The sequence below is a fragment of the Gastrolobium bilobum genome, unplaced genomic scaffold (genome assembly GCF_033153095.1).
Source record: "Gastrolobium bilobum isolate Gb01-03AN ecotype WA unplaced genomic scaffold, APGP_CSIRO_Gbil_v1 utg18685, whole genome shotgun sequence".
In the NCBI taxonomy this organism is placed as follows: domain Eukaryota; kingdom Viridiplantae; phylum Streptophyta; class Magnoliopsida; order Fabales; family Fabaceae; genus Gastrolobium; species Gastrolobium bilobum.
This window is the reverse complement of record NW_026898737.1, coordinates 218,117-290,205: the sequence shown is the minus strand read 5'-3', so window position 1 is coordinate 290,205 and position 72,089 is coordinate 218,117. Positions and strand designations below refer to the sequence as shown.

At 34.1% G+C, this 72,089-nt stretch overlaps 4 protein-coding genes across 5 annotated transcripts in view; 3 read left to right on the top strand and 1 right to left on the bottom strand.

The window, feature by feature from the left end:
• Positions 1-15,862: 15,862 nt before the first annotated feature.
• LOC133283635 (BURP domain protein RD22-like) lies at positions 15,863-18,309 on the top strand. The gene is made up of 3 exons (XM_061480517.1): positions 15,863-16,021; positions 16,170-16,275; positions 17,190-18,309. Exons 1-3 carry the CDS (start codon positions 15,983-15,985, stop codon positions 18,185-18,187), a joined length of 1,143 nt encoding a protein of 380 aa, XP_061336501.1. The 5' UTR covers positions 15,863-15,982; the 3' UTR covers positions 18,188-18,309.
• Positions 18,310-29,275: 10,966 nt separating this feature from the next.
• LOC133283633 (BURP domain protein RD22-like) lies at positions 29,276-30,976 on the top strand. The gene is made up of 3 exons (XM_061480513.1): positions 29,276-29,358; positions 29,522-29,627; positions 30,089-30,976. The coding sequence occupies exons 1-3, from the start codon at positions 29,320-29,322 to the stop codon at positions 30,964-30,966; spliced, it is 1,023 nt and encodes a 340-aa protein (XP_061336497.1). The 5' UTR covers positions 29,276-29,319; the 3' UTR covers positions 30,967-30,976.
• A 1,268-nt stretch (positions 30,977-32,244) lies between these two features.
• On the bottom strand, positions 32,245-67,542 carry LOC133283632 (helicase and polymerase-containing protein TEBICHI). Its single transcript, XM_061480512.1, has 26 exons — positions 67,336-67,542; positions 66,632-67,074; positions 66,224-66,455; positions 65,283-66,122; positions 64,684-64,748; positions 56,755-56,860; positions 56,414-56,614; positions 56,058-56,258; positions 51,139-51,300; positions 50,813-51,052; positions 50,443-50,655; positions 47,789-48,139; positions 47,429-47,581; positions 46,818-47,039; positions 40,696-40,914; positions 40,451-40,568; positions 38,920-40,085; positions 38,599-38,796; positions 36,913-37,172; positions 35,920-36,109; positions 35,721-35,831; positions 33,579-33,931; positions 33,233-33,341; positions 32,981-33,121; positions 32,808-32,904; positions 32,245-32,682 (listed from the first exon to the last, which is right to left on the bottom strand). Exons 1-26 carry the CDS (start codon positions 67,369-67,371, stop codon positions 32,582-32,584), a joined length of 6,528 nt encoding a protein of 2,175 aa, XP_061336496.1. The 5' UTR covers positions 67,372-67,542; the 3' UTR covers positions 32,245-32,581.
• A 3,845-nt stretch (positions 67,543-71,387) lies between these two features.
• LOC133283664 (protein ANTI-SILENCING 1-like) overlaps positions 71,388-72,089 on the top strand; it is a 2,158-nt gene continuing 1,456 nt past the window's right edge. For both annotated transcript variants that reach the window (XM_061480558.1, XM_061480559.1), the window contains exons 1-2: positions 71,388-71,833; positions 72,069-72,089. The exon at positions 72,069-72,089 is cut by the window's right edge and continues 148 nt beyond it. In XM_061480558.1, the coding sequence (XP_061336542.1) occupies positions 71,477-71,833; positions 72,069-72,089 (378 nt within the window). In that variant the 5' untranslated portion in view covers positions 71,388-71,476. The remainder of the gene's footprint in view (positions 71,834-72,068) is intronic.

Genomic DNA, 72,089 nt, shown 5'->3' with positions numbered 1-72,089 from the left:
TGTTTTTTCCATATATATATATATGAGGTAGGATCCTTTGACATCATTGTCAAATTTGAAATTTGACACCTTATCTGAGAGCCATTATATAAAAAAAGATCAGCGACTCTGATTTGTAAGCATGTGACACCATTGATCTTTTTTGATCTAATGGCTCTCAGAAAAGATGTCAAAGGATCCTACCTATATATATATATATATATATATATATATATATATATATATATATATGCGAAGGATCCTTTTATAAACTTTTTTTTTATAAATTTTTGCAAATTACACTATGTACTCCTGGAAGTACATAGTGTAACCTAGTATACTTATGGGAGTACATAATGTAGTATGTAAATAAAAAATTTATAAATATAACCCTCCCTATATATATATATATATATATATATATATATATATATATATATATATATATGGCTTTAATGTTTCTAAAGTGAATGTAGATAAGTTATCTACATTCGCTCCCAAAATGACGTCGTTTTGGGTTGAAAATTTTTGAAATTATAATGAAAAAGACTATTATATCCCTAATATAAATTATAATTACAAAAATACCTTGATTTTTGCCTCAAAACGACGTCGTTTTGGGTTCACTGTAGATAAGTTATCTACATTGACTGTAGAAAAAGCGAACCCTATATATATATATATATAAGTTTTGTATTATATCTAAAATATGAATAAGGTTATATTCACTAGGGGTGTTCGCGGTCTGGATTGGATCGGTTTTGGAAGCAAAAATCATCTGATCCAATCTCTTCGGTTTGATCATGTCATCATCCATTCGGTTTGGATTTTTTTTCAAATCCGATCCGATCCAATCCAATTTTTTTCGGTTTGGATTGGATCGGTTTTCGGTTTTTTGAAAATCTTAAAATTTGTTTTATGGTTATTGTGCAAATAACATTATTTGTATAATAGGCTTTGTAAAAAAAATTAAACAAAAAAGTAAATGATAATATAGTTTTTTTTTCGCAATGAGATATGAAGCTTTACACAAATAAATTTATGTTGATGAGATGTGACTAGGTTTTTTCTTGGGTTTAGTTGATGGGTTAATAAGTCTTGGGTTTAAAAAATTTTGGGCTATGATGGGAGGAAAGACCCAAGTAGGTAGAGGAGAATTAATATATTGGATCGGTTTGGATTGGATCGGTTTTCATCAACCCATCCGAAAATCGATCCAATCCAATTAAAATTTGCGGTTTTTATTCGGTTCTCGATTTTTCGGTTTATTCGGTTATCGGTTACCGCGGTTTGAATCGGTTTGGATCGGTTGATGAACATCCCTAATATTCACAATCTCTTTTTGCTTACAATTTCTTACAATCAAATTTTAACCATTGTTTTTTGTCAATCTGATGATTATAATTTATTAGGAATTAATAATTAATTAATAAGTGTAACTCAATAAATTATAACAGTCAGATTGACGGATATCAACGATTAAAATTTGATTGTAAGCGAAAAAAAATTATAAAATATAATCTCCCTCCTAAAATACTATCACTCATGCATAGTGATTAAAGGGGGTACGAATTACCAGTTATATGCATATAGCATCACTTATGTCTTCCATAATTTTGCGATTTTAATGGTATCAATCACGCACTTACATGCATTATGCGCATGTTCCAGAAGAAATTTTCTTTTCAGTTCTATATACCTAATCTTACCCTTGTTTCTCTCTCCCACCATGAACATGAATTTTATGACAAGGGCAATGCAAATTGGCACAGGATGGAATCTGACTCTCCTAATTAATTATTTAATCAAATTTATGGTATTTATTTTGTTATTATATTTATATTCTACGACAGAAGGTTGGAATAGAGTGAATTATTGTGGATGTCTAATCAAGCATTTATCTTTATTCATTCCATGATTAATATGCCTTCTTACTAAGAACAACTAACATTTTTGTTGGATAATTTTATCAATATGACCACTAGTAGGCTAAGTGTATCACTTCATAAAATGGTGTGCAGTGATATCTTTAAAGTATGTTAGTCATATTAATTCTTATATCTTAGGTCATCACAAAATGCATATCTAGACTACAGAGCGCACATGAAATCTAATGATGTTCATACGCTATAATGGCTTGGAAGCTTCATAAACAAATTAACCAGTCAATCTAATTGGTAATTGTCGTATTCATATATATGTCTTTAGTTAACACTAACTTTTGCTGTTTACTTTTGTTATTAATTACTTTTTCTCATATGGTTAAGTCAAAATATTATTACTTTTGTTGAAGATAATTCCTTAGTTGAATGATGCTAATCTGACTAACAGGGCCCTTAAAGATAGTGATCTATACACACTTAAGCTTCATTATAGGAAGGAATAATACTAATTACAGTCTGTTGTAACTAGCCATATATATAATAATCCTCATGGCAAGATCACTAATTATAAGGATTTTCCAAAGATACTCTTAAACCCCACAAATATAAACGCTTAATCAATAGATACCCCCATATGCCTCATTTTCCCTATCCAACCCGTTAAGAATTCAATTGTGTGTGATAAAACTTCCACACAGGAAAGGATCCATAAATCCAATGTCTTAAGGTTTTAGATTAAGATGTGGTATCGGACCCCTTGTTGTGGGTTTGTCACTTAGACCCATTTTATGTGTGGGTGATAATAAGTGAAAAGATTCATAAACTCAATGCCTTAAAATTTTAGATTAAGATATGGTGTCGGACTCCTTATTATGGGTCTGTCACTTAGACTCATTTTATATGTGATGATAATATCCCCTAATTGGGCTCCCTTATACGCATCCCAACAAAATGCTAGCCATACTTAAGAGTTAAGAGTATGCCAATGTCTTGATAATGTTGTAAAATTACAAAATGGAGCAAAACAAAAGTAGGGACAATGAGTAATTTGTTTAGCCTAATCATCTAATCCATTTGCCAACCTAACTTCTTATGCCTTGCACTTTCACAATCATATCGTTAAGGTAAGAGTTGAAATCAAAAGGGAAATGAGCAAACCAGTATTGGATTGATTATACCCACCCTAAACCTAATATGGGCATGCATGTGTGTCATTAGTGGTGAAAGTTGAATCCAAATAAAGAAAAGAAAAAAGGGACAGGTTATATTTACAAACTTTTTTGTTTACAAACTCTTACAAACTACACTATCTTCTCCCCGGAGAACACTGGTTACACTATGTTCTCCCGGGAGAACATAGTGTAATTTGTAAAAAAATTCAAAAAAAAATTATAAACAGATCATTCCCCAAGAAAAAAACATAATTAAGTGCCAATTTAAGTGGTGAAACAAGTAATTATGTCAATAATTATATGTATAGAAAACTGTGGCTCGCGTGCGCATGCCAGTACTTTAAAAATGGTTTTAAGCGATTATAAATGAGTGTTGAGAGGTTGACATTCTTAAGCATTTAATTTGATTACACATTAATAAATCAAAAGCATAATAAAATCATCCTATAAAATTACATCATTAATATCTTAATAATTTTTATGTACTGAGGGCATAATAACAAAATCAAGCTAATCATCATAAAATTAAGTGGGGGCGGGTGCAAAGGAAAAAAAGCAGAGCAGGTGGCTTTTGGAAGTACTTAAAAAAGGTTTAAGCACTTGAATTGTTTAATATGTTAAAAGACAAGATGGTGTTTAGTGTGACAAGCAAATATGGAAATTCCAAAAATACCAAAGGAATAACTTCACTCTGAAGTTTGGGAATCATGGTAGAGCACATGAAAAAAATGCATTTAGTAGTTATTGTCAATTACCTGTGTCAAAGATCAATTTTCCTAAAAATTAAGTTGTTAAGTAAGGGGTAATAGTTCTCCATTCCTTTTTTGATAAGAGAATATCTGATTTCTCATTTATTTGTGCCTCAAACATTATTTTATAACTCATTCTACTAATGTTCTTATTTGAGATATCAGATATTCTCTTATTTGATAACTTTTTCCTTTTCTATGACTTTTTTTCTTATTCATTTTTTCTTCCCCATTGCTTTTTAATCTTTTGATCATGAGATAAATTTCTTGACATCTAATTGTAGAATGAGTCTCTTCATTATATATATTATTGTTTTTCTTTTTTCCTTTCCCAACCGATAAACTCAAAAGAATGGAGTTAAGTTGCAAGAGAATGATATTCTCAAACAATTTTTCATGCAAAAAGTTTTGTCTTCTTATTTTACAACCCGGTTGAGAAAAACTTGTTATTTTATATAGGTACTTTTTTAATAATTTATTAAAGATTATATTACTAACACATTTAAAAATCCTTTATACATAATAACACGTTTCTCGCGATTGAAGAAAAGAATAAAAATGATGTAATGGGATGGAACAAAGCTATTGTATTGCATTTGAACTTTTTTTTCCCTTAAAAAAGTTTTAATATGACTACGTACCGAACTAGATATGAAATTGTGTCAAGCAATATTTTACTATACCACCCAAAAAGATAAGGTGAATTAAGGAATTTTTTTATATTTAAATATATATAACGTTAAATTAATTTGAAAATCCCTATATTATTTGAAAATTTTTAATTAAGTTTATAGATTTAAAATATAATTATTTAGGTCTTTATAAATTAAACTAATTTTAATTAGGTTCCCAAAGATTGCCTACCGTTAAAGTGCTCTAAAGATACCCTCTACTCGTTGGCAATCTTCAATGATCTAATTGAATTTTTTTGAAAGTATACGGGCTTACTTAATTTTTAAAAAAATTCATTAGCAGTATGTTTGGAGCATCTTTTTTAAAAAAACTTCTTCTAGGAATTTTTAATTTTTTTCTATTCATTATAAAAACTTATTTGTATGATAATAATTTTTATAAAAATATATTGGCCAACACTTTTCTTAAAAGTAAAAAAAAAAAAAAGGTCCAAAAAAAAGTACTAAATCGTTGGAACTTACTTTTATTATTCTTTAACGGTAGACGTCTACTTAAAAAAATTAAACTGTCATAATTTAATTACAAACTTTTAAAATACAAAACCTAATTAAAAATTCCCAAGGTTCTCATAAAATCACTTGTTTAAATAAACATGAGAAGTAGTGCTGACAGGACTGAACCAAAATATTAAGCCGCGTAATATGATTCATAGTTAGATCAATTGAATATTTTTTTTAATATAGGGATGATATTTAGGTTTGAAACTATGGTATCCAAATTTTTAATTTGCTGCTAGATCAATTCTAATGGCTTAGACCAAATAAAACTAGACAGAATTAATCAAAATCAATCGAACTGGCAAGTGACTTTCTTTATAAAAAAAATTACAGATTTATAATTGTTTTCATATATTTCATCTTGTAGCGTATTTGTCATTCGATTCAACCGAATAAAAACTTTTGAACAGGAATGAAGACATGTTAACTTATTTATCTAATTCAATTTAACAATAAGAAACTTCTACTAATTCTGAGAGGGTCAGAGTATTTATTATTTTAATAAATATTTTAACTTTATATTTGTCATTATGATTTTAATATTTACTATTCTTTAACATTAAACAATTATATCCCCAGTGAAGGGTTTATATATTTTCCTTCAAAACCAATACATATTTCTCCTCTCCCATTCGCACATGTTTACCTTCTTGGTTTCTTCATCCGATGATTGAAGACTATCCATTATTTAATAAAGTTTAAATTAGAACTTTTTAACACTTTTCATAAAACATAGCTCTATTTATATTCCAGGTATCATTGTGCACATATGATGTATCTTTATGATAAAGACATTTTGATATTCAAAAACCAAATTATTTTTTAATTAATACAAAGAAAATCTCTTGAAAGCTTCAATAAGAAATGGTTAATTAATTGTATGAAGCCAATGGATGTGACTTTGAGCAAAATCATTGCTTCCACTCTCTGTATAGAGCAACTTACATATATTAGACAGAATCAGTGTGGGTCACGTTCTCCACTTCTTCCAAAGCTTTTGATTAGTTCCAATCGATACTACTATAATATAAGCTCTCAGAGTTGATTAGACAAGCGTGGGGATGTGACTTATTCATGATATAAAGCATAAATTGTACTAAACTCTTTATGCGATTAGATGAAAATAAAGGATTTTAGATATTAAATTGTTGTAGTACTAAATTAATTTGTTTAAGAGGTCGGTTTCGTGATGGCATCCATTCTTGCTAAGAACATGAATATTTCTAAGTTTGGCAACCCTTAGATCATTTAAAAGAATTCTTCCCCAAAAGTAGTCTGGATAATAATTATAAACCAATCTGTTTAAATCCATAGTATCTAGTTCCCATTAACCTCAACTATGCAAAAATTATGTATTACTTCCAATAAAGTTGAACCCATCATCCTCCTTTCTCCATAAGAAATATATATATATAACGGAAGCACACAATGTAAGCATATACCTAGCTTTTTCATGAAACATTTATTTTCCCTTCGCAAATTAAGAATACATATGCCAAATACTTCTATAGCCCTTGAGTATGGTAGACCCATAAAAGTGTGATGAAAAATACGAACACATTAAATAAATAAAAAACAGACACGAGTACATTTACACATAAAACTTATCTAAAAAATTTGCATCCCTATTTTTGTGGGTGTACCAAGCTGTCTTCCATCTTATTCCACAATTTGATTGTATGGCTTAAGTGGTTTTCTGTCACCTTTCCCTTTTTCTTTTTTTTCGGGGTTAAGAACAAAGTCATGGTGGGGTATTTTTTTTTTTTTTTTTTTGTTGAAAATCGACACACACAAATCAAAAAATGAAAAGAGAAAGGGAAGGGAGAAATCAACATATTGATTTATTCCGATTCATCTAATGCAGGCTACGTCCGGTTTGTCTGTATTATATTTACCTCACAGTCACTCGTTATAAGTCATTCGATTTATAAGAGAATATAAATAGGATTTAGAAAATCTTAACAGCAATTATTCATGGGCCAAAATCCAAATTATTACGAAAAATAGAATTACAATAAGTCAAAGGCCTACAATAGTACCATACATCTATGGGGTTGGGGGCGCTGTCCTCACACCCATGCTGGGGCGGCTCCCACGAACCCTCGCTCGCTCATTAGTATGTGAAGTATGAGTCATACAACATAGGGAACAATAGTAGCTAGTGTAATTAATCATATGCTAGAAGATCTTCTAAATTCTAATTAAGTCAAGCACATGGAAAACTTAAGAGAGAAACAAAAGCAACAAATGAAAAGAAAACGCAAACAAGAAAAAGATTGGGTTGTAGGAAAGTATACACATAGAAGTAACCAATTACGGCTGCCAATAAGATAGTTGTCGAAAACACAAGACAAAAAGCTATGGTTTGAAACTATGGACTCCCATAGTCTCATGTACTATTTTTTTTTTATTTTTTTTTTGTATATACATATACTATTTTTATTCATATATTCGAATGAAAACGGATCCTCTCATATTAAAATTTTGCATGGTCTGGTCATATAAAATTTTTGTGTCCATTTCTTTCTTCATTAAGATAATTGGACCTCACTTAATTTAATGCATGTGAAGAGAGAAATAGACATAAAAATTTCACATGACCTACTAATGATCTTTTAGGCCAATTGGATGCTCTTAATATTATAGCTGGACTGGACTAGTTTGTCTTTAGTACATGGAAACTCAATAGGAATACTATTAGAATTTAATCTTTTAATTTAATTTTAATAAAATTCATATCAATAGTAGTTAATAGTGCTAGATTTGGTTTGTTGATCATTACCTTTAGTCAATATTTTCAATGCTGAGTAAGATATGTAACTTAACAAAAAGGTTTGTTTATAGAGAGAGAAAAATGATAAGGTGTGACCAGTGGCGGACTCAGGAAAAAAAATTTATGTCCGCACAATCAGTGGCGGGGTTCGGGGGCAGCGCCCCAGAATTTTTTTTTTATATAAAAGTTTAAATCAACTCTTGAACCCGCTCATAATCTAGTTGCTTCCATAACAAGCTGCAGACAATAGTTTGACCAATTATTTTCCCCCTAAATCTTATCAATCCTTCAAAACAAATATGAGAATATACTTCAGTACATCCATACATCATCATTCTATTTTGGGATATGTTATTTTACCTAACATTTTTCTGCCTACCTTTGCCTACCACTCTCCAATACCGTTAGATCAAAATCTCAAGAAGAGAGAAAAAGATAAATGTTAGTTAAGATTCTGATCTAACGGTGTTGGAGGGTGGTAGGTAGAGGTAGGCAAAAAAATGGTAAGTAGAATAACCTATCCCTTCTATTTTATAGTGGTGAATAAAAAAGTTAACACTACCTATACAGAAGTAAAACAAAATCACAGTGAAGGTCTCGTCTCTAGATATTAACTTATTTGAGAATGTCAGACCTACAATCAATCATCTCTTTTTATAAAAATAAAAAAGGAAACAAAGGATGAAGAGAACGTGGAAATGAGTACGTGACAAGGGAGGAAGAATAAGTTTTCTTTCTAATCAATGTGCGTTGTTGCGTTGTTTTAATCATCTTCGTACGTTGTTACGTTGCTAACTAATATAAGAATAAATATCCTTTTTGGTCCCTAAAAAAAATTTGGTCCTCACTTTAGTCCATTATAAAAAAAAAATTAGTCACCTGATCCCTATGGACCCACTTTGGTCTTTCTGTGGGACTAGTGTAGGTCTTTTTTAAATTTGTGATGGACCACGATTTTAATTAAATTGATCTACTTTAAATTTTTTAAGGACCTCTAGACTAATTTTTTTTTGTAAAGGACTAAATTGAGAATCATGTTTTTTGTTAGGGACTTAAAAAATTATTTACTCCTAATATATATATTGAATCAAGAGACAAATAACAATCTAAAAAAAAAATAAAAAAATTAAAATCAAAAAATTTATGACCGCACTTGCGGGCATTTGCCCGCAAGTGGGTCCGCCAATGGGTGTGACATAAAACTCGAAGACCTAAACTTTGTTTTATATAATATATTAGATGAGTTTATGGAACAATTTATGCCGGACGCTGAAAATTCTCAGCAAAGTTCAGAAAAAGACAATTAGAAGTGGCTACTTATTTTTTTTCTTTTTAATTTGTAAAATTCTATTAAAGAAGTTTTTTGGTGAAATTTAATAATTTTATTTATGAAAACGTAATAAGGACCAACTCAGATATAATACAATCGTTACGAAAGAGAGAGAAAAAAACCAGAGGGATTTAGAAAAAGATACTTATTGGTTTATTCTCGTAGCAAGTACCAACTATGAAGCACCCACACTTCAAAGATCCTGACGTGTTGTGTCCGATACTTTCCGACACTCCAACACACGTGTTGTAGAAACTCAAAAAAATGGTTCAAAGATTGCATTGCGTTGCGTTTTTAATTTCAACTATTAGATTCGTTAGATTACGATTACCATTTTATTGAGTTTAATGTAAATATTTGGGATATCTTATGTTTCTTTGCAAAATTGATGAGTATTATAAGTTTAATTTCACTTTTTTATTAAACTATTGAATATTAAATATATTATACACTACATAAATTAAAAAATATTATTTAATATCAAAACGTGCTCTAACGTGTTGAAATCTAACATTTTTCAGAATTAACGTGTCGGAGTGTCATGTCATGTCGTGCCACGTGTCCCGTGTCGATATCGGTGCTACGTACCAATAATAAAAATGCCACGAGTTGTTTTTCTTCTTTTATTTCCGCACACAAATGCATTTTTGTGGAGCATATATTTTCAGTGCTCACGTAAGAGTTTTCTTTTTTTTCAAGTAAAAAAAAAGTGGAATACAAGTAATATTAACATTAGAAGAAGGGTGGAATAAATAATATTAGGTGAGTTACTTTTTTCCAATCTTTAATACTAGGAGTACTTGGAAAATATTTTCCTTTTTATGGTCACAACACGTACTATGCACTTGTAATGTTTCCAAATCAAGAGATCGAGTGGAAATGGAAAGGGCTCTTAAGATATTGTTTAATGATGCTTCAGTTATATCCTTCTCCACAAGTGATAGGGATTTGAAACTAAGCACATCACCAGCAATGAGAGACTATTCAATGTATAAACCGCCCCACCATTGTTGGTTTGCCAAATGTCAACCAAAACCTCTCTATAAACGAACTTTCCTTAATGACCTATACACCAATTGCAGGGAACAAAAATTAGCTTTATTAGTGGATGACACTCCTCCACCAAAGACTACCAATGCAGATATAGTGTCTTAACTAAAGATAATAAAAGACATTAGTGGACAAAAGCGATGGTTTTAGGGAGATACACCTTCTATTGCTTGCTTGTGAATTGTGATCAATATCATGCTTAATGCTCTTGCTAGCCCACAAGCCCACAATGGAAAGGGATAGGATAAGAAATAGGTCCATTAAGAATATATATATATATATATATATATATATATATATATATATATATATGGGAAGGGTTCTTTTGACTCCAGAGTAAGATTTTTAAGTCTTACTCATCATCTCAGCCGTTGATGGACGAAAATCAATGATTGTCATTTATAGTGTAATTAATAATTAATTAATTAATATAACTTTTTAAATTATAACCGTTGGATGGACGGAAATCAACGGTTAGGATGAGGAGTAAGACTTAGAAATCTTACTCTGGAGTCAAATGATCTCTCCCCTATATATATAGGGTTTTATAAGAGTTATGTTATAGGAAAAGTGATTGTGTAATGTTATAGGATCATTTGACACCGGTGTCAAATTTAAAGTTTGACACCTTGGTTGAGAGCCGTTAGATAAAAAAAAGATCAATGGCTCTGATTTGTAAGCATGTGACACCATTGCTCTTTTTTGATCTAATGGCTCCTAATGAGGTGTCAAAATTCAAATTTGACGTGTCAAAGGATCCTACCTCATATATATATATATATATATATATATATATATATATATGAGGTAGGATCCTTTGACACCGGTGTCAAGTTTAAAATTTGACACCTCATCTGAGAGCCATTGGATCAAAAAAGATCAACGATCCTGATTTGTAAGCATGTGACACCATTGATCTTTTTTTATCCAACGACTCTCAGATGAGATGTCAAACTTTAAACTTGACACCGGTGTCAAAGGATCCTACCTATATATATATATATATATATATATATATATATATATATATATATATATATATTTATATTTATATACATTCCCTCCTAAATTGCGCCACTCATGGCTTGAAAACATGTGGGGTGGGTTTTATATGGGTAAACCACAACACCCATCTAGAACTTGTTTGGTCTTTCTGTGACGGTCTCGTCTCATAAAACTCAATATTACCTTTCTCACACATTTGGAATTTTAATCAAAATCAACTCTTGATTTTCCATGTCATTTGCCAACGAAAAAGGAGAAAGAAAAAGGGTGGATATGTTATGTCTTGCTTGGGAGTGACACTTTGCTTAGTGGTGGGTCCATATTAAATGGGGTTCTCATTGACTCAGGCCCAATACTCAGTAGACTGTCTCATTTAAGGACCAGCCCAACATATTGATGTCTTGCTTGAATCAAAACTACTTAGAGGTTTCTTCATTACCCAAATTTCTTAATTTAATACTTAATAATCTTATTCACTGAGCAATAACCACTAGGGTACCATAAAATACTTAAACTCTTATTGTACAAAATTATTAACAAAAGAATGCTACTTGTTTTAGTCATCAGGTGCAAATTCATGTTTATATTACCAATTTACACAAGAACAACATGATTTCTCGAAATGGTGCCAAAAGTATAAATATTTGTTGGAAGTCGTGACTGAGAAATCATCACTTAGTGCTATTTTTTTATTTTATTTTATTGCAATATTATTTTAGTAAAAATCGTAGATAAAACCATGGCTTAAGAGGATTTATTTATTTTAATGTTATTTAATCTAAATTGTGACTCTTGCCCACGGCTATAGTTTTTTTTTTTTTTAACTTATCGTTTTGTTGAACTTTTTATCTGTCAGCCCATGGCCCAACACCGTTCCATTATTTTACCCATATATGTATTTTATTCGTGGGCTTGATACTAATGGAAAACGAAATTTGGGCTTCGACCTCTCTTTTCACTTTGTGTGCACCGTGAGTCCTAACAGGCAAAACTCGGCCCATCATACCCGTCAAACGAGACGAGACGAGCTGAGTTTTACAACCTGCTAACGTGTCCTGCCTAGACCGCCAACGCACCTAGCCCATTTTTTTATTTTATTTTTAATGCAAAATGAGTCTGGCATGAAGAATTGACCCGCCCCGCTCGCCAAGTGGGACGGGACGACCAAGTTTTTTAATTCACTTTCAAAAACACGACGGGTTGGCAGAGCCACGTTGGGTGGAGAGGGTGCCTTGGCCCAGCTTATTTTCAAAAATTAGGCACGTTTTAAACGTGGCTAAATAACCTTCCACGTTTTAGTGTTTGGCACCAATTAAATTTTCTTTGGCCCTAGCTGGGTTCGGAGTCCGACTCCGCCTATGTTGCAGCGACACTTCAAAATCCCTGAAATTTTCTGTCCGACACTTCCCAACACTCTGACATGCTCCGATATCATTAATATTTAAAATTTTATTACATGTCATGAAAAAATTGATCAATGTTTTACCAAACTGATATAATAAAAATTAAAAATGAATACCGAATAAATCTCACTGAAATGTATAAAATATTTTCAATTTGAAAATATAATAGTAAATATTTACTTATGTTTCTTTGCAAAATTGATCGGTATTATAAGTTTAGTTTAATTATAATATATGCTACATAAATTAAAAATATTATTTAATATTAAAACGTGTTCTAATATTTTTAAATTTTATATTTTTAAAATTAATGTGTCAAAATATCAAATCATATTATATCTCATATCGCGTCGATATAACATATGGCTCCGCCATTGAGATTGATAGCATGTGCCACCTCTTCCGTCATGTTCCCATTACAATTGACCACTACAATACTTATGGCCATGCACTTTCTTGTCTTGTCACGTCCATTCAACTTCAGACTTATTTTCCACTAACTACCATCAAACAGTAAAAGTGGGTTTAGTGGATGTATTACAACAGGAGGTTTTAGTAAATATTTTGTGTATTTTCAAAATAGAACAGAACATGATAGATATAAGATTAAAAAAGTGATATATTTTAGTTTTATTAAAAATAATAAAATTCATGAGGAAAAAAAATAAAACATTTTTAGTTCATTTTATTTTATTTCATTCTATCCCCACATTAAATACTATAGGTTCATTCCTTTGAATTCATCCCTTTAAATTATGGATTCATTCCTTTGAATTCATCGCTTCAAATTATGTCACCCATGACGCATTTAGCATTTATGCTAGGTTCCATGAAGGTGGTTCCCAAGAGTCTATTGCAATGTATATGGAGTGCTGAAATTTTCGGCCTACGTCTATATTTCCTGCAATTTTTAATTGATAAATTGTCTAAAATAAACAATAACTAATTCTGCAAAACTAATCAAATTATTTTGAACTATATATGGTAATACTATATCCTAGTTTTTATGAGAAAAATATGTTTAATTAGGCTATTATTTATGAAAATGGATCATCTCATATGTAATTTAATATGATCATGTCATGTGAGAGGATCTTAATCATTAATAATTAAATCAATGATGATGATTGTGTAATTTTCTATCCTTATATTTTTTCTTTCTCCTCTTTTATTACTATTAATTCATCCATATATAGTTATAATTGTCCTGCATAAATTAGCAAATGAGATCTCGTTATATATTGTATAGTCTTTATGTAGATCACCATTAAGGGTCATTCAAATTAATGATGGTTTTACTTAGCTACCCAATATTTTAAAAGTAAAATATCGTACCAGAAAATATATCACGAGATAAAAAAAGGGTGACATATCATACCAGAAAAATAATAATTAAGTATTCATCATTTTAATGGGGCAACGGGTACCACTTTTATTCTAATTCATTGCATGTGATAGGTTAACCCTTAGCTTGATATTAAATAGGGTTGATTCAAGTGGTACATATTTATTCCGCTTAAGTAATATTTTATGTTTAAATTCTTGCGAATGCAAAAAAAAAAAAAAAAAATTAACAGAGCTAGTCTCACTATAATATGAACATTCCCTTCCCTTGATATTAAATGCAAAAGTAATATATTTGTCTCTAGTAGATAATACATATGATTTATCAAAAAAAATTAAATTAACCCTTGATTCTCATTCAACTCTTGTTCATATATATATATATATATATATATATATATATATATATATCAACAAGTTCTACAATTGATTTGCAGTAATGCTTTTTTATTCTAAATATATTTTATATTCTTATTCACCTTTCTAGTTTCTATGTTTTCTTCCACAATTCTGTTTTTTTAATACTTTCTCTGTTGACTATCTTACTATATGATATGCATTTTTCTACCTTTATTGATTGTTTTTCTTTCTAATACTCCTGTAGTTTATTTCAGAATCATTTATGTCTCTGTAATTTTTTTCTTATTCACATATATCTTTGTGGTTTGTAAAAGGTATATTTTTTATCGTATATGTCCCTGTGGTTTCTTATTTTTTACAAAGCACAGGAGCATATGTGATAAAAAAAAATCACAGAGACATAGATAATTTTGAAGCAAATTACAGGGCATTGATGAACTTTTCTCAATATAATATTATGGATATCATAATTAGATCAATTTGGTAGCAACCAACCATTATTATATGATGTTAAATGCATGGTGAATAAGGAATTTTAAATTTAATTCAGATTTATAGTAGCTCTCTTTTATTAAGTGCATTTATGATACCAAAAAAAAAAAATTAATAATGTGTGATTTGGAATGTATGCATATTTAATGATTTAAAAAAACTCAATCACTTAATTTTTTTTTATATCAACTGCGTCCAAAATCCTAATGAACCCGATTAATTTTATTTTGAATTTATGCCTCTCCATCCCACGAATTGAGCCTCTCAGAATTTGAATCCATTAAATCAAAAATTCTGATCATCGTTAGATTAACAACTCTTGTATAACTATTTAATATTTAAATCACATTATCAATTACCTGTGAAAATGACTCACAACTGTTACTATGCCCGTAATAAATTTTGAGTAGTTGTTTGTTATTTGGTGCACAGAATCCTATAAAGTCAAATACAATTTAAGCCATGCTTTAATAAATTCGACGTGATAGTATCACATCAAATATACAAATGTAGACACGTAAGTGTCTATGTGTGTACGAATTCAAATGTAGTGATAAATTGGATCGAAATGTGTATCTCCCAGGCTCCATCCAATCAACACATGCCCAATTTCGACTTGAGAAAAAGGAATTTTTTTTTTTTTTTTTTTTTGGGTTTATACTTTTTATAAAATATAAGAAGAGTCTCTTCATATTACATTCATATTATTTTATGTGCTAATTTTTTTAATTTTTTTTACTTACCTTTTTTCAACTAGACCTATTTGAGTATGTGTATGTTGCAAAAATTCTCTTTTTATATTGCATAAATAATATAAACCCCCTTTTTTATATTTTTTATTAATAATTACAAAATGATATCTTATTTTTATAATTATTAATAAAATATATTAAGTAGTAATGAAAAACATAAAATAAATTAAATAGCTTACATTAGTCACTCTCACCACAGTTTATCTCTCTTACTCTCTACCAAACTGTCCAAAGACAGTAATGGCGATTAAGTAAGGGAACTAGTGGCAGTTGAAGTTTATTAAAATGTATGATAAATTTGTTGGTAAGTTGCCATTTATGCATGCAACCGACATTATCTAGAAACCTTTCCCTAATAATATTATAATGATATATGGGCCATATAAATGCTATGTGAGGTCACTTTATTGGGATCTTCATTCCTTCTCAGTCTCACTTTCAGTTTCTCTAATTCTCTCATTCTATCTTCACCAAGCATTTTTTTTGTTTACAACTAATTAATGGAGTTTCCTCTCCTACCCATCTTTACTTTACTCAGTGTGAGCTTCAATTTCTAAACTATATAGCTTATTATTTTTTTGATTTTTCCCGCTAAAGCTCGATATATTCTAATACTTATTTCGAAAATATATATTCAATAATGTTTTGAGACTTTATGCTAATGAAAGTTCTGTATTTGAATTGCAGCTTGCACTTGTGGCAACCCATGCTGCCTTACCTCCTGAATTTTACTGGAAGTCCAAGCTTCCCACTACTCCAATGCCAAAAGCTATTACAGATCTCTTGTACCCTGGTTAGTACATAGTAGTTCAAGTTCAAACCTCTTCTAGAATTTCATTCCCATGCAATATTTTTACACTTTGTTTGCATCCGAGTCCTAACATCATGAAAATAGTCATTTGGAAGGTCATTATGAGAAAAACATGGCATCTTCACTATGTCAAAGTCTCATAGTTATTATTAGTTTAGTGATCACTCAGCTAGATGTTCAAAGTATAATAGGTTCGATTCTTAAAAATTGTAACTCCTAAAAAGAGTGAAGAGACTCAGACCTGAAATCGGATTATTCGAATCCGTTAAAACTTTGAAATTAGTTGGTATTAAAAAAAAAAAATTTTGAGTGCAAAGTGCACTTTAGAAAAGAAGTGATGCCTTATATAGTAAGCTTGGATGGGGCCATGGCCAAGATGGATCAACATATCAACCAAGCTCAAACAATCCTCTAGTATACCCAAATCATGCACTTCCAATTCCATACTCCAACCCCAATGCAAAATGGCAATTAATAACTATTAATGAAAAATCATTAGACATTGAGAATAATCTTTTAGAAACGTGTTATTTTTTGTACTTGTATTTGATTAAAATCTAAACAACTGATGTTTTAATCAACGATTATCAACAATGCAGTCTAGCCTACTAAGGGTAGGGTGCACTTTACATCTAGTTATGAGTGCCATCTCTAATTTTTTCAGGGTTTTATAAGAGTTATGTTATAGGAAAAATGATTGTGTTATGTTATAAAATTTCGTTTTACGTGTTGTAGTTTTTTTTTTTCTTCAAAACATGCAGGTCCCACAAAATATTGTGTATGTAAGAAACTTTGTGTGGTCATGTTAAATGATGAACGCAAATGTTTTATCATATAAATAGTTTATAACTTAGAAGTGATTGTCATGAACTGATATGAAGTAGCTAAATTTGCAGATTGGGTAGAAGACAAAAGCACATCTGTGGCTGTAGGGAAGGGTGGCGTAAATGTTGATGCAGGGAAAACAAAGCCTGGTGGCACCTCAGTCGATGTAGGAAAAGGAGGAGTAAATGTAAATGCAGGAAAAGGAAAACCAGCAGGAACATCAGTGAACGTAGGGAAAGGTGGAGTTAATGTTCATGCTGGTAAAGGAAAACCTGGAGGCACATCAGTCAACGTTGGTAAAGGTGGAGTTAATGTTCATGCTGGTAAAGGAAAGGGAAAACCAGTACATGTTGCAGTGGGAAAATCACCATTTGATTACAATTATGCTGCCACTGAGACCCAATTACACGATAACCCCAATGTAGCACTTTTCTTCTTGGAAAAGGACTTGCATCATGGTTCCAAATTTAACTTGCACTTCACTAAGACTTCTAATGCAGCCACATTCTTGCCTCGCCAAGTTGCTGATTCCATACCCTTTTCATCAAACAAGGTGGATGACATCTTGAACAAGTTTTCTGTCAAGCCAGAGTCAGAGGAAGCTGAAATTATGAAGAATACCATCAGTGAGTGTGAAGAGCCTGCCATTAGAGGAGAGGAAAAGCTTTGTGTAACTTCATTGGAGTCCATGGTTGATTTCAGCACTTCCAAGCTTGGGAATAATGTTGAGGCTGTTTCAACAGAAGTGAACAAAGAAACTGAGTTACAACAATACAGCATAGCAAAAGGAGTGAAGAAGATTGGGGGAGAGGACAAGGGTGTAGTGTGCCACAAGCAGAACTACCCATATGCAGTGTTTTACTGTCACAAAACAGATACAACAAGAGCTTACTCTGTGCCATTGGAGGGTGCTGATGGAAGCAGAATCAAAGCAGTGGCAGTGTGCCACACTGACACATCACAATGGAACCCAAAGCATTTGGCTTTTCAAGTTCTCAAAGTTCAACCAGGAACTGTTCCTGTTTGCCACTTCCTCCCTCAGGATCACGTTGTTTGGGTTACCAAATAGAAGCACTTGAATTCCACTCATCTATACCATCTTTGAATAATTACTATATAGCACCTGCTTCAGAACTTTATCTTGTCATGTTTGCATTATATATATATATATATATATATATATATATGTATGTAACATAGTTTGATCTAGCTACTACATTGTATGTTTATTTACATGGTCACTAGGTTGCCTTATGACCATGATGCGTTATCATTATGTATACTCCAAACTTAATAATACAGTATGTTACAGTGACGCTTTCTCTCGTTCTCTTAAATTTGCTGATTGCTGCTTGTTAAGAAAATCAGTGATTTGCTGTATTGACAATAATTTTATAAGACCCCCAATATGCATAAGCAAAGAGTTGAACCTTATATGCCTAAATCACACACTCCATAAAGGTACTAATATTTCATAGAAGATGCTTAAATTTATAGGTAAATCAACAATTAACCAAATCGTTGATTGCACATTTGCACTCTATTAATACACCCTAAAATGATATTATTTGTTCATAGATACATAATGTGGCATTATTGTTGAAAGGAAAATGCTCTTCATGAAATATAACATTGCTCCTCATAGATACAAATAGCTCTGTGGATGCTAGATCATGGAGCAAATATCCTTTGGTGCCTTCACGATATCCTAGGAACATGGCTTTTCGTGCTCTTGCTGAGAACTTTGTACATTGTGATTTGAGAGTTGATGCGTAACTTAAGCATCCAAATACTCTCAGATGTATTAATAGTGGAGGTGTTCCATTCAGCACCTCGTTGTTGGCAAGAAGTGGTGTACAAGGTTGATTAATAAGGTGTACAATGTGTGTAACAACAAAGCACCATAATTGTTCAGGCCTTGGTTCCTTTGTTGACAATCGTATATAATCCATTCATTTGCTCAATTATACCAATCATCTCCTTTGCATGGAATAGAACGATTTATAGAATGTCAGAAAGGAAGAGGTGGAATCAAGCGATTTTGTAACTGAGACCAGATTCACACAAAATTCTGGTATGTAAAGCACATTAAACAAATTGAGTGTCGGTAAAATGTGAACTGTTCCTGAGTACAAAACAGTGGTAGGTGATCCATTTGTGAAATGGAGTCGATTTTATGGAGAGAAGAAAATTGAGAGGGAAATATGGTACACAACACCTATATCAAGCAGCCATTGGATACCGAGACACCCCACCATGAATATTAGAGAAATATAAAATTATTAATATAGCTTCGTTCAATAATATAGACTTCATCCAATAATTTAATTTTTTGGTTTAAAATGATTTTTTACATATCAGAATTAACGTGATTAGGACTTAGGTAATCACAAGTTCAATATTCACTGCCTCATACTATTAATAAAAAAAATTAAATATTATGAAGTTTCTTAACACAAATAGATTGGATTTTGATATACTGTCCATCCTTTAAGTCCATTAAGCTCTCGTAACCTCACCTAATAACTTAAACTTTTGGTTTGAAATTATTCTAGAAAGTGTTCGGTTGGTTTTTTGCAAAAGATTCAAGATCCATTGACACTGAATATCACATTATCAATAAATAGTTACAAATTATAACTTAAACACCTGAATATATAGGTGTCAGAATAACCCGAGAAAAGAAAAGAACGAAGAGCTATACATACAAGATTAAACTCTTAGTATATAATCTATCCACACACAAAAAAAAATCTCTTACTGTATAATAGAAAATGGTTTGGCTCATAACTGAATCTCTAATTGGGCAATTGCAAGTTTGTTATCTGTAATGGTTAGTAGCCTGTTAATTAGGGTGACAATTTTCAATACTAATACAACATGAAAATTTTGTGTCTTACCAAAAATTAACATGAAAAAATTTGTATCGTGTCTCATATCAACCAATAAAATATAAAATTGATTTGCTTTAATCCTGGGAAAATCTCACCCCAAAAACTAGTTCAAGAGACAGAAGAGCTCAAAGTCCATATAAACCTCACATTAGTCACACATGTAATCAATGTGAGACTCAAGTCTCATACCTTACAATTTAGATCATAATATTAGCTCCGCAGTCCCGGCGTCCACGCAGGCTAGCTTTGCGCTAGTCTTTTACTAGCTTTGGACGGCTACTACAATGCCAGTGTTACCACCTATACCGCACTAATATCAATTGATACAAATCTTAAGAGAATCTCACCCCAAAAACTAATCCAAAGTCTATAAAAGTCTTACATTAATCATTTATATAATGACTCAAATCTCATACTTTACAATTGGATAGTAACAGGCAGAAGGGACAAATCATGCATGGGGAAATCATGCATGGAATGTAAAATACAGATGCATGCATGAGGAGAGGGGACAGGTCATGGAGGACATGTTGGAAAAAATATAAAATAAAATTGCAACATTTGTAAGTAGAGGGCGTAACTCCATGTGGCAAAACATTGCAAAATACCTAAATTCGCGTGACATGTTCCTAGATCTCCCGAGAATGTGTCTTATACATACCGACAGTTTTCAAATGAGGCGGAAACAAACAACCCGATGAATAAATTGTGGATTTAGTGTTTGTCCATCAAAGGACATAAAATTATGTTTTTTTTAAGTGAGACAAATGGACAAAAAAAGTGAGTTTTTTTTAATTTAAATTTTAAATAAAAAATATTAATTTCGTACAAACATTTTTCTCATATATTATTATTTGTATCATTTTATTAATTTATTTAAAAAATAAAAATTAACTCGCCAAAAGGCGATTTCTCCCTTTTTATTGACCTTCCAATTAATAAGAGGCTAATATTTAGTTATTTTTTTACTTTTTAAATTATTTGTGAACTTATTAAGTCGACCAAACTCCTAAAACCGTAAAACTTTAGTAGTTTTCCATTAGTAAATCAGTAATTTGTACCTATCAATTTGTATAGTATTTTTCTCCTCAAATCTCAAAACAATATTATTTTGGTATTACAGGAAATAACTTTATCTTAAGTTAAAGAGGAAATGTTAATATATATATATATATATATATGTTATACATTCCTACAGCCATTTTAGATAAAGTTGTGTACGACTACCCTTTTTAACTATGTTTAACCAATAAGACATAAAAATTATATTTTCTCTCTCCGCCACGTGAGTTGACAATGTCTGAGGAGATAAAAGAAGAATAGCTTTATTGTTATAACTATGTCTTAATGGTCAGGTTTAGTTAAAAATGGATAGTTGTAAAAAATATCAACTAAAGTGGTTGTGGAAATACTTATATATATATATATATATATATATATATAGGGTTCGCTTTTATACACTTACTGCAGATAAGTTATCTGCAGTAAGCCCAATACGATGTCGTTTTGAGCAAAAATCATGGTATTTTTGTAATTTTAATTTATTTCAGGGTTATTATAGTCTTTATAATTAAATTTTTTAATATTTCAATCCTAAAACGACGTTGTTTTGGGAAGAAATGCAGATGCAGTAACTGCAAAAATATTTTTTTTATATATATATATAGGTAGTATCCTTTGACACAAGTGTCAAATTTGAAATTTGACACCTCATATGAGAGCCAATAGATCAAAAAAGATCAACGACTCTGATTTGCAAGCATGTGACACCATTGATTTTTTTTTATCCAACGATTCTCAGATGAGGTGTCAAACTTCAAATTTGACACTGTGAGATCAACGGTTAAGATTTGGTGTAAGAATTCTTATTCTTACACCGATGTAAGTTGATCCTATCCCAAATATATATATATATATATACACACATGAGATAAGATCTTTTGACATCGGTGTCAAACTTTGAAATTTGACATCAAATCCTAACCGTTGATTTTCGCCAATCAGCGGCTGTCATTTTCACTTATCAAACTTATTAATTAATTATGAATTCCTAATAAATGATAACCGTTGATTGACGGAAATCAACGGTTAGGATTTGGTGTCAAATTTTAAAATTTGATACCGATGTCAAATGATCCTTCCATAATATATATATATATATATATATATATATATATATATATATATATGAGAGATGATCCTTTGACACCAATGTCAAATTTGAAGTTTGACACCTCATCTGAGAATCGTTGGATAAAAAAAAAATCAATGGTGTCACATGCTTGCAAATCAGAGTCGTTGATCTTTTTTGATCTAATGGCTCTCATATGAGGTGTCAAATTTCAAATTTGACATTGGTGTCAAAGGATCATCTCTCTTATATATATTATGGAAGGATCATTTGACATCGGTATCAAATTTTAAAATTTGACACCAAATCCTAATCGTTGATTTCCGTCAATCAACGGTTATCATTTATTAGGAATTCATAATTAATTAATAAGTTTGATAAGTGAAAATGACAGCCGCTGATTGGCGAAAATCAACGGTTAAGATTTGATGTCAAATTTCAAAGTTTGACACCGATGTCAAAAGATCTTATCTTATGTGTGTGTATATATATATTTGGGATAGGATCAACTTACACCGGTGTAGGAATAAGAATTCTTACACCAAATCTTAACCGTTGATTTCCGTGCATCTAACAGTTGAGATTTATTGGGAATTAAAAATTAATTAATGAGTGAGACCTAATAAATATTAAACGTTAGATGCAGAAAACCAATGGTTAAGATTTGGTGTAAGAATTCTTATTCTTACACCGGTGTAAGATGATCCTGCCCATACACACACACACACACACACACACACACACACACATATATATATATATATAGGGTCAGGATATTTTACACCAGTGTAAATCACACTTTCAATCTTGTCCGTTGATCCCACTTATATCTAAGGGCTCAAATTTTTTAGTAATGTCAGCCTTTGGATACAAGTGGATCAATGTTCAAGTTTGAGTGTAAGACTTCTAACTCTTACACCAGTGTAACAATATCCTACCCCATATATATATATATATATATATATATATATATATATTAAAATCATTTTTGCAACCGCTTTACGTACAGCAACGACAAGTGTATGGTTATGATTTCTCATAATTAATGCTTTCATCTTTTGTATGGTTATGATTCTCAACATTTAATACTTTTACGTATATATGGCCTATATAGCACCGATACCGACACGTGATACGTGACACGATACGACACGACACTCCGACACATTAATTACTAAAAATGTTTGATTTCGACACGTTAGGACACGTTTTGATATTAAATAATATTTTTTAATTTATGTAGTGTATATTATATTTAATATTCAATAATTTAACAAAAAAATGAATCTAAACTTATAATAGTATAAATTTTGCAAAGAAACATAAGATATCCCAAATATTTATATTAAACTCAATAAAATAGTAATTGTAATCCAACGAATCTAATAGTTGAAACTAAAAACTCAACGCAAAGCAACCTTTAATCCTTTTCTTGAATTTTTATAACGCGTGTTGAAGTGTCGGGGAGTGTCGGAGTGTCCGAGAATGTCGGGAAGTGTCAGACACGACGTCAGAATTTTTGAAGTGTCGGTACTTCATAGTATATGGCAAGTATTTGATTGCTGCACGTACATCTGTTGTATAAATATATACCCCTATATATATATATTTTTTATATTTATATATTATATATTTATATATATTATATATTTATGTATATATATATATATATATATATATATATATAGGTTTATATTTTGTCATGTCACCCCAAAACTATATTGTTTGGGAGTTAAAGAGAATTAATGAAGGGTGTTTTGGTAAAAAATTTATAATAAATAAACAAATAAAAGTTTCAAAATAGCTTCATTATTTCCCCTAACTACCAAAATGAGGTAGTCTTGGGGTGACATACATAATTTTATGTCATGTGACATGACAAATAATAAACCCTATAGATATATAGGGTTTATTTTTTCTTCGGTAAATGTATATAAGTTATTTGCATTGAGTTAAAATGATGTCGTTTTGGGACAGAAATCAAGATATTTTTTTAATTTTAATTTATTTCAAGGTTATGATAATCTTTATTATTATAATTTTTTAATCTTTCAACCACAAAATGATGTATGGGGATATATTTAGATAACTTATATGATAGTGTTAATTTATTTAGCTTAAATGAATACATTGACTTGTACTAAAAAAAATCAAAATATTTTACCAAAAAAATAAATAATAATCAAATACATTGACAAGTGTGTATTCTCAACTCCGCCTGAAAATTAACACTCAAAAGAGAAAAGTTTTAGTCATTTAATCCGTCCATAATAACAATATTTTACTTAATAAAATTTCTTTCGTACCCATTAAAAAAACATTTCTTCTCCCACAGCTTCAATATACCGTGTGCTACTCCCACCTCTACTGTCACCTCTAAATTCTTCTCAGGCAAATCTCGCAGCACCAACCACTCTCCGTGATCATACTACCCAAACAATCCATGAAGGTGCAAACCCGACGAAAACGATCAAAGTCAATATTGAAATCAGAATCTTAATTAATCAAGTGAAGGGTCCAATTAAAATGGGTCACTCGCAAAATTTGAATTTTCTTTTAAGAGGATTATGGTAACATTAAAATGTCAACTTTCCACAAAATCAATCTCATAACCTTAAATGACGCCCTAGCCCTACACAACATTACAAATCTCAGACCTCAAAATTTCAACTTCTGGATTCCAAAATCTCCCAGAAAATCAGGAAAAAAAAATGTCTCGGAGGATAAGCATGTTTCGCAAATCAAAAACTAAGTAATTCAACCATGTCTCGATGCTAGGAGTGTTAACGGGATGAGCCAAATCGAGTTTTGGTAAGATTAAGCTTGTGTTTAAATGTGACCAAGCATGTTACTTATTATGAATATAATTATCGGCACGTGGTCTGACTTATTTACAAAAAATAAAAGCCTGGTTTAGCTTGTTTAAAAAAATTAAGACAACAAAAATTTATCCAAAAAAAATATATAAACATCAACACTAGTAATTCCATAAATATTCATAAATTCAATGTATATCCAAACAGCAAAATATAAAACAAAATCATTCAAAAAGTTTGTTTAACCAATAAAATGGGATGAAATAGATTGAGGTGAAAGAGAGGACTGTTACAAGTAGTATAAAAAATATAAAATAAAAATTAATATACTAGGTCAGTCTGGGAGGCTCTAAGACCGAGCTTTTGAATTGGAGTCTAGGGCCTTTTATCAAACTAGCTTTTATACAAGTTAAAACCTGATTTCAACAACCAATTTTTGACATGTAAGCTCAGGCCTTCACGAGCCGAGTCAAAGGCATCGGTTCGTTTACCACCCCTACTCGGTGGCAAGGCTAGTGCTTTCTCTTGGTGATATTCTCCCTATTACCGTGAGATGAGCCAGATCATTGTTATAGTTGTTAGGAACTTCTCCAAACAGTAAGTGTTACAACTTCGACAAGTGCACCGGTCGTACAAGTAATAGAATGGTAAAAGTAAGGTTGTCGATTCCACGAGGATAGATTACCAATCAGTAACTAACTTATCTATGTGATTAAAGTTGAAGCGATCTTAAAATGGATTTTGTTGAGAGAATTAATTTAACAGAATTTTGAAGAAATTATTTTTAATTTTCAATATTTAAGAAATTAAGAACTGAATTCAAGAACTAATAACGCGAAGAAATTGGTTTTTAACTTTTACTAAAAGACATAGCTAGAAACTCGACTTCCCTAATATTTTCCTAACAACTCTACCCCTTCTTACAATCAAGATTCAAGATTAAGTTATTAACAATTATTTCTAAAATTGATTAAATCTCAATCCCTTGGTAATATTATCATTTACTTTATTTAAAAGCCTAATCCCTTAGAACCTTTTCCTAAAGCAAGCATTAACGCAGGAACCATAAAGTTATAAAATTTGTAAGCCTAGCCCTAGATCACACAAACTCTAGCAATTAATCAATCAGAATCAAAACACCAACATCCCTATTGTCATGCAAGATTCTAATGCCCATTCAAGATTGGCCAAATCATAAACGAGACTAGGAATTTAAAATAGATTAATTGCATAACTCAAATCATAAATATAAATTGCAAGAAAGGATAAACAGCGTTCAAGAACCCATTGGTTCCGTCTTGCCCTAACTATATAAAAAAATTTAGCCTAACATATTCATAAAATCAGAATAAAAAGATGAAAAGAAAATATAACGGTTCATAGAAACTTAGCAGATAAACTCCACGATGAATTCTTGATTTTCTATTTTTCTTTCTCTTCTGCAATCCTCCCCAGAATTTCTCCTCTGCCTTCTTCCGTATTCTGAATGCGTTTCAACAACTTTCGTCTCGTTCTATTTAAAGGATTAAATTGGGCCTTTATTTTTGGGTCAGCTTGCTGACGATGAATTTTGACTTTTTCTTTATTTTTCTTGATCTTTATCCTTTGCAATTGCCTTTATCCTTTATAATTGGTGATTTGTTACTTTATGCCTGAAACAATATGAAAATAGATCAGAATCTTATCTAGTTGTTAGAATCTTAATATCTTTTGGATTTATTAATTGACACTATATTCTTAATCGTATTAATCATTATTTAAACTAATTTTGATATTAAAAACATGGGATAAATGAGAATCATGTTACAGGAACAAAATTGCTTGTTATGCAACACTACCGACAAGGCAAAGTCATTGAACAACGTGTATCTTCCTCTTTCTTTAATATTATTTTCCTTGTCTGTTTTCGTGGCAGGAAGAAAAATTTCTTCAAGTAACACGACGAAATGAAAGTCCTAAAAACATAGTGTTTTTCACACTTATCAATAAGTTTTCATTTATTCTTTAATTGAAATACAATAGTTTCACTTAAAAATATATAGAGTTGTGTCATTTAAAATTATTAACACTTCTACATGAAAGGTAATGATTAAACTAAGGGGTATTTGGCATAGAAGAAACTCTTTTATTCCTAGGAATGATGATTTATAGGAATATGCTAGGAAAATGAATTTCTCAAAAATGTTACCAAAAAAGTGTTTGATAGACTAAAATATTACCAAGAATGTTGGCTCAAGTTTCCTAGTTCTATATTTAGTTAATTGTCAAATATTAATAAAAATGTGGAGGGATTTTACAAAATTAACCTTAACCATCATTTTCATTCAAAACTTTTCCATATTAACTTCGTAACAGAATTTTTACATAATCGATACAGAAAACAAAATCAACATTTTAGCCAAAAATAAAATTGGGAAAATTTTCTAGAACTCTACAAATTCTAGTGGGCCAAAAAATCCATTTTTATTATCTTTGCACTAAGAAAAAAACCTTTCAGCCTCACTGTAATCTATACCTTCACCACTCTTCTTTCTCAGTTGTCACTAACCCAAAAAAATCCACCAAATCCCAGAAAAGCTCGAAATTTGAACAGCATACACATGGCTCATGATACACAAACCAAAAAGCCTTAACAAAAAACCACTCTCAGCTTGATATTAGCAAGCCCCAAATGCACCCAGAGTTTCCTTAACCATCAAATGAATTTGAGTTGCTTCATCTCTTGTTATGGGGTGAATGGGTTGTTTGGTGTCTCAGCTAGCTGCAAAATTTGTCTTTTTCTCTGAGAAACACAGGGTATTTTCGTCCCAAACATTTGAGAAATTCTTCCATCGTGTGGGAATCTAAGAATACCACCTACCTGGAGGTATTCTTTAATGGGATTTTGCTTCACGAAAATAAATTCTGGGAATCTAATTTTTTTCAGAAAAATTTTCACAATCCTTATATCAAAGGTGGATAAATAGGATCCTCAATATCAGTTTCTCGAGAATCTAAAATTTATTCCTCTACCAAATATCGAAAAAATTCATTGTCATTTTAAAGTATATAATTTTATATTATTTTAAGTGAAATGATTTGATATATTTTGTTGATTTTTTATATTTTCTCTCATCCATAATACTTTTTCTTCATAATTATGTGGAGAAGAGAGAATAAAAAAGGCCAACAAATATTTTTCCGCTAAACTAAAACCCAAAGGTGAATGCAAACAAGATACATGCTTGACCGCTTAAATAAAGTCGTGAGTTCAAGTCATTATGAATGCGAAAAATTTACTTTGAGAAAACTAGTTCTACCATAATGTAGATGTTCTCAGCTTGAATAGGATTTTCTCCGATACCTTAGTTTATCAACAACAACAAGACCAAAGGTGAAAATGTTTTTACCTAGTCCGTTCTCTTGCTTATAATTTATAAACGTAAACTGTAATTTAATGTAAAACAACAACTCGACAAGTGCTCACCGTCCTCTTGCTCTGTTCACACTCACTTTTTTTTCCTCCTTATATTGCAATGGAGGTTTAAGGCTTCAGTTGCAAGGTATAGGAAATGGAAAGGTAGGCTAAAGCAAACAGACCGACATTGATGGAATTTGGTTATTGGATAACACAAAAAGTAATAATTGAGATATATGAAGATAGTTAGTTTACGTAGTTCCTACTTGGATTTTTTTTTTATAACCAAAAGTTAGGTCAAATAATTTTTTATAAAAGTTTTTATAATAATAAAAAAAAAAAAAAAAAAAGCAAAAGTCAAAAGCTCCTAAAAGAATTTTTTTTTAAGTTATATTATTTATTTTTTTGAATTGTGTGTGTTTTTTTTTTAAATAAACAGTTTTTAAACTAAAAGTTTTATATAATCATCAAACAACGCTGTAATTATATTTTTTTTTAACTTAAAAAAAAAAAATTCCAAACATATGCTTAGTTGCGTTTTCAACATTGTCCAATCAGTCTCTAAAAGGATTTAAAATTACCTGAGCCAAAAACTATTGTCAATCCTTCACTTTGTAACTACTTTCTGTCCCATATTTTAAGCCATATGTTCAACCAAGCTACACATTACACCTACTTTTAAGCAATTCTCTTTTCCCCCTCTCTTTCTCTGGCCTCCAGTCCCGGGTCACATAAGAGCAACTAAAGTCGTTGAGCAAGGGGTAGTTGAATTTAAGTTACTAATAAGATGGTGGATAATTGGGTGGTCATTTACTATTCAATCAATCTAATTTAGAAACCATTTACTATATAAAGCCTGCATGCCACTTTGCTTTTCATTCCATCTCAACCTCACTTTATCAGTTCTCATAATTTCTCTCATTTTAATCTCTAGACATTTGGTTTCACCTTCACAGTTCCAATATGGAGTTTTATCTCTTTCCCATCATTACTTTTCTCATGGTGAGCTTCAACTTCACACCCCCCAACCCAATCCACTTTTCTTCAAGTAGTTTTGGTTTATTTACTTATTTTTTTTCCTTTGTGAACTTCAAAGTCTCTATTTGCTTGTGAAATGCTTCTGTTATGAGAAACTAATTAATGAGGTTTCTATTTCGAAATGCAGCATGTGCTAGTGGCAACTAATGCTGCGTTACCTCCTCAACTTTACTGGAAGTCCATGCTTCCCACCACTCCAATGCCAAAAGCCATCACTAATCTGCTACTCCCTGGTTAGTAACGTAGTCCAAAAGGGTGCCTATCTTCAAATATCATACTCATTTTATATACAAGAAATATTGCTTTCAATTACTTAATTTCAAGCTTTATCAACAGAAGTGGAAGCAATTTGGAATGACAGATTAAAAAATTAAAAACATTTCACAATTGTATTAGTTAATTCTTTTTCCTAGACTATGCACCTCTATAGCGACTAAAATATTTAGGAATTAGAAACAATATACCTTCTCCTACTTTATTAAATAGTTATTTTTAATTTTATTCTTATACTTCGTAGTAATTCTATGAGGCTTTCTTGGTGTTATAACGCCAACAAACTGCACAAACAATATTCAAAACAGTGGGGCACTTGTCAGGACTAAATAAAAAATGAGTGTGATATATAGAAATCAAAAATATATTTTAACCTACTCAAATTTACTGTTTTTTTAACTGAAGCTGGATAAATTTGCAGATTGGAAGGAAGAGAAAGCTACCTCAGTGGGTGTAGGAAAAGGTGGTGTAAATGTTGGTGTAGAAAAGGGATATGAAGGAGGTGGCACTGATGTTAATGTTGGTGGAGGAAACGGAGGAGTTTCTGTAAGAGCAGGACACAAAGGAAAGCCAGTACATGTTGGAGTTGGATATTCACCATTTAATTACATTTATGCTGCCACTGAGACCCAATTACATGATAACCCCAATGTAGCCCTTTTCTTCTTGGAAAAAGACTTGCATCATGGTACCAAATATAACTTGCACTTCACTGAGATCTCTAATGCAGCCACATTCTTGCCTCGCTCAGTTTCTGATTCCATACCCTTTTCATCAAACAAGGTGGATAACATATTCAACAAGTTTTCTGTCAATCCAGAGTCAGAGGAGGCTGAAATTATGAAGAACACCATCAGTGAGTGTGAAGAGCCTGCCATTAGAGGAGAGGAAAAGCTTTGTGTAACTTCATTAGAGTCCATGGTTGATTTCAGCACTTCCAAGCTTGGGAATAATGTTGAGGCTGTTTCAACAGAAGTGAACAAAGAAACTGAGTTACAACAATACAGCATAGCAAAAGGAGTGAAGAAGATCGGGGGAGAGGACAAGGGTGTAGTGTGCCACAAGCAGAATTACCCATATGCAGTGTTTTACTGTCACAAAACAGATACAACAAGAGCTTACTCTGTGCCAATGGAGGGTGCTGATGGAAGCAGAATCAAAGCAGTGGCAGTGTGCCACACTGACACATCACAATGGAACCCAAAGCATTTGGCCTTTCAAGTTCTCAAAGTTCAACCAGGAACTGTTCCTGTTTGCCACTTCCTCCCTCAGGATCATGTTGTCTGGGTTACCAAATAGAAACACAAGAATCCCATTTGTGAAGTTTTAATAGCATAAGATGAGCTATAAAACTGAATCCTAGTACTTACTTGCATTACATTATCCAACTATACCATCATGTTTGCTTTTACAGTTTTATGCATGTTATATTTGCTACTGTTGTATTACGTACGTGCTAATATATGAATAGTTAAACTTTTTCGTTCGTGTGAAAAAGTGTTTTTGGATTTCGAATCGGGTGGTGTTATTTATTTGAACCGAAATATTTCTGCACCATTTTATATTTAAAAAAAAAAAAAAAAAAAAAAGTATGCTAGAAGTGTGTAGTCTTTTTTTTTTTTTTTTTTATCATCCATTAAAAAAGTGGAGTGAAAATTGTGTAAAAAAAAGTTGTGTAAATAACATCATTGATTTGAATTATCGACTGGCTGGATGCCATGACCTTCTGGTGATTGTTTACTGTAAAGAGAAAACACGAAAAGAACATGTTCACTCCAAATAATGTAGGTAACAAAGGGAAAAGTAATTTTGCAAAGTAAGCGGGAGATAAAGTTATTTTCAGTTTATTTCCGGTGACCTAAACAATATCGTTTTGGGATCGTAAAATTAAAAATTATAATGATAAAGACTAATATAACCTTGCAATAAATTAAAATTACAAAATCATTTTGATTTTCGTTACAAAATGATATCATTTTATACTCATCGAAAATAATTTATCTCCATGAGAAAATAATTTATCCAATTATAAATATCTAAACTTGGAACTTAAAAAAGATACTTTCTTTTTTGTGCAATGAACCTATTGTACACGCGAGTTCAATACACGAAAAAATAAAATAAAATAAATTCAGTGAGAAGACAACAGTTAAATAATTTATTTCAACAACATGCAGGTATTTGTGGAAAACTTGAAATTATGCTCCAAAATAACTGACGACAGAAAAAAAAAATTATTGAATCAAAGGCAACCTTAAAGATATTAGATTTATAAATCATCTTAATAAATTCCATATTACTTAAATAAATCTCAATTCCATATTAATGTAAAATTCCATTGCTCATACTTAGATTGTCAAAACTTTCAACCAATTATTAACTATAAAAAGTTCCAAAAAACTTACCAAGTCCTCAAAAAACTTTTATCAACATTTTCTCCATTTTGATACATTATCAGATCCCTTAAAAATTGTGTGAAATAATAATTTAAATAAACTACTTAACAAAGTGTAAAATAACTTCGCTTTACATTAGCTTTGAATGATACATTCTATGCGGAGAGAAGATCACGGTCGTCATTTTTTTTCCCCTAACTCAGCCTTACAACCCGATGTAAATGAATATATACAAATCTCTACAAAAATTTTGTTTTCCTATCTACAAAAATTGATGTGATGAATGATAGCAGTATTGCCACTTGATAGGCACAGAAACAGTGAAACTCATTTTGCTATTTACTCGGCGAGGACTCCACATATTCTACACTGTAAAAGCTTCGCCGCCATAATTCTTTACGCGGGCACTCTCAGATAATTTCCCTCCCTTCCAAACCGCCCAATCAATAATGGTGAATGCACCACCCAACATCATCAAATACCTTCATCTGGTCATGAACAAAAATAGCCTTTCTGCTTCAGGATTCAGTGATGAGAGCGTCAACTTTGAATTTATCAGGTGCAAATGGCTCCAAAGATCCCCACGTTCTTCCAACCTTAAGTTTGACATGCAGAGGAACTGCAGAAGCATGAAACAGGGAATATGTGATTTCACCATACAAGCAAAACCTCAATTCCAATCACCAACCTCCATCTTCACCCCAAAAAATTCCCTAAAGAATAAATTGTTTATGGAATACAAACCAAGAAGTGAGACAGCATTCTCCATGCTTGTCTGTAACAGCAGGGCAGCTTCCTTTATAACGGAAGGATCAACTTCCAGCACTAATTCATCGTGTACCTAATTAAAAATCACTAAAATGATTGAAACACACAAACAAACAAAAATAAGAAAATAAAAATCCTCTAAAATTAACCTGTAACAGAATCCGGCAACGATCTCTAAGCATGTGGAACTTGGTTGCTATTGAAGAACTGGAATCCAAGCTATCAACTCCAGTGACAATTAGAGAGTAAATTCTTATCATTGCAATCTTAATTATGTCGGCAGCAGAACCCTGAATAGGGAGGGTGGAGGGGGAGAAGGAGATAAAACAACACTAAGATGAACACTGATAAGCTCTGAAGAAAACCCGCGACCTATAAGAGAAAGAAAAATTATACTATACCTGACAAATGGAATTCACAGCTTGCCTCTGAGCTTTTGATTTTTCTGTACTAGTGCCAAATTTTATTTTTGACAAAAATCGTTTTCTTCCCCTAAGAGTTTCCACATATCTGGATCGTACATACAGAAAAGTAATCCACAATTAAGGCCCAAAAGTAACAAGTTTAACAAGAATGCATACACCAAGTGCTAGAATAAAACACATATAGCATTGATAAGCATAGTTTTCTGCACGGTTAGATATAGAGATCAAAAACAAGAAACAAAAATTAGGTTCAAATAACAAAAGAGACTATCATATTTTACACACACACACAAGATGCAAAGTCGGAACAAGGTCTCCTCACCCTTTACTACGACAAGATGCAACAGCTTCGTGAAGCCAGGAAGCAACCCCTGGAAATGAGCTTCTGAAGTTACCAATCTTTTCAGCAGCTTCATCAGAAGAGCAATTCAGTTGTTCTGCAAGGCTATTGGCACCCATACCATAAAGAATACCATACACCATCCTTTTGGTCTGATCTCTCTCCTGAGAACCCACGGAAACCTCAGGACACCCAATCCATCTTGCTGCTATCATTGTAAAGACATCACCATCAGGCTTACTGAGAAGTTCAACAAGTGAAGAGTCTTTAGAGAAGTGTGCCATCAACCTTAATTCTATCTGAGAATAATCGGCTGTTAACAGTAACCAGTTGTCCTGCAATTGAAACAAATAAATAAGAATAGAAATAGTAATAGACCATAAGTATACCAAATATTTAACGAGGAAGGATATTCTTACTACCAAAATTTTCTACTACTAACTTACTACCTATCTAATCACCATTGAATTAAAGAGAGAGAATGCTAAAAAGTTTTTGGAAAAAGAGAAAATATTAATCCAATAGTGATTAGATAGGTAGTGAGTTGGTAGTAGAAGATTTTGGTAGTAAGAATATTTCTCCTCATATTTAACATGTTGAAATGATAATACAAAAGACGAAGTACTAAAATTTATTTATACTAATAGAAGACTCCTAATCATAATTAAATAAAGAAACAAATCATAATATAAAGAAATATGAAAAAGCAGATCTAAGGTGGGTGGGTACGAATGACCCACTACCTAAACAGTGCTTGTTGGATGAGGTGAGACCAGATCTAGGTAGAGGATAGCGAGGCAAGGGATGAGGTGAGTCAAATGAACGACAACAACAAATCCCTTTTCCCACTAGGTGGGGTTGGCTACATGAATCAAAAAACGCCATTATTTCCTGTCAAAAACCAATTGCAAAATGACCATCGATCAAGGTTTTTTGTAATGGTATCGCTTAAAAGTTTTCTTTAGTCTTCCTCTATCTATATTTGGCTATTCTCCACACGTTTTAAGGTGCCAAATAACTAATGAAGATATAAGTGATGTGGTATGTCTGAATTCAAAATTAAAAGGGTAATTTAATAAAAGAAAAACATATAATGAATGGTATATGAAAAAGTGTGCTGCAACTAATTTAACACAAAAACTTAAACTGTTACGTGAAGGCCACATTAATGGTTTTATATTATATTTCTCAAACACGCTCCCTCACACAGAAGTCCATTGGAGTGGAAGGGTGAAAAATGCACAAACCTACCTGCCTGTACTAAAAAACTCTAATATTTAATTATTTATTAATAGAATAGGGTTGTAGATGCTCTAATACCATGTAATGCAACCAATTCAACCAAAAACTTAAGTTGTAAGTTGTTAGCTGAAGATCACGTTAATAGTTTCATATTATATTTCTCTAACCAAAAGTAATTCTTGACTTCAGGTAAAGGCAACAAAAGAAGAAAATCAGTTTTATCAGAAGAACAATATTCTTAAAGTTCCAACAAAAGAAGAAAACAAAAAATAAACCATTGTCTCTAAAAATAATTCTGTCTTTCTAAAAGTAAACTAACCGCGAGCAAGGCTAGTCTCTTTCTAAAACTAGTGACTAGGATCCGGAGAGAGAGAGAGAAAGACAGCGATTGTTGATTTTGTTCTGCTTTAAATGTGATTAGAATATCAGTAGGGATCTCTGTAAAGAACCAATTCAACCCAAAAGCTTAAGCTATTGGGTGAGGCTACATTAATGGTTTTTATATATCTCAACATGCCCCCTCACACGAGAGCCCACTGGGCTTAAAGGGTGAACAATGCACAGGCCCACCTACCTGTGCGAAGAAAGAAATTCCACTAGAAAGAAAGTGGGGGACGGTGAGGATCGAACCCGGTATACTGAGGCTCTGATACTATGTAAAGAACCAATTCAACCCAAAAGCTTAAGCTGTTGGGTGAGACTACATTAATGGGTTTTATATATCTCAACAATCTCGCAGTATGTGTATAACGTTAAAATTCATTTTAAGGACATTCAGTAATTTTTTTGTTGGCATGACATTGGAAAAACTACTTTACAATGGTATAAAAACAAAGAACACAAGTTCAGAAGAAACCAGGCGTAAAGTTAAAGGTGTATCACCTGAGTAGGAACAAAGAAGTCACGAGCATTAATCCTACAATAACTCTCATCAGCATCACCTCCATTTTTTTCCTCCTCTTTCAATTTGAAGTCCACTGTATGCTCAACGCACTGCATTATTCAACAAGAAAGAACATAACATTAGTAGTTAGCTGAAAGAAAAATTAAAAAGAAAAAACGCTGATAAAAGAACCCAAACCTGAAGATTAGGTTCCTCCATTGAAAGCCGACCAGTTGCTGTGGATGTCTGGAGCCAATGACCATGTAATGTGTACTTCTGTGTACTAATAGATAGCCTAGCCAGAGAACAAATTGATCCTAGCGTAGAGTTCAAGAGCTTTGCCATTGTTCGATACTCTTTAATGACCGGAACAATGGGATGTTCATTCCTGAAATAATTATCAAATTTTATAGGACACCGCTTGCAAATAAAGAATACAAAGGGAAATTTCCACACGTTGCACACAATACAAATTAGTGACATACAAATTTTGAAACTTGTAGATATCACACGTACAAAAACTTGTGCAACCTCCAGCATGGTAAATATACATCCCCAATTTCAACATTTCAGCTATTTTAAAAAATATGTACTAAAAAGGAAATAAATTATGTTTTAGTAGGTATAATCAATAATGAATCATTAGGAAAATAACAGGGAAGGTTCATTGTAATATTAGTAGAAAATATGAATATAATAATTTCGCTGTCAGTGGTGATGGTAATTTAGGTATAATCAATTAGGAAGGTGTATGTGAGAAGAAATAAGGATGGGTCCACTATATTAATAGTAGTTAAAGTGATATTGTTAGATACATTAGACAGAGTTACCTGATATTAATTGATATTTTTAGATATAATAGATAGAGTTAATTGATGCTGATAGATATATATAGTTAGGGGATTTATAATCAATCTTTGTACCGATTATATCATTATACTTATAAATCCCCTCCACACATCATTTTGTAGAGATGAAAAATCAAAGAAAAGGGACATCTGTGTACAATATGAAAATAGAAGTGTGAACGTTGATTTTGCAAACTTATGCGTGTTTAGTGTTAATCACTCTTCTATACATTTTTTCAAATAACAACAAACAACACAACAGCAAAGCATAAAAAAATAATTATAAGATTCTCTTTATTATGGATTATGAGCTACAAAAGGGAAAAGGAAACTTGCTTAATACCTCAATGCATCCAAACAGTGCTTGTCAGTACTTGGATGTTGTTTTCCCTTATTTCGTCCATCAGGTATAGGCAGCTTCAAATGTTCATACAGCACCTTTGCAATATCTGCTGGCATATGCAATGAAAACGTCATCCCAGCCAGTTTATAAGCTTCCTTCTCAAGATGTTTTAGCCTTTTCACCAACAATTTACGAGCCTGGATGCATTTCTCCAAATCAACACCAATTCCCCAAAGTTCCATGTCAGCTAGAACATTCACCTAACACAAAAGTGTTAAAAGTAGCATCAAATATTTCAAGCATGTAATCTGTTAAGATCCTACATCTGCTGGGTATGTGAGCAAAGTATCTCTTTTAATGACTTTGGCAATACTCCCCCATTGAGCTAGCTTTAGGGGTTGAGTTTGGCCAAGTAGGTTCTCCATTCTAATATAACCATTTGAATTAATTAAGCACATAAAAACATAGAAGTAAACAAGAAAGTAACTTGGTATAGCTAATAATAGTCTTTATCCTTTTTCTTTATTCCTTTTCCCAGAATGATCACTTTCTCTTCCTTCTTATTTCCTAGGATGACAATGTTGAGCACAAAGTTGAGGGGGGAAAATAAAAGTATGACATAATATCTAGAGAGATAAAATGAATTTCTCTAACATAGAATTGAATGTTTGTATCCTACATATCATGCCCACAAAACTTCAAATTAATCCAAGATTGTTTTGTGCTGTATCAAAATGTCTTAAAATTAAGACACGATACACTTTCCAAATATAAGCAAATATCAACCATTTTATCTCATTTATTTTTGTTTAATTTGATTTTTATTTAAGTTTTCATGCAATATCAACATGATAACTATTTATAATTTAGCAGTTACGGTCATCAAAATCACTTTCTATAATGAATTACCAAGTGCACGGAGGACCTTACATAGTGTCAATTGATCCGTTTATAATATACCACCAAATATAAAAAGTTTAAAACATAAAGCAACAATTATATTCTTCATTAAGGGTAAACTACATTCACAATTGAACGATGAATCTATATAAACATACCAATATGAAATATAAATATATAATTAAGTTGTTAGCTAAAGGCTTATGAAATATAAATGTATAATTAAGTTGTTAGCTAAAGGCTTATGAATGGTTTTATATCTGAAACGCTCGCTCATGCACAAGCCCATGGCTTGAAACATGGACAATGCATAGGCTTACCTATCTTTTGCTGAAATTCAATTTTTATTTAGTTGAATGAAGGTACCAAGGATTGAACTAGATTACTTGGTTATTAAGACTCTAATACCATGTCAAAAATCAACTCTCCCAAAAAGTTAAGTCATTAGGCAAATGCTCATAAGTGGTTTTTTATCTAATATAATCTTTCTTTTTCTTCTTGCAGATGTTAGAAATCTTTAAAACAAAATTCAAGAGAAAAGACCAAGCTCTGTTAAGTGAGTGTTTAGAATGTCTCCGCACATGTCCATGAGGGGGCCCCAAGTGAATCCAAAAAATTGAGCAACATTTGAGTTTTTTTTTTCTTTTGATAAATGTTCACTATTCAAATTTATATTTTTCTTTGACACGTACAGATATTTATAAAAGCACAAGTGGGTTAAAATACACGTCATACATGACACACTTCTTTAAGCATGCCAAAGCATCATAGATTCTTTATTCTTACCAGTGGAATTTCTATTCCCATAAGCACATCAACAAGTTTCTCAGAAACAAGTAATTTCCAAAGAACAGAACATAATGCTCGTGTTTGAGCAACCCGACGACAGCAACCATTATGAGCAGCTCTTCGTGTCTGATTCCTCCACCTGCCACTCTGATTAGCCGCTGCAGCATCCTCAGAGGATAACCTCTTCTTTACCTCCTAAATAATCAAGCATAATTGTTAACACTAGTACACTACACTATCAAAAAATCATTATTTATTTTGACACCAAATGTGCAGGTGTTTGTACACTTACGTGTGCAGTACAACTATTCACATTACCTTATCCAGGTTTGGATTGGAGCTCCTCTCTTCATCAGGCCAAAGAATCCAAGCTACAACACACATGTCAATTGCATCTTTAACATGGATGGGGGGCAATAATATGTAAGAATTGTCTACGATTTCAAGGTCCATATTTTTTCCTAGAGTGTCCAAGGAACCAAATCTCTGAACTGAAACTGCAGGTTTTTTCAGCACTTGAATCTGAATCTTCAAATTCCAGGCAAACTTTCTGACATTTCTTTTCCCTATTATTTTACTAATTCTGCTCCATCTATACCTAGCAATCTCCAAATCTTGCTTAGACTTAGAAGATGAAACTTTCTGCTTATTACTGCATGCACTCAAGGAAATACACTCTTCTTTTCTAATGTCATACATCAGAATATCCCTGGGAAGATTAACGTAGTACACAGGAGAGTTTTCCCAACAGATGGCAATGCCATGTACTTCAAAAGGGGCAGCACAGTGCAACTCCAATCGTTTGATGTAATGGATATCAAAGTAGAACTCTGGCATAGCGTCCCATAGATCCAAAAATGAATCAAGTCCACCAGGAATACTAACTGCATTAATGGGACCTCTCCGGCTGGAACTACCCACATTACCACTAGCCAAATTTCCACCCTGATGTTGTTCCTCTCTACCATGAGCATGGCACCTGTCATGTATATTGGACTTATCATTTGGTTTCTGTAACTGAACAGAGAGGGTGGTCATATCTGGGTTCTTGGTAGGGTTAGAAGTGGCATTGAGCTCATTCCTCATAGGTTCTGCAATTGGAACAGTAGACAAGCTACATGGCATCATGCTGCTTGATTTTCCTTCTACATAAGCCATAGCACCATTGTCAGATGATTTTATCAAGTCTTCTCTTTCTTTTTCTAAAGCAATTTTGTTAGAATTATCAACGTGGTTTGCATCAACAGAACTATGACTTGTGTCAGCTGTGTCACTTCGAGAGGTACTTCCAGCTTCTTGCCTGATAGAATCAGGTGCAGCAGTAGATAATATGGAAGGAGCAAACTGTGGGACATTGTATCCAAGTGACTTAAAGGCTGAGAAAGCAGCAACCCTTGCCTCTTCTGCTTTATCAAGAACAATCTTGCGAGCACCATTCTTTATCTTCTTGGCGACACCAAATTGTAAGCTCCTTTGTGCAGAACCTTACAAAGAAGTAAAATCCACTCTCAGTGATAAGAAAAATCTACAGCAGCTTCACAGACTTCAAAGTAATAGATCAATGTAATTAATTTAAGCTGTAAAAGAAAGACACAAAAAAGACAAAGTTGACAAATTAAAAATATATTGCATTGCCAATGGTCTTTAACTTGAAAATGTCCTCAAGGAAACTGACAAAATATCTAGCATGAAAGATGTTAATCCAGTTATTTTAGAGCCATATTTACCAAATATAATTTCTAGGAATAAAATATCAACAATACAATCCCAACCTTTCTTTGTTAGATAAAAATCTCAAACTTCAAACCCAATAAAAAGTAATTCACAGACAACTTTTTTCATAGATCACCTTCTGCGGCCCATGATGAAGATTCAAAAAGCGCTTTTACTATTTCCAGAATGGATGCTTCAGCAATTGCAAGAGGTGTACGTAAACCTGCTTTATAGAGTGCTCTGGCTCGAGAGCCCTGAGCATTGAATGATAGAAACAAGGCACAAGAGTGAGTGCAAATAAAAACCAATAGCAATGGCAAACTATAAGTTATTTAACCATAAGGAGTATTTCAAACTATCATAGAGCTTCAGTACACTTACTTTAACATAGGGAATGGTGGTAAGCTCTACAACCTCTGCTCTAACTCCAAATGATACACGATTTTGAAACTTAGAAACTAACCCTTCCAGATCATGCCAGCTAAGTCTTTCGCAAAACACAGCAACCATAGATGCAAACCTACCAGCATTATCTTGCAAGGATTGAACCATTCCTCTGGCAACTTTAAATGCTTCGCAAACCTCACCCACAGGAGTTTCCTTCATAAAATCACATTTATTCGTAAATGATATAAACTCTAATGAAATTTTAGGGATTACATGGAAAGGGGTAAAGAAAGATAGAGAAGGAGCACAAAAGTATAATTCACTAATGAGACTCTAAATACTTGCAAAACACGAAACAAAAACCCCTATTTATACTAATATTCTAGGTACAGTGCAAGTGTTGTACAATTACCACTAGCCCAACTCAATAGCACCCACATGTTAGTATAAAAGTACACTTGAACATAGGAAATTGAAATATTAAGCTCATGGCTTGTTACAAATTATTGAGTTTCCTTCATGCAATTACAAGATTTGGTTAGCCTATTTACATTATTTACATATTTTCCAACTCTCCCCCTCAAAATGTAGCAATATAGGTCAAATACACCAAGCTTGTTACATATTTAACTTAATTGAGGACCTATAAAGACTAAGTGAAAAAATTTGTCGATTAGTCAATTGAGTTGACAAAGTGTTGATGCATCTAGATTAGAGTTTCTCTACAATGAAGTGGGGGAAAAAAAAGCAAACCCTAGTGCACAAGGTTCTCCGACTATGCGAGAGTAATGATGAGGGTTGATTATACACAGTTTTACCCTTGCATTTTTGCTAAGAGGTTGTTTTTGATAATCGAACCCATGACCTTTCGATCACAAAAGAGAAACCTTCCAACGAAGTGAAAATTGATCTTAAGATGTTTGATCCTCTCGTTAACCTCCACAAATTGAAGTTCTTTAAGTAGTTGTTTTAAGCAAACTAATTCACAAGTGGCTAAGGCCATGACTCAATATTCTACTTCGCTTTTTTTTTTCTTTGACTTTTCTTTTCACTCAACGAAGTGAAAATTGATCTTAAGATGTTTGATCCTCTCGTTAACCTCCACAAATTGAAGTTCTTTAAGTAGTTGTTTTAAGCAAACTAATTCACAAGTGGCTAAGGCCATGACTCAATATTCTACTTCGCTTTTTTTTTCTTTGACTTTTCTTTTCACTAATTTAGTGAAAAGAAAAGTCAAAGAAAAAAAAAATTATATAGAAAACTATTCTATATTAGATAGTTATATAGAATAAATAATCAAAATAAAATTCAATTGAATATAAATAACTAAAACGACGTTACGAAATTCAAAGGAATAATGAACCAATTTACTAATAAAAAAGATTCATTCAAGAATAGAAAAAGATATATTCGAATAGAATAAATAGAGAGATAGGATCTAAGCGGGTAGCGGGAATCGAACCCGCATCGTTAGCTTGGAAGGCTAGGGGTTATAGTCGACCAAGACTGGACATGGGGACTTGCTTCTTACTTTTCCAAGATATCAAATTATCCTCAAAGAATATATAGTAACTAGAGCCTAAAGGTGAACCTTCTATCAGTACGGGAGCCTGCCAAATAGCATCCGAGTAACCAACAATTTGATCTTCTATTAGTAAATGGACCTTCATAGAAAAGGCCTTCCTTAGGAGCTCTTTGACATATTTTAAAATAAAAATCACCACACTGAGGAATTGACTTACCAAAGTGATTGGAAACGAGGTGTCTGACCCAACTAACCTTTTATATCTTACTAGGAGTTTAGTATTTGGATTCATACGAGTTCCAACAAACTTTGCATTCAACAAATTGGTTTCCTCAAGAATGTCCATGGCATACTTCCTCTATGAAATCAAGATACCATCCTGGAATTGTGCCACCTCTAGTCAAAAGAAGTACCGACGTTTGCCAAAGTCTTTATTTTGAAATTTATGAACAAGATATTATTTTATATAAGTTATGTCATAAAGATCACTACCAATGATAATTATGTCGTAACATACACAATCAAATAAAACATCCTTGAACTCTATGTTGCACCGACACGACACTCCGACACGTTAATTCTAAAAAATGTTAGATTTTGACACATTAGGACATGTTTTGGTATTAATTCTCTCTAAAAAAAAAAAAGAAATCATCTACAGTAGATACACATAAGGCAAGATACTACTACTACTTAATATGTAGTGTATATTATATTTACTATTCAATAATTTAACAAAAAAATAAAACTAAACATTATTACCCATCAATTTTGCAAAGAAACGTAAGATGTAAATATTTACTATTTTCAAATTGAAAATCTCTTATACACTCCAGGGAGATTTACTCGGTATCCATTTTTAATTTTTATTATATCAGTTTGGTAAAACAACGATAACTTTTTTCATGATATGTAATGAAATTTCAAATATTATAGATGTCGGAGCGTGTCAGAGTGTCGGGGAATGTCAGACACTACACTTCAGGTTTTTTGAAGTGTCGGTGCTACATAGCTTGAGCTGAATGGCAAGAGAATATAGATTGGTAAGCTTCATTCTATATCATGTCAAACTGTTGAGCTACAATGCTAAATTGGTCACACATAAGGGTGCAAATAGGCTGAGTCAGGCTAGACTTTGATCTAAGTAGGTCAAGCCTATATAAAATATCTTGAGCCTGACCTGACCTAACGCCTTGTGTAAGCTAAATTATAGGTGTGGCTTAGCCTATACTAAAAATCGAAAGGCCTAGACTAGATCTATTAGCCTATTTAAGCCTATCAAGATCTATTAACCTATTTAAGCCTATCAAGCTTTTAATACCTATCAAGAATTAAAAAAAAAAAAAACTAATAAAATAATATTATTTTATCAATTAAAATTATTTAATATTTATTTTATTTTATTTTAATTAAAATAAATAATACGATATAGGTCGACTTGGAGGCTATGTAAGACAAACATTGTAAAAGTAAGCCTATGGCCTATTTTCTAAACAAACTTTTTTAAAGCTTGAGTCTGTTCTATTTTACTAAATATATTATGCTAGGTCTGGCTTGACGTAGGCCATTGATAGGCCGCCTGACCCATTTACACTCCTAGTCACACTAAGCATGAGAAGACTGTTTAAGGCCAAAGAAAGACATGAGAAGATTATCGAACAAACCAATAGATTTCTTCTGACCAACAAATCACGGGTTGCACCACATAAACTATTCGACAAGATCAGCATTGAGAAAAACATACTTTAACATCTAGTTGATGAAGGAATCAGTGGCAAATAGAAATCATATACAAACAAGGCAAACAAAATCCATCTTTGCTATTGGCAAGAATATGTACCCATAATCAAGGCCAAAAATAGAGGTATATACTTTAGCCACTAAACAAGTCTTAAGGTAATCAATCTTGCCATCAAGGCCAACCTTAATGATAAAAATCCACAAACAACAAACTTCCTAGGAGAGAAAGGAATAAGCACACAAATATCGTTGCTCTGAAAGGCATTCATCTCTTCAATCGTAGCTCGTCTCTACACTGGATGAGATAATTAGTCACCTGCAGATTTAGGAATAGACAGAGAAGACAAGGAAGAATGGCCAGCATAATATGAAGAAGAAAGGAGAAGATAATTCGAGGTAACATAATGAAGATAAGGGTTAGAGTTGAGGGCATACTTTTCTGAGAGCAATGGGAAGGTTAGGATCAGGAGGCACTGCCGGAGTTCTTAAAGGAGTTGGATCTAGTGAAGGGTCCACAAGGGCCTCATCAATGACGGGAGGAGACTAAGAGGTAGAGGTAGAGGTGAAGGTGGCCGATGATGAAAGACCTTGAGAGGGCGAACACTAGTGAGGCGTTCATTAACAAAGTTGGTCAATGATGGAGGAATTTCGACCGAGAGATAAGGAAGAGGAAAAGATATAAAAGGTATTGTAAGACCTCAGAGATGGGCTCAAGAGCTGAAGAAAACCCAAAAAATGGAACAGACTCAAAAAAGATAACACTAGCTGAGAAGATATAAAGTCATAGATCGGGAACTAAAGAAATGTAGTACCTTTTTCATGTTGTTAGCCCTTTATGGTTTGCCTGCAAAATATTTTCCAATAAGATCCAATATTATTGAGAGTCATTTTCTCTTTTCTTCTTTTTCTAGCTAGTCCAAATAATTTTAACACAAATAAAACATGATAAAAGAAAAATAGACAACTTAGAAACATTCAGGCTCCATAAACCACAGCGTCTAATGGGCTTCCAAAAAATGACTTGCAACTATGATCTAACAAAAAACAAACACTCTAGAAAGTTAACACAATGAGAAGTTAGCTAGATTGATGCAAAAAAAGATCATTTTGAAAAAACGCACAGCCAAGGAAAGATAAAATTTGCTGGAAAGACGCATAGCAAGTATAAAAGGGCAGGAAAAAAGCATAATTGCAAAGTGACAGTTCCCGGGCAACAATTGTACACAAACCCAAAGACAATAAAGGATCAAAACATCAATTGGGAACCTCAAACAGAATAAATTACTTCAAAGTTGGGCTCATGAGACCCCAAAAAAGAATGGGAAAGACATCCGAAGTGGGGTACATATATTTGGCCATCAAGGGTGGAATTATAGCAACAGTATTCCACTTATAAGGTAATCAGCAACTGGTTGAATATTGTTGGCCATGACGGGTGGAATTCTTCACCACCAAAATGACAATAATAGTCTGGCCTTCAATGGTGAAGAGGCCAAAATATGACCGTCAGTAAAATTTGATGTTTCTGGTACCAAAAGCTTTGCCAGTTGTGTGGTTAAAGAATGAATAGATTGTAGAAAAGGAGTATTCTAGAAAGTCATAGACAAGACCCCAATCCCAATTTCAAGGAATAATCACTGGAAGTTGGCAGGGGAAATTGGTTCTAGCAGCAATGGCGGTAAAATAACTGAGAAGATTGACCAAGAATCACCAGAAACAGTAAAATCAAAACAATACAAATGAGTTCCATTTGCTTAAAATTCTACACGACAGAGCCATAGATAGGTCAAAAAGGATGAAATGGCTCTGATTCCATATTGAAGTTAAAGGGAAAAGTATAATAAAGAGACTCTAAAATCCAAATAATTGTGATACAAAACCTGACCTGGTACCATTATTTATTTAGGGTGATAAGCTAGGTCAAGTGCAAGAGCAGTCTACTTAGTACAAATGCAGCTCAATAACACTCACAGTGAAAGATGAAAAACTGCAAACAAGTTCTCTTAATTGTTGAACGAGTTCAAAGGGCTCTCTGGCAACAGTATGTGAAGCAAAATGTTATGGCAGTGTGTTTTATGTGTAGTTCCTTTGTGTTACGATCCTATTCTAAGGTATGGGACTTGGAGTCTCACATCAGAAACATAACGTTCTGGTGTAGGGTTTATATAGACTTTGAGTTCTCCTACCTCATGGGCTAGCTTTTTTGGATGAAGTTCTCCCAAAGTTTGTATCAATTGGTATAAGAGCCTTCCACTATGTCTCTCAGTTGCAATCGAGCAGCGCGGGTGGTGACGCTGGCATTGCAATGTTCACCGAGGGCTAGTAAAAGACTAGCGCAATGTCAGCCCGCATAAGCGCCGGGGCTGCGAAGCGTGATGGAATGTTACGATCCTACTCCAAGGTATAGGACTTGGAGTCCCACATCGAAAACATAAGGTTTTAGTGTGAGGTTTATATAGACTTTGGGCTCTCTTACCTCATTGGCTAGCTTTTGGGGTGAGACTCTCACAAGGTTCTTATCACTTTGTTACTTTGATTGGAGAAGAATGCTTGGTTTTTTAGGGGAAAAAGAATTGTTTTTAGGGTTTCTCTTTGGTTCCTTTCACATGATTTCTTTCTAGAATTTTCCATGGTTAGACAGCAAAGGGATTGAAAAGCTTTATGATAGTACTTTTCACCTTGACTTGTTCTTGGTTGATGTCCGATGAGTTATCCAAGAAGGATACCTGATCCTCCTCCATTTTATCGTCTTTTTTTCTTGCGAATAATATTCTTCTATTAAAAAATTATAAATTAAAAAAAAAAACTAGTAGCAAAGATATTTTGAGTCCATGCAATAGAAAAAAAGCACCTGAACTAGAAGTGACAAAATGAGAGCAACATAGAATCTTCTACAAACACGAAGTGTTTGATCATCTGAGTTAACTGTTCCATTGGAGATCCTAAGTTGATTTCTTTGTTTATTGTGCAACCATCTTGTATTAGCTCTTGACTTGTTTGAAGCATGTATTGGTGCGCCATGTGCCATATGCATCAAGAATGGTTCTGTCACACCTATTCGATTGCCAACTGACTGCAAACATATCAAAATGAACAATATTTACAATTATGCTAAGTTTTGATAAATATTTCAAAATTCAAATCGACAAACATAAAATTGACTCAAAAATCAATATTCCTAGAGGTGAAAAGACAATTCAAACTGTACACTTTGTGGATACAGATGAATATTACAAGAATGACACATATACAGATCTTTCTGTAGAAAACTTTCCATTTGTCTTCATATATTTTGGTTTATTTTTCCAATATAAATTATTTCTTCCCAAAAAGGTCAATGACATATCATGTATGCAACATAAGATGGGTGGTACTGTGGTAGTAAACATCAGATGAATTCCACGCAGGTTTCATTACATCTCACGCCAAAAAGAAAGGGGCAATTTTTTATCATAAACGCACCTGGTCAAGAGGAGATAATTTCACAAAACGCTCGTAGTACAATTCCCAATCTGGCTCAACATCAACATTGATTGGCGTCACCAAGTAAACTAAATGCAAGTCAGATGCAAGGACAAATCCTTCTCTTGCCCTCGAAAGATCAGCTAGCACAATCTAAGAAATCAATCACAGTATTGGTTAATGTCAATACAACCTGACTATACTACCTCAAATTATCTACCTAAATTTAAAACATTCGGAGGGCAAACAAAACCAAACAGCAGGAAAAGGCAGTACTGCAATAAACAGTTAAGATGAAAAAAGAAAAAGAACAATAACAATAACAATAGAAGTACTAAAAGTATAGAGAGAAACATTTACAAGTGATTCTTCTGGACAGAGAGAACTGCCAAAAGATGCACGTCCAAGAGGTGTGGTACTGTAGAGTTTAGTGTCTTCGTTCCATTCAAGAAATTTTCTTTGGCACAACCATCGAAGGGATTCTTGTGCAGATTTCACCACTTCTTGAAATGGTTTTGTGGAGTTCAAAAGAGTACATCTAACATACCGATGAATATCTTTAGCAGTCTGAACTATTCCTCCAGCCACCACTTCTAAGATTGCATGAGTCATTCCATTTATATCTTCAGATAAACAGGAATGTAGTGGCGGACAGCTTTCATTTAGAAGTCCCATAACTTTTTTCATTTCCTCTGGTTTGCAGATAAGTACCTGTGTGAGTCAAAAGAAAGCACTTGATCAGACTTAATTTAAACAAAACATTGTAGTCAATGTCACGTAGATATGCCCAAATAAATTATGATATCAATGTAAAAAAGAAAAAGAGAGAGAAAATAAAATCCTCTTGATTAAGGGATTTGATTAATCCTGAAATCATGGGATTAGTATATGTAAACTTCTTCTCTTTTCTATTTTTGGTAGTTTTCTGTCTATAGGCTAAAGTTTAGGAGTAGTTATTCATTTTTTCCTCTCGACAGCCAACCAGTCTACTGTATATGTTGCAATCTTTTATTCTAAATGAAAAAACAGAGTAATGTCCAATACCTCTATTTACATGATATTAGAGCTTCAGTTATTCCTATAACTACGGGTCAAGCCTAGAACTCTCCCATGGCTGGAACAAACCAAATTCCCCAGACACCCAAGTCTGATGATGCCTCAGCATACAGAATCCCAACAAACCACCTCAGTGCACCATAATCCAACACCTAGTTTCTCTAACAATGATATCAGCATTCCTTCCAAATAACCCAGATTGTTTAAATTTCCAAGAGCGGTACCAGCCAGTCCTTGTCATGTAAGGGACAGAGAAGATGTGTTATCTCACTGGAGACATCACTGCACCAACGTCATCTGACTTAAAAGACATGAGAAATAGAGACTCTATTGTGATAGTGTCATGAACCAACTATCTTAAAAACTTAAAGTTGTTAGGTCTCTAACACACCCCCTCATGCAAGAGCCTTTTGGACTTGAAGTATGGGCAATGCACAAACCCACCTACCTTATGCTAAAATTTACATTTTTATTAAAGGAATGAGGAAAACAAGGATCAAACTCTAGACCACTTGATCATTAGAGGCTCTAGTACCATGTCACAAACCAACTATCCCAACCGTTTAAGTTGTTACGTGAAAACACATGACTGGTTTTATATTACATCTATAACAGATAGCATGGTTGATCAACTCTACGGAGCCTAAAATTGGTTGAATCTACCTATTCTACAACACACCTTATGAAATCTGGAAAACAGTCCAAGAATTGGGATCCAGTCTGCTCTTCTGACATACTCAGCAAGGATACATGTATGTTACTAAATACTACAATGCACTGGTTGAGTTGTGGCAAGAAATGGATCCTACACCATAAAGTGGAAGTGTATTGAAGACATTAGCTATACTACAACCTCCCCCACGAAAAGGAGAGAGTTTTTTATTTCCCTCAAGGACTTAACAAAGAACTTGATGAAGTGAGGGGTCGTATCCTTGGAACTAAGCCGTAGTTGAAGGAAAGTGATTCAGATGAGTAGGTTACTACAAGACCTATTTATTCAAGTCCTATGAAAATGAACACCGATAGCAAAGCATAGTTCATAATCCTATTTGTAAAAAATCAATTCAACCCAAAAGCTTAAGTTGTTAGGTGAGGGCCTCTTTAATGGTTTATATCATACTCTAACATGCCCCCCCACAAGAGAGCCCATTGGGCTTGAAAGGTGGATGATGCATCAGGCTCAGCCTACCTGTGCTAAGAAATTCCACATAAAAAATAGAAGACGGCGATGATCGAACCCGGGACACTCTGATACCATGTAAAGAACCAATTCAACCCAAAAGCTTAAGCTGTTAGGTGAGGGCCTCTTTAATGGTTTATATTATACTCTAACACTATTCAATACGATATACGATGAAGCATGTGAGGATAGACACAGATTTCATCAAGTTAGAAACTGAAAATAAAAACTTCACCCTACATAATGTGTCAACCAAGTCACAAGAAGCTGATATGTTAACGAAAAAGCCTCACTGAAGTCAAAATTTGATTTGAATATTAATGAACTGGGAATGATTGACATCTATTCACCAACTTTAGGGGGAGTGTTGAAATCTAAAATTAAAATCCAATGATTAAGGGATTTAATTAATCCCTAAATCATGGGAATATAATCTGTCAATTTATTCAATTTTCCATTTTTGGTAATTTTTTGTCTATAGGCTAAAGTTTAGGTGTTGTTAAGTATTTTTTCCTCTTGACAGCTAGCTAGTCTACTATATATATTGTAATCTTTTATTCTGAATGGAAACCACATAGAGAGCAATGTTCAATACCTCTTTACAATATGAAGCACAACTGGGGGGAAATTAGAAACCAAAAAGGATAATTGAAAAAAAAAAAATTGAAGAGTAGTACATATGCATAGAAACAGCTCACAATCAATCAGCATATCAGCCTGGAAAAACCACATAGGCAGTTCCATATAATAGTCGAGAGAATAACCAAAAAAGTCATACACTTTCTCCTTTTGTATCAATTCCAGTTCTACCAGCACGACCAGCCATCTGCTTGTACCTTGTCCCATCTATAAAATCACGACCAATTCTAGGTTGCCGGAAAATCACCCTCCTAGCTGGCAGATTAACCCCAGCAGCTAATGTCGATGTGGCAGTTAAGACACGTAAAAGGCCTTTTCGATAACAAGTTTCAACAATCTCCCGTTCCTCAACCTATGAGAAAGCCAAAAAATGGCTTAGACCTTGAAGGTAGGTAAAATAAACACAGCATTTCCATTTTCTATATAAACTGGAGATCAAATATGAACTTCTCCAAAAAAAAAGGGTCAGAACAGGAAACCATAACCTCAGAAAGAAAGAATGGAATTACCGTAAGGCCAGCATGGTGAAATGCAACTCCAGAAGGAAGAGTTTCCTCCAATATGGGGTCCAAGCCAGCAGGGCACTTCCTCAAGGAGTCAATGGCGGAAGTAATATCAGCAAACTCGCAATCATTCTCATTAACATCAACAGTAAAACTTTTAAGGAACTTTGCAACATGCCTTGCAGTAGATTCACAACCTTTTCGGCTAGAACAAAATATTAACACTGATTGTCCCTCTTGAACAACCTGAAAAGAATATCAGATGTTCATAATTATTCAGCTTGCACAATTACAACATGTAGAAGTTGCAGCTAAGACTCTAAAGCACCTACCTCATTACATAGTTCAACAACATGATCGGGATCTTTACCGCCAAGGTCAGCTGCTCTTGAGATTGTTCTAGAAAGTTCCATACTCTTGTTATAAATGGAATTACCAACTTTTATATATTCTTCCAAAGGAACTGGACGAAACTCTGTTTGGTATAGTGCTGCCTAGATGCGAATTTGGGATAAATAGATTTATAAGATAATCATCAGAAAAAGAAACATTTATACAAATGTAACAACGTCAAATATGATAGCAATAAATTGCTTTATGTGTCTTGTTGAAATTATAATTCAGGTAGAAAAGGAAAGAAAGACATAATAAATACTAAAAAATTTGAAATTGATATTGATTTGATACAAAGGATGTATTATGATGTAATACAAACTACAAAGTTATAATCCCTATTTATACTAATATTAGACTCCAAATCCTAATTAAATAGCAAACAACTCCTGAAATATATAGATATATGGAAACCAATCCTAAAAGATAATAAAGATACACTAAAGTATTCTAAGATACAATCAAGATATCATGAGATATTTTTGTGGATATATACATATATAGATATATGCATCCCTGAGTTGACTTTGCAACCATGTTTTGTAGAGTCTAAATAAATTATTTGGTTAATTTTATATTTGTAAGGGTTCATTTGTAACAAGCTTAAAACTTCGTAAACTTTGACTTGAGGGGAAGTGTTAGAAGTAATCAAAATAGGTTAATAAGAAGTCTCACATCATTCAATTAGTCTTATGTAATTCTTATAACCCGTGTATATAATAGAACCTATGTTGTCCTATTGAAACACACGAATTTAAGCATTTGCCTCTCTTTTCCATTTTATTCAACAATCTTAAATAAATCCCTAGAGTTTCTTAAATTGGTTTTATACTAAAAATTATAAACAACAAAATGGATGGCTCAATCAAGATTAGTAAAAGTTGATTTTCCTCAATTTCAAGCGTGTTTAGATCAGCTTATTTCGGGTTGTCATAAATCAAATATCGCAAAAGATTAAAATGATAGGTAAAGACACGTGAATAAATTTATATTACATCTCTAACACACCCCATCACACAAGAACTTTTAGGACTTGAAGGGTGGACAATGCATAAGCCCACATCCCTTGTATTCACCATTTTTACGAGAATAAGACAGCAATTTTTGGACTCTAGAGTTTAGACCACTTCATAATGGCAAAGCGGGTAACCCGACCCGCCCCGCCTTCGACCTCCTCAAAATAACCCAACCCACCCCGCCCCGTTTTTTAAAGTGGATTGAAAATTTCAACCCATCCCGACCCGCTTCCAACCTACCCAGCTCCGCGACCCATCAATATACTAAAAAATTATATACTACCCATAAATGTAAAAGGTATCAAATGAAGATAAAAAGAGGTGTAAAAAAAGTCATTAATGAATGTTTTATGTTTTTTTTAAAAATAAAAAACCCAACTTGACGCCCCGTGGCGAGTTTAACTCGTTTTGACCCGCCCTTAAGCAAGGTGGATTCAAACCGGTTGACGGGTTGAAAATCCCAACCCGCCATTTGTGATAGGTTAAACAGGTCAACCTGACGGGTTAGACCCATTTTGCCACCTCTAGTCATAAAGGCTCTGATTTCATGTCGTAAACAAATTACCCAAAAAGCTTAAATTGTTAGATGAAGACACATGAATGAATTATTACATATCTAACAATGGTTTAAAAAAAAAAGTTTTCCCACACATGCACCAATTTAAGGTTTATTATCAAGAATAGTACAGTACATTCAAAGTTTTTTCTTATGGATGAAAATTCAAATTTAGAGCACCAAACATGTATTATGTTGCTAACAACATAACAAACATTAGGCGGATTTAGGTCTTTCGAAGGCTAAATACCACTGTTTTTATAATAACCCAAGTCAGCAAAAATCAGAAACTAGGAATTTTCCATGAATTACCAGATAATAATTAGATCAGAAATCTAATTATCACAAATTTAGTCACTTTCAGATAAAAGTGCAAGTACAGAGAGTTTTAGGGTAAAATAAAGAATTTAACCGAAACTTGTGAATAAATTAGTAAATGGCTAATTTGTAAGAATTATGAGAGAAAGCACATATTTAGAAATGCTAAGTGTTGGCTAGAAAGGGAAGTGTGAAAGAAAACTGAAAATCAAGACAGCCTACATCTCGCTGAAGCAAGCAGTCTAGCAAGCAGAGCACTTGCTCACAGACTATAGCTCGCTGAGGCGAGCAATCAAGCAAGCAGGTTCGGGAAATGTTAAAATTTAACATAAGAGACTCTCTCTCCTCACACACACTCAACCATCTCCCTCTTACCCGAAAAATAGCCATTGAAGAAGAGAGAAAAAGGTCCAAAACCTACATTTTGCTTGAGTTGATGAAATCCAAAGATTTAAAGACCAAAGATGTTTAGAATCCACCCAAGAACATAACCCGACCCTCATTTTCAGACTTGGTGGTTGGTAAAGAGAGATTTTCACTTCTCAAAGTCTTGAAGATTTGTGGTTTTTGAGATTTTGAGTGTTTGAGCTCATTGAACCTTGGGATTTTCTTCTCCTAGCATTCTATGGTGATTCATGGTAAGAAACCACTACTTAGCTCATGTTTTAATGGATTTTCATCAATGTTAGGTTTTTGGTGAATAGTGCCACGAAATTGGTTGATTTTGGATGGGTAATGATGGTTGTTTGTGTGTTGTTGTTGTAGAGTTGATCCTAGTGCTATAGATGTTGAGGAACAACCATTGGAATCAACTTTTGTGCAAGACTTGGTTCCTTGAAAATTTCCCCAAAGAGGGTAAATGATGAACTTTTGGCTTATGAGAAACTTCTAGCCAATAGCTTAGCATGTTATGTGTTGTATGATATGTTGATCACAATTTCACTTTGTACCATAGGTTGCTTTTGTGTTGTTGATTGTGATTGTGGCTCTTGAAGTAGAAAAGAGCAAGATTTGAAAGTCCACTAAAGGTGAACTCCTGAATCTTGAGATTAATCCCCTTGTGTATTCCACCATGCTCCATTAGAGTAATGGTTGCAATTTTGCATTGTGCATGGTAGTAGCATGATATGGTGTGATGCATTGTTAGTATGAAAGTATGAATATGTTGAATGACAAAATATATGAGATTATGTATGATATGTAACCTGGCCAGTGGATGTATGTATGAATGTGATTACTTTCCTTGGACGTAATAGAAGTCCTTGGGGCTTGATGCCCAAGAAACGTAACAGAAGTTTCTTGAAAGTAATACATGTATGAACTTTCCTTGGACGTAGCAGAAGTCCTTGGGATTTAATTCCTATAAAACGTAGCAGAAGTCTCATGAAAGGACAATACCAGAGACGTAGCAGAAGTCTGTTGATATTATTATGTGTAGGGACTTCCCTTGGACGTAGCAGAAGTCCTTAGGGTACAAATACCTAAGAGACATAGCAAAGTTCTCTTGGAAGTTCCGTTAGTAAATAGATGCGTATTTATGCTATGTTCAGTTATTATGTATGCACTGTCAGTGAAATGTAGGGTGGAGTAATCCTCCACGGACCCTTAGTTTACTGTGATTTATATATCACCTCGTGTTGTGGGGAATAAATTTCAGGTACCTCTACAAATGGTGAGGGAACATCACTTGGCAAGAGGCCACAGATAGCATGACATGTGGATATTTGTCTATGTTTTGATATGTAGTTGACATGTAGACAGGATTATTTTGAGTATTCACATGAGACTATGTACATTTTGATGTCTAGATAATGGCTATGTGTATTTTACATAATTCAGATGTTGTGTAATTGTGAAGAGAACAATGAACATGAGTTATGTAATTTGGACATTCCAATATGATCATGTTTATTTTGATAGCCTTGATGTACATTTGATAGAGAATGATGTATAGGGCTAATGAACATTTGATGTCCAATGATGTATGTATGTAATTTAAGACTTCATGATGATTATGCCATAAGAACATATTTATTTAAATGAACTATTATGTTATAGAAATGTGATATTCACAAATATGAATGTCATGAAATGTTGATGGAAGCCTATGCTAATAGATGGCTAGGAGTTTTGATAAGAATTTGAATTATGTATGTTGAGATGTAAAGAAATAGCTTGAGATGCAAGCAACATAATAATAATAGTCGCTTGGAGCCTAAGAAATGTATATGCCATGTAATATTTCAAAGAGATGAGATGCATGTATGTTTGTTGGGGATATGGTTGCTATTGTGGTCAATTTGGTACCCTAAAAGATGAAGAAAATGGGGATTTAAGGTCCCAAGTTAGAGACATAAAACAAAGTGAACTATTTTGCAAATTAGGGTTTGCTCGCTCAACCGAGCAGTCCAGCAAGCTAACCCTAAGGTCGGCAGTAGCTTCTAGTTGAGAATTTAATTGCTCGCTGCCCTCCTTGCTTAAGCGAGCAGCTCTGCGAGGAAGGGTGCTACTCGCTGACTATAGCTCGCTCAAGCGAGCAGCTTAGCGAGCAGCGTCAGACAGAAATAATGAACTCTTAACACCTTGTATGCTTATAGAGGCTACTTGGTGGTTGATATTAAGCAAATGTAATATGTTTCCGCATTATGTATGGGTTGCAATTACGTATTGGAATTATGTTTATACAAAACTAATGTTTATGCAAAAGAAAGTAAAAAGAAAAATTTATCTGTAATTTTAATTCAATACTGATATTGTAACTGTTCTTAATATCATATGCAATATTAACAAGCCGGTTCTAGAACTGGGCGTTACAGTTTTCATAGAAGTTATGCAGAAAAGGTTTCAATAGATTGTAGCAATTATACTACCAAAAATCATAACAAAACAGGACAGTAGGCCAAGAGAAAGAGGAAGCACAAAGACTGCTGTGTGTACAGGAATAAGTGATGCATGTAACTACGCTTACTTGAAGCCAGTCAGCAACAGCTGCAACATTAGGCATTGTCGCACTCATTCCAACAATTTGCAGACCTTGAGCAGGATCAGCCTTATCGCTGCTTCCACCTGAACTTTCTCCATCACTTGATTTTGAAATGCCTTCTCCTGCTGCATAACGAAGCTTTGTCAACATAAGTTCTAGAAGATAACCTCTACTTGGATCACCAACCTGTTAATAGACGCAGACAGGGAAAAATCATAAGAACCATCTACGTATACCATTTGTTGTTCATCTTTCGTAATGATCCAATACAAAAGTGTGGAGAAAAGCAGCATGCAACAAAAGCATGACAAATAACTACAAAAAGTAATGACTGGTGATACCATATGCAGTTCATCTATCACAATAATTCCCATTTCTGATAGACGGCTCTCTTCCAATAATCTATTAATTAACGAGTTTGCCTTCTCTATTGTGCAGACAGCTACAGAAGTATCTTTAGGAAGTGTTCCACCACCTTGGTTTCCATAATAACTACGAACATGTTTACCGAGTGGCTCAAGAAGACGTTCGAGATGTTCCGCCTACAAGAATTAAAATGAAATTATAAAAATGAAGTAAATTGAAAATTTTGAAATATTTTAACACCGAATCCCTTAAACAACATCCACAACCTGAAATGTAATTTTTAAATTTTAACAGACAAGAGAACAAAAAAGAGCACCTTTTCTGCACAAATTGATACATATGGTAGAACAAGTAGTGCCATCTTTCCGGTTGTTATCACCCTCCGCAGCATTAAAATCTCAGCGACCAAACTCTTACCAGCACTGTGGCAACAAGAAAAACATTCATAACAGCCTTTCTTGAATGAAAGGCAAAGAGAGGTAGCTAGAGAAGGACAGAGAAAAAAGAAGAGGAAGGTGAAACAAAATGACAAAGAAAAACATAAAAAAGGCAGGAAAATCATGTCAAGTAGTGTAAAACACAATGGAAGACATGCAGCATAAGACCATAGAAACAAAATAAGGACTTAAGCAATAAAAGAGACAAGAATATAAAATCATATAAAAATTCAATTAGGTTCAATACAAGAAAAGGAATATGAAAAGAAGCAATACATTTATTGATTAAATGCATATTATACTGCTTTTTATTGAACTGAAAACAGATTTATAATTTATAGAGTACAGTACAAACTCAAAAAGGAAATTCCTGGAGAATAGTCCCATTATTTATGGGTCAAATATTCTACTATCAAAAAAACAGATCTGACATGTAAGAAAGTAATAGCAGAATCTGATATCTAAAGAAACTACAAATGTGCGCTATATTTACAATTCTAACACTCCCCTCCAAACTGGTTATTGGATATCATCCATTCACAGCCATAGTTATCAAATGCGGATTACGGCATGTCGCGGCCAACCCCGAAAAATGCTATAGCGTCATAGCGGATTGCGGTTGCGAAAATAGCGGAATAGATATATGAAAGAAATAATGACAAAAAGAAATATTTTTTAAAAGCAAGAGATGCGGATAGACTAAAAAACTCTTAAATTTCTTCTGTTACACATTTAAATTTAGGACAAAATTGACATTTTGCCTTATGATAGCAATATGGCCGCAAATGCAATCTTAATGGCCGCTATTGCGTCCTGGTGTGGCGCGGCGCGGTTTCTTGCGGCGAGGCACCGCAACGCTCATACGGCGCGGCTCGCGGCGCAATTAACTACTATGTTCACAGCTTGCTCACAACAGTTTTCAACGAAACACCTTTTACCCCCTTTGTTAGTACATCTTCAAGCTGGTCTTCTGTAGGCACAAATAGATTGCAAATTATTCCATTTTCCAACTTCTCCTTTATGAAGTGTCTATCTCCACATGCTTAGTTTTGACATGTTTCATTTGATATTGTGCAATGTCTATAGCAGACTTCTTGTCACAATACAATTCCATACGTCCACTCTACTTAACCCTCAAATCGTCTAGGATTATCTTAATCCATAGTAACTCACAAATTCTTAAGGCCATTGCTCTAAAGTTTGCCTCTACACTAGATCATGGCACAAAAATTTTGTTTCTTGTTCCTGCATGTGACTAAATTTCCTCCAAGGAAGGTGCAATACCTGAATGTGACCTCATATTGTCGATTGATACCGTGTAGCCAGTGTCTTTGAGAGGTCCTCGAATAAGTTACATATGTAACAAACTCAGTGAATAGGACCTATATGCACCATCTTGAGGGGAGTATCGGTAATTGTAGGTAACTATGTAATTAGCATCTTGTTAATTGATCTCGTGTAGTCAGCGTCTTTGAGAGATCCTCGAATAAGTTACATATGTAACTGATACAGACCTCTCAATAATAAACTCAAATCTCACAATTAATTCTGGAAAAGAAGTTCAAACTGATATATTGATAATTCTGTATATGTATTACAATTCGTAATTGAGTCACTCTTTGAATCGAGTTACAGGATTCCACTCTATATATCTCTAACAGCAAATTACAATTAAGATAAAGGATGAAAGATCAAAGATAAAAGATAACAGAAAGAAAAGATAATGAGGAGTATTCGAGAGACTCCACGCTCTCCTGGTTCCAGTCCTGCAATTGCTACTCGGTACCCTTTGCACAGCACCATGCTTCCCTTCTTAACCAATTGGTGCCAGCTCTACATTCTGTTGGAGGGCAGGATGGAGATTTACTGCTGAGTCAGCAGAGGCAGCAGCATTAGAGGCCACAGCAGGGGCCCAAACTCTTTTATTTCTATCTCTTTGGTATACTTTAGTGGGCTGGGCTGTATCAATACTCTCTCCCATTTTAAGAACCTTGTCCCCAAGGTTGAAATTGGGGAATTGACTATTGATGATTGAAAAATCCTCCCATGTATTTTCAAACTCAAGGAGGAGAACCCACTTGATCAAAACCTCCAGAATTCCTCTGTTGGAGCGTCTCCACTGCACTAAGGTTTCCGGTTCCACCTTGAGCTCCCATTCTTCTGTTAGGACAGAAGGCAGGGGCTGGGAATTAGGCCTAAGACAACTTGCTGGCTTAAGGAGTGACACATGGAACACGGGGTGGACCTTGCAACCATCTGGTAGTTGCAGCTTGTAGGCTGATTCACCAATACGGGCCAAGATTGGATAAGGTCCATAATACCTTGGACTTAACTTTTCATTAATTTTTCTGGCAATAGTCTTGAGTCTGTAAGGTTGTAACTTCAAGTAAACGAGGTCCCCAACAGACAGTTGCAAGTCCCTCCTATGTTGATCAGCTTGCACCTTCATGCGATTCTGAGCTTTAAAAAGCTGTTGTTGTAAATCATGTAAAATAACATTGCGCTCACGAAGGAGCTGACAAACAGCATCAACAGTGGAGCCATTCTGAACATCCATTAAAACATGTGGAGGATCACTGCCATATAAAGCCTTGAATGGGGTCATGTCAGTTGATTCCTTGTATGTGGTGTTGTACCAAAATTCTGCCCAATGGACCCATTTAGGTCAATTTTTGGGTTTAGGACTACAAAAACACCTCAAGTATGTCTCCAAACAGCGATTAACTACTTCCGTCTGACCATTAGTTTGTGGGTGATAGGCTGTAGTATAATGTAACTTAGTTCCAGCACTCTTGAATAATTCTGACCAAAACGAGCTCAAAAACACCCTATCTCTATCCAAGACAATGGTGAGAGGGAAACCATGAAGTCGGACGATTTCCCTAACAAACAAATCAGCAACATCCTTAGCCGTATAAGGGTGGCTTAAGGGAAGGAAATGAGCATATTTTGTGAGACGGTCCACCACTACAAAAATTGTATCGACCCCATAAGCCCGTGGCAGTCCTCCCACAAAATCAATGGAGATATCAGCCCAAACTTTGGTGGGTATTGGGAGGGGCTGTAACAAACCAGCAGGGGAAAGATTTTGAATCTTATTTTGTTGGCAGACCTCACAAGAAGCCACATATTTCTGAATGGTGCCCTTCATACCCTCCCAATAGATTAATCCAGCCATCCTCTTATAGGTACGAAAATAACCAGAATGACCCCCAATGGAAGAGTCATGAAACTCTTTAGTAATAGAGGTATAAATCTGGATTCCCTTGATAAGACTAGCCGATCTTTAAAAAACAGTCTTCCTTCCTTCAATTCAAATCCCTCATGCTGTCTCGGATCAATAATGAGATCCTGCATGATTTTCCGGAGCCTTGGATCATGCTGAACTTCGATTTCCCACTGGGTCAGATCCGGTAACTGAACTTGAGACACCACTGCCATTTGCATTTGCCTAGAAAGAGCATCGGCAACCTGATTTTGTCTCCCCGGGGTATACTGGATTTCAAAATCATATCCCAATAGCTTGGATGTCCACTTTTGTTGGTCCTCTCCCAAGATTCGTTGCTCAGAAAGGAATCTCAAGCTCTTTTGGTCAGTTTTTACTATGAAGTGCCTACCCATCAAATAGTGTCTGCACTTTCGCACTGCAAACACAATAGACATCAACTCTCTTTCGTATACTGATTTATTTTGAGCCCTTTGAGAGAAACCTTGGCTGATGTAAGCCAAAGGCCTATCTCCTTGTGTCAGGACAGCTCCTATACCCCTCCCAGAAGCATCAGTAACCATTGTAAAAACCTTAGAGAAATCTGGTAGTGCAAGAACTGGTACTGTACTCATCAATTCTTTCAATTGTGTAAAAGACTGTTCAGCAAAAGGATCCCATTTAAAGCCATTCTTCTTGAGTAAATCAGTCAAAGGCTTGGCAATTTTTCCATAGTCCTTGACAAATTTCCTGTAATAGCCAGTGAGCCCCAAGAAACCCCTCAATGCCTTAACAGTCTTTGGGGTTGGCCAATCAACCATGGCACTAATTTTATTTGGATCTGCCCGAACCCCTTCAGCTGATATAATATGTCCCAAATATTCCACATGACCCTGACCGAAACTACACTTTTTCTTATTGGCCAGCAGCACATGTTTACGAAGTGCTTGAAAAATCTGTTCCAGATGAACTAAATGCTCCTCACGGCTTTTGCTATATATAAGAATATCATCAAAAAATACTAAAGCAAACTTCCTGAGAAATGGCCTTAACACATCATTCATAAGAGCTTGGAAAGTAGAGGGTGCATTGGTGAGGCCAAAGGGCATCACCAAATATTCATAATGACCCTCATGCGTCCTAAAAGCAGTTTTGGGAATGTCCTCTTCCCTCATCCTGATCTGGTTGAACCCAGATTTCAGGTCAAGTTTGGTATACACCATTGACCCTCCTAACTCGTCTAGCAACTCATCTACCACTGGGATAGGAAACTTGTCTGGGACAATCAACTTGTTAAGGGCCCTATAATCGACACATACTCGCCAACTACCATCTTTTTTCTTCACTAGAATTACAGGACTCGAGTAGGGGCTGACACTGTGTCTAATCATCCCATTATCAAGTAATTCAGCAACTAATCTTTCTATTTCAGACTTTTGGTAGTGAGGATACCTGTAGGGCCGAATGTTGGGTACCTGACTCTCAGGCTTGAGCAAGATTGCATGGTCCCGTGTACGGCTAGGAGGAAGGCCTCTGGGTTCTTGAAACAAATCTTCATATTCCAGAAGCAGCAGTTCAAGTTCCCTCCACGGAGCGGACCCATCATCCTGTCTCTGGTGTGATGCTCCAGAATCCAGCAAAAACCCTTGACCCTCGTTCCTTAAAGCCTTAACAATAGATTTCAAGGAACAGATGGTTCGGCATAGTGAAGGGTCACCGCTTATTAACACTTCTTTATCTCCCTCTCTGTACTTCAGGTTCAACTCCTTAAAATTAGCCTTGATCTCTCCTAATCCAGTCAACCAATCCAACCCAAGCACTATGTCAACTCCCCCCAACTCAAACAGGTACAAATCTTGTGTAATCGAAGCCCCTTGTACGTTGACCGTTATTCCTAAGCACACCCCCTTGCAACTGACTTTGTGTCCATCACCGACCTCCACTTGATAAGTGGGAGTCTCCGTCACCTCCAACCCAAGCGTTTGCACCAGCTCCCTACGAATAAAATTTCTTGAAGCCCCACTGTCCACTAGGACGACCACCTTCCTTCCCAGAACGTCGCCCCACACCATCAAAGACTGATTCGACGAAAGACCCATAAAGCTTTGCACCGACAGCTGCAACGCGGCCTCTTCGTTCTTCTCGACAGCCTCGTGCGTCAAATCAGGAGGATCGTCTTGTGCTTCAACTCCTTCCCCGTCTTCATCATCGAGTATCATCAAATGAAGTTGCCCCACTGTACACTTATGCTCCATATTTCACTTCTCGCCGCACTTGAAGCACAGACCCTTCCTTTGCCTCTCTCGCCACTCAGCCTGGGACAACCTCCTGCTTGTACTTCCTTGTCCCTCTTGCATGCGACCCCCAACTTCATAAGAATTAGGGATTGCAGCTCCCTTTGTCACGTTTGTGGTTCTAGAATTTTCGCCGTTGAAATTCCTTGAAACAGGTGTCCCCATGCCCGATACGGGTTGGGTTCCAACCCTTAAGTCAGTTGGGCCCAGGCCCACTCGCGAAGAGGAATGGTGTTTGGTGGTTCCAGCCAAGTGGGCTCGGCTAGCTGGCCCAAATCCTTCCTCACACCAAGCCTGGTTCCTTTTTTCTATCTTCACCGAGAGCTTCATCATCTCCGTCAGTCCAATCCTGGGGTACATCAGCAACTCTTCACGGATGCTGGATTTAACTCCGTTCAACCAAGCGCCTTTGAGGAGTTCGTCATCCCTAAACCTCAACGCGCCTATTACCTTCTCAAACTCCGTCCTGAACTCCGCCACGGTTCCATTTTGTCTAAGGGTATAAAGAGCACGGTAAGAATTATCGATGACCTCAGGTTGAAAACGGCCAAGGAGCTCCCGACAAAATTGTGCCCAGGTCACATCCATTGCATTTAATTCCCACCACTGGTACCAGTGTAACGCCTCTCCGTCAAGAACCACCATCACGGCTGCGATCTTTTCTGCTTCTCCTACCTCATTCAAGGAAAAATACCTCTCGACCTTGCTTAACCAACCGTAAGCATCTTCACCGGAGAACGTGGGAATTTCAAGACGCCGATGGCTGTGATTAAAAGGGGTCCTCCTGCGTTCGAACCGATCACCGTCCTCGTTGCCTTCGTATTCATGATTGCTATGCCTTGACCTTCTACTCCCTGACCTGCTACGGTCTTCTCTAGCGCGCATCGTCTGGGTTATTATATCCAAACGACGCAACACTTCAGTCAAGCTCAGCTCGGTAGCTTCCAACCGACGAGCTACCGTTTCTTGCCTTTCATCGTTCCGGCGTTGTCCTTCCTCCAAGGACGCTAAACGTTGATCCATGTGACGCGTCAATACCATCCACAGAGCTCCTAGATCGGAGCTCTGATACCACTTGATACAGACCTCTCAATAATAAACTCAAATCTCACAATTAATTCTGGAAAAGAAGTTCAAACCGATATATTGATAATTCTGTATATGTATTACAATTCGTAATTGAGTCACTCTTTAAATCGAGTTACAGGATTCCACTCTATATATCTCTAACAGCAAATTACAATTAAGATAAAGGATGAAAGATCAAAGATAAAAGATAACAGAAAGAAAAGATAATGAGGAGTATTCGAGAGACTCCACGCTCTCCTGGTTCCAGTCCTGCAATTGCTACTCGGTACCCTTTGCACAGCACCATGCTTCCCTTCTTAACCAATTGGTGCCAGCTCTACATTCTGTTGGAGGGCAGGATGGAGATTTACTGCTGAGTCAGCAGAGGCAGCAGCATTAGAGGCCACAGCAGGGGCCTAAACTCTTCTATTTCTATCTCTTTGGTATACTTTAGTGGGCTGGGCTGTATCAGTAACAAACTTAGTGAATATAACCTATACGCTCTACCTTGAGGGGGAGTGTCGGTAATTGTGGGTAACTATGTAATTAGCATCTTGCTAATTATGTATTGTAAATAGGGTAGTCAGAATTATGTAATTAAGGTAATTAGGAGAGCAGTGATATCTGTATTTGAATTTATTATTTATGGCTATAAAATCCTGACCCTGTTCTGTAATCGAGACACACAAATTTCACCAAATGTCTCTAGTTTCCTCTTTAATTTAAGGGTGGCAATGCAGGCCACGGTTTATAGCATTGCTGAGGATTTTGGGCTCTGGTGCCAGATTAAAGTTTCTGAGAATTACTCATCTATTGCATCAAGAGAAGATTTACAATTTATGAGTGTAGTAGAAACTAAAAAAGGAAATTCCTAGAGAATAGTGATTTGGTCTAATCCCACGATTCATGAGGAGAATATCCTAACCTCATAAAATACAAATTTAATATATTAACAGAATCTACTATCTATGGAAACTACAACTATACACGAAATTTACAATTCTAACATACACCACTACATTAGTAATAATTACTAAAATTGGGACTCAAAAAATCTCTTTAAATGAATCCTTATTGTGGAAAATTAAATTTATTATGCCACCATATGAGAGAAGACAATTTTAAATGAAACCCCATCCCCCCCCCCCAAAAAAAAAACTTAGTTCACTAACGCTTGTATAAATGAAAAGGATAGAAATAAGACAAAGTTTACACTAATTGATAGTTACATGAGAGAATACCTTGTAGAAGCACAATATACAAGATTTCTTCTTTGTAGGACACCATTTACCCGAAGGCAGTCAACCTAAAAAATGAAAGAAAAAAAACCCTGATTAAACTTACATATGCCAGAAACTAAAGGATTTTAAAATAAACCAGCTTAAATATCCTTCTCAGTGCTCAATAATGTTACTCCATAGCTAAGGAGCAATGAGAAGAATTCGTGGCAAAAAATGGAACTATAATCAAAGTGACGCCCAAATCAACCACAAAGCCAGAACTTTTGGAAAAAGAAAATAAAATAAATTAGTAGAAAAAAGTGGCAGCCAGAATTAACAACAGGAATTAAATCAATTATCTAGACATAACATATTGTGTAGTCAGAGCGCGAGCCATGGAGCAGTGGTAAGGTTGTTTCTTGTGACCGAAAGGTCACCAGTTCAAATCTAGGAAACAACCTCTTTGCAAAAATACAAGGTTAAGAATGCGTACAATCGACTCTCACCCCTATCGTCATAAGTTGAGGAGCCTTTTGTACCAGGATTTTCCCTATTTAACATCTTGTGTCGTAAATCATTATAATGACATAAGAAGCATCTCGAATAAAATGTATCTGTACCTGCCAATTGTAAAGCTTTGAGATTCCTTTATTTCTATAAATGCTGCATATTTCAGGTGGAAGCCAACTGTTTAGATCTAAATGATCATTAAGTGACACACTACTTGAAGGAGTACTAGCTTCATCAGATCCATGTGTCCTAATTGCTGTCCTAAACTCATTGAGGGGTGAATTAGATGTCATACTAACATTATCTTGACTCACTCTTTTGCCTAATACATCGACTAAAATTTTCTCTTGCCCTTCATTCATCTTTTCATATGTATGACCTGTTATAGAACCAGATTCATACGGTTTGCCAGCCCCACAAGTAACATTGATTGGATCATCAACACAACAATTTTGCGGGGTACTTTCATCCAAATTATTGTCCTCAAACGAAAAATCAAAATGCTTAACAGGAAGGCTAGACACTTCATTCATAGAATCTTTTGCGTGCATCCCAACCAACCCTAAAGGAGTACTCGTTTCCCTATTCCAGATTCTGCTTTTACTTTGATCCAATATTTTCCTTGGCTTGCCATCATAATTTTGTAGATTACATGAGTTCTTCATCTCAAGTTGGTCTTCCACCATATTACTTTCTTCTATAACGTTAGAAGAATCGTTAGCCATGGGAACACACAAACCATCAGCAAGTTGAATTGCTTCATTCCAAAAAGCTTCTCCAGGTGAAAACATCGAGCTTCCACGCGTTGACCTTGGAGTCTCCTTAACACAAGCTTTAACAATCAAAGATCCCGGTGTATAGCATTCAGCCATATTGATAGGTGATTTAGGAGTATAACTACATTTTCTAAAGCTTGTGTCAAGGGTAAAAGTCTCAACACCTCCAGAAACCTGTCACTCAGAAAGCAAAGCAGCAAAATATCAAAATATATATCATAAATTGAAGTAAGAATCTGGTTAGAAAATCCAAACTAGTATGATTTGAGTTTAACCTTCATATTACTGCCAGGAACATTTGCCGTAGTTTTACCAACAGCACCAGACTTGATGTCTTCAGAGATATTGTCACTGGAAATGTTTTCACCGCCAAAATTTGGCTCACTAGCGGTGTCATTAAGCTTCTGCGGTAAAATACCATTTTTCTCTACCAATGTGAGGGAGCCATGTCTATTGTGTCCATCCATTTTCATCTCTGATGGTGTATCAATGTTTGGGCGCAATTCGCTGCATGTAGCATATTTTTAAAAGTCAAATAAAAAATATAGATGAGTAAAAGAAGAGAAAAGAGAAATAAACTACCAATAGCAACCCTAATTGCACATCTCCACATGAAACAGATGCCCCTGCAAATAATGATACTAACAAAAAGATACAATTTCTGAAACAGACAAGTAAAATACCCGCAATACAAAGATAAAAAGTCTGCTGCAAACTGTTTGAGCTCGGAGCTTTCCACAACTTGTTTGAAATCACTGCATTTGTTTTCCTGGACAAGATCTTCAACCACCACGCCACTCACATTGGGCAATTCATTTACGGGTCCTGGCCGAGTATCTTGAGAGTGTTGATGCTCTTGAGCTAATAAAACAGGCTGCTTATCAAGTTCATTGTCAAGTGAACTATTGATCTCTGATGCTAAATTTCTCCTAACTGAATCCAGCCTGGCTAAAGAACTAGTTGCTGTGTTTGCGTTGCAATCATCCTGCGACGCAACCAAGTAACTATCCAAAGTACCTTTAGCACTTGGAGACGGAGACCCATCAACCCCATGCCTTGCACCTTTTTCAGATCTCCCAGTTTTTATAACAGGTGACACAGTTTTCCTTTTCTTTGAAACATAAAACTGTACGCATAAAGCCAACAAAAAAACTGAGAAAAAAAAAATCCACTGACTACAAGAATCATAAACCACAACTAAGCAGCGATATTCATAAAATGTCATTTTTATTTTATTTTTGGTTTCATGCGTCCATTTAGATTACTTAGGTTTCAGTTTCAATTTTATCATGTGATGCAGAAATTTCAATGGAATGTGCGCAGGTAATGTTGTAGTGAACGACGTCGCCTAGGGTTTCGGAAACTGGGAATGAAATTAGAGAAGGACCTGATTGATGCGGTTCCGAGGCGAACCAGAAGCCATGGTCGAAGAGGTGGATTGGGGTGCAGAGCCAGAACAATAAGGTCCTCCTTCTTCGCCGTGCACTAGCCGTGAGAACCACGCGTACGACGTCGCAGAGTCCTTCGAATCCTCATGTCGATCGCAGATAGAGGACGAAGCGGTTTATTACTAGGCGCTACAGAACACTCACAGTCACTGATAGCTAGAAATTGAAATTGAAATTGAAATTTTTCGCGGAATGGGCTGTGTTTGGATGTTGGATAATGATATACCTACTTTGGAAAACAATACTACATAAATTGGAATGGCAATTGAACCCCAATTCAGAGCTCGTTTGTATTGACTTATCAAAAAAGTTTTTTTATGATTTTTTTATTTTAAAAGTATTTTTTATAAAAGCTACAATTATTTAGATTTTTAAAAAAATATTTAATTTTTAATAAAAATATTTGACTTTTGACTTCTGTTTTTTTTAGAAGCTAAAATTTTTAGCTTTGGAAAAAAAGCATGTTTATTACTTTTTTTTATGATTTATGCTATTTTTAAAAGTAGGTATATAAACAGACGTTTTTCGAAAAATGTTTTTTTCTTAAAAAAAACGGCTTTTGAAGAAAAAAACTCATCCAAACCGGTTCTTAGTGACTTGGCTTTTTAAGGGCTCGATGGTTGGATCGGAAATGGATTTGGTAGATAGAATATGGGATTGACAAGTGTCTAGTATATCATGTGTTTGATGTGCATTAAACAAATAATATAATATGATAATATTATCTTATTCAGTGTTTGAGACGAATTTTATTATATCATATTAAAATTTATTTTTCAATATAATTTTTTTTTAAAAAAATTATATTATTTACGCATTAATTTTTATAATAAACTATTATAAATATATAAAAGTCAATATTTTAAAAAATATATGTTAAAATACATAAATAACTAATAAAAAATTTTTAAAAAAAAATTATATCACCGTTGAATTTTAAAAAAAGAAAATTAGTTTTAAATTGATTGTCAATATTAATGCCAATGGCTAGTGACAGTGGCTGATGCGGTAGGTGATAGGAAAGATTGGCTGGTTGAAGTGGTGTCGGTTATAGGGCTAGCAGCAATTGGTGGTGGTGACGATGCCGGCAATGGTCGGTGACAATTGTGGTGGCTGATTGATGGTAGCGATAGCGGTGATGGTTGGTGCTTAGTGGTTGGAGGTGGCAGTGACTGGTTGGTGGTGCCGGTGGTCAATGACGACGACGATGATGGTGGTGGCGACAATGTCAACGATGACCGATGGCAATTACAGTGGTGGTTAGTGATGGTTGGTGTGGTGGTGATAGATAGGGATGGCCAATGAAAGTGGTGGCGACGGTGCAACGGGTGATTGGTGACATTTATGGGGGTTGATCAATGGTGGTAGTGACGGTGATAGCAGTTGACAATGGTGGTGGCTGGTAGCTAATGGTGATAACCAATGATGATAGTGGTGATAGTAATAGTTATAGAGGCAGCTGATGGCTGGCTATGGCGACGGTGGTGGCTGGTCGGTGGTAAGGATTAACTCCCATGTGCCCAACAAAGTTCGTAAGATAACAACATACGGGTACATTTGGGATAAGAGGGATATGACATTTGTCATCCTATCATGTTTATTCCTAACCCGAGTACTTCTTTAAGATAGCTTATCCTACTGCATACAAGATAAAATTAGTCGATAGGATAATTTTATCATATCATGTTATTCACCAAATAATAGATAAGAACATGATATAACAGTATATCATATATTGTCCTCTCTATCTTGACCATCTAATGGTCCCTAAGTGGTTTACTTATCTTTCACGATGCATATCATGTCATGTGCAATAATCATTCGCTTTATTGTATGCATTTTAGAATCCACACCTATATAAACGAGGCTCATTTCTTCAGTTATGGTTTTTCCCCTCTTACATAACTTCACCTATTGGAAATACTAAGTTAAATGTTGAAGTTTCTAGCGACTACAGGTGAACCACCACCTTTTGTTCCACCACATTTAATAAAAATTATAATTTTCTTTCACATATTTTTGTGATAGAAATGCATAATCACTTATTTCACTTTTTCAGATGAAACTAGGTGAAATAATAAAATAATCATCATTCAAGATCAAATGGTATTAACTTGATTTTCCATGATAAACACGAGATTGCAACACCAATGAGAAATACGGCAAATCAATTGAAGACAAATGACATTATTATTTTAAGGAGAATGTTATATTTATAAATTTTTTGTTTACAAACTCTTACAAATTACACTAAGTATGACCGGTCATACTTCAATAAGAGTGCATGACCGGTCATACTTAGTGTAATTTTTAAAAAAAATTTTGTAAACGGACAATTTTCCTTATTTTAAATAATGACAACGACAAAGGAAATGGGAAAATTTATGTACAACCGATGATGTAGATAATGATGTTAATAGAAGGAACTAAATGGTACGATACTCAAGGGGCGTTTGATAGAAGATAAATTTTTTTATACCCGAAAAATATAATTTCTTAGAATATGGTGAGAAAATTACTTTTTCGGAAATGTTACTAAAGAGCTATTTGGTAGATTAAATTATTACCGAGATTTTATTCTAAAAAAATATAAAAAAATTTCAACACTTGGCATTCTAAGAATACCACATGGCATTTTGGAAGAAATCTGTACACAAAATAAAATTTCAATTTTTATTTTCAAAAACTTTATACCAAATGTGGGTAAATATGATTATCACTATCGCATTCTCGAAAATCTCAAAAATTTCCCTCTACGGCTCTACCAAAACCCCCTAAAAGTATAATTACTGTAACCTTAGAATATAATAATTTTATAATTATGAACTTTTTATTTATTTCTTTTGTATTTAAATATGTCAATCAATTAATATATGTTAAATTCCAATTTTATTATTTTATTTGAATAATTTTTGAACGGATTTATCTATAACACAAGAAAAAATTAAATTTGGGAGAAATTATATTTATAATTTCTTTTCCCTTTTACAATTATCTTTATGTTGTTAGTTCAACATCAAATGAGCAGTTGTAAATAGGGATGCTCATCAACCGATCTAAATCGCGGTGACCGAACCGAAAAAGCGATAATCGAATAAACCGAAAATCAAAAAATCAAAAACCGATTAAAAACCGTAAATTTTAATTGGATTGGATCGGTTTTTTTTTTTTTTTTGTAAATAATTGGATCGGTTTTTAGATGGGTTGATGAAATCGATCCAATCCAAACCGATCCAATATATTAATTCTCTCCTACCTACTTGGGTCTTTCCGTAATTATAACATAAAAATTTCTAAACTCAAGATCCATTAACTCATCAACTAAATCCAAGAAAAAATCTAGTCACATCTCGTCAACAAAATTTTATCTTTGTATAGCTTCATATCTCATTGCAAAAAAAAAAAACTATATTATAATTTTTTTTTTTTAACAAAAACTATATTATAGTTTACTAATGTTTTTGTATTTCAAAAAAAATAAAAATTACAAGTCAATATATACAAAAGATGTTATTTGCACAATAATCATGATATAAATTTTAGGATTTTCAAAAAACCAAAAACCGATCTAATCCAAACCGAAAAAAATTGATTTGGATCGGATCAGATTTGAAAAAAAATCAAAACTGAATCGATGATTTCATGATCAAACCGAAGAGATTGGATCGGATGAATTTTATTTCAAAACCGATCCAATCCAGACCGCGAACACCCCTAGTTGTAAAATAACATAATGATCTAATAACTATAAAAATAATTATAAAAAGAACATAAGAAAAAAGAAATTATAAATATAACTTCTATTTTTAACTATATCATACAAAAAAAATCCCTATAAAATGGTTCAAAGCCGGTCTCAAAATCCGGACGAATCTAGCTGCAAAACAAAAAATCTAATTACGAAAATAGCGGCTGGGAGTGCCAGCTGTACCATATAAGATACTAAGGTCGTGTCAGGGTTTTGTATTTGACTTCAGTTCTTTGCGCCGTGTTCAATTCTCTCACCACAGAGAGGTTAGAGCTTGTTCTACAAAATTTCCCTCTTTTTTATTTTCCTTTTCTCTTCGTATCAGAATTGATATGGCAGAACCACACATGGGAGAAGAAGAAGAAGAGAGTCTTGAATTCAAGTGGGGCAAAAAGAGAGGAATTGGTGGTAAGAAAAAGGATGTTCAATTCTACGGTTCTTTCACATACGATGGTGATGAGTACGCACTCTTTGATAATGTGTATCTTCACATTGAAAGTGAACCCGAGCCTTATATTGGGAAGATCATAAAGATATGGGAGAATCGTGACAAGTCCAAGAAAGTTAAGGTTCAGTGGTTTTTCCGTCCGCGTGAGATTCAAAAGTTCACTGAAGGAATCGAGATTCTTGACAACGAATTGTTCTTTGCTTGTGGTGAAGGCATAGGCCTCACAAATGTCAATCCTTTGGTAATTGGATTTTTTTAACTTTTTTGAATTCTCTCTTGTTTGGCCTTTAATAATGTTGTTTATGGTTTTTGGGGGGTAAAAGTTATATGTGACTTGTTTAGTTACATTAATCTCGTTTAATTGGTTTTTGATTTTAATTATCGATTATTCAATTTAGCTTGGTTTGGTGCTGACTAGCAATGTTTAACTTTAATTGAATTGGCTATGTGTTTGATCATTTTGTGTACCACATCAGGAAGCTGTTGCTGGAAAATGC

Excerpts from the sequence above, each read along its gene's own strand:
- LOC133283635 (XM_061480517.1), top strand. The coding sequence starts at position 15,983 with ATGGAGTTTCCTCTCCTACCCATCTTTACTTTACTCAGT. Across the intron at positions 16,022-16,169 it reads CCATCTTTACTTTACTCAGT|CTTGCACTTGTGGCAACCCA; the intron begins GTGAGCTTCAAT and ends TTTGAATTGCAG. Across the intron at positions 16,276-17,189 it reads TACAGATCTCTTGTACCCTG|ATTGGGTAGAAGACAAAAGC; the intron begins GTTAGTACATAG and ends CTAAATTTGCAG.
- LOC133283633 (XM_061480513.1), top strand. The coding sequence starts at position 29,320 with ATGGAGTTTTATCTCTTTCCCATCATTACTTTTCTCATG. Across the intron at positions 29,359-29,521 it reads CCATCATTACTTTTCTCATG|CATGTGCTAGTGGCAACTAA; the intron begins GTGAGCTTCAAC and ends TTCGAAATGCAG. Across the intron at positions 29,628-30,088 it reads CACTAATCTGCTACTCCCTG|ATTGGAAGGAAGAGAAAGCT; the intron begins GTTAGTAACGTA and ends ATAAATTTGCAG.
- LOC133283632 (XM_061480512.1), bottom strand. The coding sequence starts at position 67,371 with ATGGCTTCTGGTTCGCCTCGGAACCGCATCAATCAG. Across the intron at positions 66,456-66,631 it reads TTTTTATCTTTGTATTGCGG|CGAATTGCGCCCAAACATTG; the intron begins GTATTTTACTTG and ends TGCTACATGCAG. Across the intron at positions 40,915-46,817 it reads TTTTGTCACTTCTAGTTCAG|GAAACTCCTGTGGGTGAGGT; the intron begins GTGCTTTTTTTC and ends GATTTTATGAAG.